Source organism: Sphaerodactylus townsendi, linkage group LG01, assembly GCF_021028975.2.
Source record: "Sphaerodactylus townsendi isolate TG3544 linkage group LG01, MPM_Stown_v2.3, whole genome shotgun sequence".
NCBI classification, from domain to species: domain Eukaryota; kingdom Metazoa; phylum Chordata; class Lepidosauria; order Squamata; family Sphaerodactylidae; genus Sphaerodactylus; species Sphaerodactylus townsendi.
In genome coordinates, this window is record NC_059425.1 from 128,517,946 (window position 1) to 128,590,034 (window position 72,089).

Here is a 72,089-nt window from a genome sequence, read left to right on the forward strand (position 1 = left end):
TAAATTTGTTCACTCAGCCGTTTAACTACGGTGGACAGACAGCAATTCAGAACCTCTACTACATCACCAAGACATTTGGATGAGACTCTATGTTTACTTGAAAGGAAGACAATCTTGAATGTAAGATGATGTCTTTAAAAAAGAGGTTTTGCATGAATGCAGATAACCCTCAACTTAAAACAACCCCTCCTAAAAAGGGTAATTTTTGTATTTGCAATATTTTTTCAGCAAATAACTTTGCAAAAAAAATCACAACTGTTTGTTCCTAAAACGATAAAGCTCAAATTTAGGAGCCAGAAGATGCTGAGTTGCCTTACACACTTGGAATGGGGCTGTGGCTCAGCAGTAAAGTATCTGCTTGGAATGCAGAAAGTCCCAGGTTCAATCCTCAGCATCATCAGTTAAAAGGACCACGCAATAAGAACATAAGAAAGAGCCTGCTGGATCAGACCAGAGTCCATCTAGTCCAGCACTCTGCTACTTGCAGTGGCCCACGAGATGCCTTTGGGAGCTCAAATTCAGGAAGTGAAAGCAATGGCCTTCTGCTGCTGCTGCTGCTGCTCCCAAGCACCTGGTCTGCTAAGGCATTTGCAATCTCAGATCAAGGAGGATCAAGATAGATCGACTTCTCCTCCATAAATCTGTCCAAGCCCCTTTTAAAACTATCCAGGTTAGTGGCCATCACCACCTCCTGTGGCAGCATATTCCAAACACCAATCACGCGTTGCGTGAAGAAATGTTTCCTTTTATTAGTCCTAATTCTTCCCCCCAGGATTTTCAGTGTATGCCCCCTGGTTCTAATATTGTGAGAGAGAAAAATTTCTCTCTGTTGACATTTTCTATCCCATTCATAATTTTATAACTTCAATCATATTCCCCCCTCAGACGTCTCCTCTCCTCTCCAAAGGTGATGTGAAAGACCTTTGCCTGAGACACTAGAGAACTGCTGCCAGTCTGAGTAGACAATACTGACCTTGATGGACCCAGGGTCTGATTCAATGAGCCAGCTTCTTGTGTGTTCATGTGATAGTTGCGAATTAGCTGACACCATGGTAACAGCGAAGTAATATTTGCTGGTGTCACTTCCACTTCGCAGATCTTTTCATGAACTCTTTTTCAGGTACAATGTGAGTTTTTCACCCAGAGTCATTCTAGGTGTCTTCAGGTCACCCCACTCTGTGTTAAACCAAGAAGCTAGGTTCTGCCCCAAGGACAAAAGCAGCCAATAAGGGGCAACCTTGTTGATGGCTTCAAAATGCTTTATGTTCCAAGCATTCACTACAGTTTCAAAACAGCATGTATTTGAAATCATCCCCACTTCTGGATTCTTGTGGACTGACCATTTAACTGTGTCCCTTTTCCTGCACAGTACAGAGCTTGCCTTGAATTGACAGTAATCAGTTTATGGTTTAGGCTAAATCTCCTTCCCTAAAACCAGACCTTCCCTCAAAGTCTCAGTGCAAAAGATTAAAGTCAAAGGTGTGGCCTTTTTCATGTGTTGGGGCTGTCACAGTTTTAGAGAGGCCCAAGGAAGTCAAAGAAACTATAAAAACTTGGGCCAGCCTAGGTGATGTATCCTTTCCATGAATATTTCAGTCCACCAGAACAGTCAATCTAGATGTCTCCAACACCCTGCCTGAGTTCACTTCTGCCAAATCAGACAAGATGCCTACTGTGGAACTGGACAGCTGATAAACAAGCAGTATGACTGAACTATCTCTAGTCCCCAACATCAGGAGCACACAACCAATATAAATGATAATTTGCACTGGGAGTCTCTGGGAAGTTGAAGGGATCATGGAGGATAATTAGTTGTCCCTCCTCTCTGGTCACCTGTGCAGACTTAGTGCAGGACTCCATAAACAGATGGAGTTAGTTGGGACAGACACACCAAAACATGTTCTTCCAATCATACCTCTTAAAAATGAAATCAGTTTTCTCTCCGTGTAACAACCCAGACAGCCAGGCAGTCTTGTGCCTCACCAATTTGGTACTGCACAATATTAATGAACATTGGGAAGATACCAGTGCCCTTGTATCTCTCAGGATTTTATGGAGGTAAAATAGGCAGAGAGCATCTTTGCTAAATACTAGTCATATTTGGTTGATCCCATCCCCATATTGGATTGCATTGGAATGTTCTGTTCATCACACATCCTGCCCCAGGTAAACACTGTCCCCAGCATCACCAACAACCCCCTCACATTTGAGAAGCCATGCATCAGTCCAGTGTTACAGTTTTGTTGGGTTGACTTGATGCTCGTTCTGACCAGCTGGGGTTGTTCTGAGATAGTGCTGATTCTGGTTTCCCGGTGAGGGACAGGTGTCTCTTTCATTTTCCTGTGGTGGCAGAATGTCTTTTAATCTATGTGTGGAATGACTGGGTCTTGACTGTGTGCCCCAGGCAGCATATTAAGTCTAATAAATAAATAAAATAAAGGGCCCATGTACCAAGAGCCCTTATGCTATCACTCTTTGACTTATGTCAAAAAGCTCACACCTCTTTCATGGGCCTAGCCTTATAGGTAAGCTGCAACATACCTAATGACAGCAAGGAGAAAGAAGGCAAATTCCCACCAGTTAGCTTCACTCTAAATATTGCATTTGAAGGGAAGCCAAATTGAACTCTATAGTTAGAACATCTACTGGCTGAGGTGCTGAAACAGACAGGAAAATTGAATAAAAGTGAGAAGGAGAAAAAAGCACATTTTATCACCTAAAAAGATTCTTTAAACAACCTAAACTGTATCCAAAGCAACCTAAACAACAACCTAAACTGTATCCAAAGCAAAGATATTAACATCAGAGTTTTCATTAGTCTGAACTATTCCAGGAATGGCACCCAAATTTACATAACCATTTATTTCTATGGTAGCAGGAATACATGCTAATTGTACATTAATTTCTAGGATGAATAATTGAGGTATCAGATGCAACACCTCAAAAAATCCTTAAATCTTGTTTAGTGCTCAAAGTAACAAGTTCTAAGCCATGAGTTAATCAAGAAAACTATACATAGGTCTTCATTAGCATACCAGGAATCAATTCACAAATGATAAAATCACTGAACATGCAGGCTTAATGGTGCATAATTCAATCATGCTTAACTCATTCTGAACACATCAGTATCTTCAGGTTTCATAGAAATGGTAATTTTGTAGATATGCTATAACAATCATCTACCACGGGAAAACATTCCATGTAGTTATATTTTAAGAAGGTTCATTTTATTTTTTTGTAATATTTATTTGTATACAGAGAATATGGAGGGGGACATGGAGCCAGGTTTTCAACTATGGTAAACCAAAGTCCATTATTTTCTCTGTTGAAAAGAGAAACTAAAAGGTTAACAAGTGCCTTGCTCACTAGTTTTTGTAACTATGACTGACTGGTGCTTTTCAAAACCAGAAAACCAGGGAATCAAACTGAGCCAGAAGTGAAAACCAGAATGAACAAACCAAAACACAACTACCATATTGTAATTATATCAGTTGAACTGGAATTAAAACTTTTAAAAGGTGGTTACCTATTCAGAGTAAGGATTTGATTAAAAGAAATTAAATAGTGGTAAATTGACTGGGTGCAATCAGCATGAATCACAAGCCAATCTCTAAGAACATTTTATAATTGTATAGGTATTGACAAATGATATTTTGTTCTTTAATTATCAGTCAGGAAAATAATTTTCATTAGCAAATTTCCCATTTTTATTTCTTTTATGCCATTTTACATACATACATACATACATACATACCTACAAACACATATTTACACACACACACACACACACACATCCATTCTGGTACTATATAAGCATAATGGATGCAAAAATAAGCATCAGTTTTAACAGCAGTGAATTTCATTAACTTGGTCAGAAGAAAGGATGACTATAATTTTATCTCAAGTGTGAGGATGAGCAAACTATGAGAAAATAAAATTTCCATAGATAACCAGAATTGTCCGTGACATCTCAAGGCTCCTGTACTTCTGACAAACAGCAGTATGGAGGCAAACTGTGGTGAGTACATAGTCCAATATAGTAGACTCTTAAAACACAATCTGGAGGATTTGGTTCAAGACTGGCAACATGTGGAAAAAGTGCGTACAGCATATTGGGGGTGTAACATCAGCAACTGTAGTTTTAGGAATTGCTGGAAATTCCATGGTTTTACCATACAATGCAGAAGTGACACAACAACATTGGTGATGTCACTGCTTTAAAAAAAACCATCCTACCACCACATCCAAGAGTTTGCCAGTGGAAGGCCTCCACTATAGTAAGGCTACAAATTAAGCAAAGAAAGCACAGCGTTGCTCTATGTATCAAGTACTTCCTCTGTGCTAGAATTCTTAACAAATGTCTATGGCTATCCAATGTGTTGTTGAAGCTGAAACTTTAAACAACAGTTTTTTTGACAAAGAAATAATAGGCAGCCATTTATCTGATGAGGACTTATTACTGACAACTGTTTCCATGTGCCTACATGACATGCTGTTTGTTGCATGTTGCTGGTCTGTAGCATTTTGAAACATTTTTTAAAAAATCACATTATTCTTTGATTGGCAACACAGGGAACTGGGACATGGTAAAAATCTGCTTCCTGTCAGGTTCTATCGATATTAACAATTCATGGTCTGTACTATAAGCAGCTCCTGGTGTTATTTTAGCAGAGAAAATAAAGCTTCTTCATTTTCTGCTTCCTATCTGTTCCGTTTCTCTATTGGACATCCAGCGATGTCCACATATGCAATCAGCTGTTTAGTTGCTTGAAACGTGTTTGTAATGAACAACTTGTTGTCTTCACAGAAATCTGAGTTGTTCTCCTGGTTCATTTCATGCTCTTAGCTCAATTTTTCTGACAATAGTTACTACTTTGCTTTCCCCTTTTGCAGTCTAGTCATCTATGACTATCAGCACATCTTTTTAGGAGTGTAATCAATTTCTTCCTGGACTATTTGCATTATAGCCCCTGATTGTTTGTGCTATATCTCACCTCACTATTAGAGCAATTGTTTCTTCTGTGTTCATGTCCTTAGTAATACTTTCTGTAATTTTCTGACTGAAAATGTCCTAATCCAGTCTGCTTTAGTTCACTCATTCCCAGGACAGGAATGTTTAAACATTCCATTTCTTGTTTTATGATTTCAAGCTTCTTGATTCATGCTGCTCATGTTCCATGTACCTATTATATGTGTCAAATAGTTTTGGACTTTCCTTTTGCATCCATTCAAATCAACAACTGAACATTCTTTTGGCTTTAATCAAGTTGTGTAATTAAGAATAGCACCATTTGTATAAAGCAGTTATTTGGCTGATCATATATGATTCTAACTGTACAAGTTACATACTGCTGATTAATACTGTAACTTATCAGACAGGTGTGAGACAGGAAGCTTTACAAATGATCTATAGCTTTATTAATACAATCCCATCACCCTAAAATTCATTTTAGTGTTATTCCTATTTTAGAGATGGAAACTGATTAGCAGCAGGCTACAGACTGAGATTGATGATGACAAGAGACTTGAAGAGATAGTAAGAGAGCCAGTACACTGTGATAGTTAATATGTTGATCTAGGATCTGGGAGACTGAAGCTTAATTCCACGCTTTGTCATGAAAGGTTGCTGGGTGACTTTGGCCCAGTCACTCTGTCTAAGCAACTCACACGGTTGTTATTGTGAGGACCAATACAGGAGAGGAGAATTATATTATAAGCTGCTTTGGGTCGTCAGTGGGGACAATAGCAAGGTGTAAATACATGCAATTTAAAGGTGTTCTTCCTCCTACAGAAGGCAACTTCAAGTTGCTGAAGGACAGGTTCATACCATGCACTAAAAATTCCATGAGAAAAGTGAAATCCAGTCATTGGTTGGGGTTTGCAACCTCTTGCAAATACAGAAGTCTGGAAACCGCTACAGAACTTGCCTATGGTTGCACTGCATGAACTTTTGTGGGGGCTTTTGTACAATCACAGGAAGTACAGCATTATCAGCTATTTATCTCCTTTCACTCCTGGTTGTTTAGATCCATTCCAAATTTGAACACTTTTAACCATTTTCTCCAAGTGTTCCTTGCTGAATTTTTACTGCTACAGACATTTCATTTACAGAGTTGCTGCATGTTGGGCTGCTGTTAAAAACTGCAGAGCTAGTTTAAAAACATTTTATCCTCAATCTGCTGAAATCTGTGAAGGTCTGTTTTGATTCACAAGAAAACATGATGGTGGTTTAATGCATAACTATATGAAAAAGGGTATTTGTACACGGATCTGGACTTAATATTAGCACTTTTTTGCTGTTAAATCACCTCTGATTTATGGCAACCTCTGGTGGGGGTTTTAAGGCAAGAGATATTCCGAGGTGGCTTGCCATTACCTGCTTCCACGTCACACCCCTAGTATTGCTTGGAGGTCTCCCATCCAAATACTTGCCAGGATTCATCCTGTTCAACTTCTGAGATGTTAATAGCAAAGCATTGGAAACATGCTGGAAATTTAAATATTAAAAGTTAGATTAGTTAAAGCATGGCAAATTGTACAATTATTAAGGCTTAGCGAGGTGGCTCATCTGAGGGGTAGTGAGCAACCTAAATCCCTATTTTTGTCCATCTGGAAACCCTGAATTTTTGACTACATATTTTATATATACTTAACTGTTACATTTTGTATTGAATGGTTTGCATGCCTTGTTCTGTAAGGCTTAGGGTTTGTTAGGCTTAGGGTTTTGTAAGTTTATAAAACTGCAAGGAAAGATGGGGGAGCAACGTTGCATTTTTACCTGCCCTCCTGATAGACTTTGTCCAGGAGCAGGGTCACTACAAACAAAGTAACAAACAAAGTAACCCGTTCAGTTTAGAACCAAATCTCATTAAACCCAAGGGAATACAATACGATCAGAAGCCTTCGAGTTCTCTACGTTCTATGACTTTTATTTCTGGATTTTACTTTGGCTCAACAACGTTTTGCCTCCTAATTCAGGTGCTGTCAAACGCGGATTCCACTAGCCCCAATTGTTGTAGCAACAACCAATTCATCTCCCAAAACATGTTTCCTGCCCAGGATTTCCTGACCTCTCCAAGCACCGCCTTAATACTACTGCGACCTCACGCACGGTTGACGTTATAAGCTCCACCTTTTACTCCAGGGAGGGGTTGGATTGAACTATTTTCGCCCTTTCTCGTACGCTGCCCACCCAAGCGACTGTTTTCTCTCACGCCTTCTCTCTCGTTTTGCCTTTCACTGTGAGGGGGGCTGCAGCCCGGCGTGCGTCGCGGAGGCCGTTTGGAGTGATGTAGCGCGTGCGGTTTGATGTCAGCGCGAGGCCCCAGCTCGCTCCTCCCGGGTACAGTGGCTCCTCTGATCCAGCAGTGGGAAAGAAGGGCGGGAGGAAGGGTCGTGCGCGCGCGCGCGAGACGGAGTAGCTGCCACATTCCGTTTGCTCCTGATAGCTGAGAACTTGAGCGTAGGTGCGCGCGCGCGCGCTCTCTTGCTGTGACCCCGCGCCCGTTATTGTCAACGCCTTTGCCTGCCGAGTGCCTGTTGATGATGGCTGCTCAGTAGGGGCCTGCAGGCTCACAACCTGCGCTTCTGCTTTCTGGTTATGGGGGAAGGGGTGTCAGTTGTCCTCCAAGTGTGGAAATAACTGGGTTCAGCCTACCGCAAAGAATAGAGCAGCCCAGAACACCCTTAGACCGCCCCTCTTGCCCACCTCGCCCAAGTCTGGTGGTCCTTGATAAAACATAGTTACTGCTATCTGTGTAGTGATGGTGATGTCCCATTAAAGGCAAACTTTATCTCCTCCACGCCTGTCAGAAAAAGTTGTGCTATTCATTATCTCTGGCTGTCACATTTTTATCCTGTGCTCCTCTCATGGCAGTACCAGTTGTTTTATTTATTTAAATTATTTTTAAAAGGTATTAGTTGCCTTTCATGCCACATTCACAACAGTTTACAAGACACATCAAACAATGGTCACAAGAGACACAGAAATATGGTAGTTTAAAATCTCAATTAGGACTGCCAGTAAATAGAACAGAATTAGTCAAATGCAGTCCTAAATACAACTGATTTGCTCTTCTTTCCATTTTCTCACAACAGACTTGTGAAGTAAGCTGAAAGAGTGACTGCCCCAGGGTTGCGTAATAACCTTTACAGCTATATGAAGATTTTGACTCAACTCTTCCCAGTTTTAGTCCAGTGCAGGGGTCGACACCACATTACTTCTCAATTATTCTGTTTTCCAACCAAAAGTTGGCTTCCAAAGCATCTTTTAGTTATCAAAAGGCCACATAGATGACTATTAAAATTCTATTAAGATTGTCCGTGGGTTAGGAATTCCCTGTTTGCAAACTTCCCTCTGGTTCTGCGATTGCACTGGATTGCACTCAGCTGTGTTGCAGCTGCAACATTATGCCTTTGAGTTAACAGTATACGTTAGCTTTTAGAGACCAGTGTAATTATGATGTGCTTTTATGTAATGATTATAGGTTTTGATAGGAGGTGCTTTGTGGTTTTGGGGAGAATAGTTAGACCTGGTCATGTCTTTCCCTTCCAATGGTTAAGTAGTGTATTTGAAACCCTTCCATCCTACTCCCGTTTTAGTAGTCTTCTACAAGATGGGAGCTAATATTTCTTCTTCCACCTCATTGTATTCTGGATTATTTTATCTAACTACCATTTGTGATAGTTTACAATCCCTGACACAAACTCTCCTGATGCAGATTAGACTCCTGTATCATACAACAATAATAATAATGTATAACACACTTCTGTTGGCTATGATTTAATTAGTTTGGAATAATTAACATTTACCTAAGCCTGTTTCTGGTTATGTGCAAGAAGAGTTGGTTTTTATACTCCGCTTTTCTCTACCTTTAAGGAGTCTTATAGTGCCTTCCCTTCCCCTCCCCACAACAGATATCTTGTGTGGTAGATGGGGATGAGAGAGTTCTGAGAGAAGGGTGGCCCAAGGCTACCCAGCGGGCTTCATGTGTAGGAGTGAGGAAGCAACCCTGATTCACCAGATTAGAGTCCACTGTTCATGTGGAAGAGTGAGGAATCAAACCTAGTTCTGCAGGTTAGAATTGACTGTTCTTAACCACTACACCATTCTAACTCTCAGTGGTCAGTAATGACATTCGCTTGATCCCATTAGGTTTGGAAATATTTTTTAAGCCAACCTTTGATCACTCTTTAGTTACCCTGATCTTGAGAACAAATGATTTTTTAAATGTATGAGTGATAATTTGCAATGGGGTAATTATATCTAAAGTCACCCTAAGGAATGGGCCATTAAAATGCATAGGGACTGTCGTTGGAAGAACAGACCAGGAAGCAACTCTATTTGCATTAAGTGATCTTGAGTGTACATTAGTGAGACAACATGATGCTCTCATGTTCCTTTGCTCTCTTACCTTAGTACATTCCAAACAGTATTACTTATATACCAACCACCAACCAACCCTTTTCTAGCAACCAGTGTTCATTTCAGATTTCGTTTAACCTAAATTTTGCCTAAGAGAACACTTGGTATCTCACATAGCTTTAGAAAATGCTGAGCCTTGTTTGTAATTTTTTTTTTTGTGGAAGGCTAGTCTGATTCCTATCTCTTCAGTACTGAACGATTTTCTTCTAGATTTTCCTTGGGGAGTTATTCTTTCATTGGCTGTTACTGCTGTGTACTTTGGGAATATTTAATAATATTTGCATATTTTGGACATTTTGGTCAGTTCTTAATTTTTTGTGGTGGTGATGTTGTTTGTTGTGGGTTCTTGTTGATTTAACTTTGTGTTGTTTATTGTTTTAATGTTTATTTTAAATATTGTTTATTGATTTAAATAATCAAAGTTACCCAGACTGCTTATAAGTAGAAGTGTGGGGTATATACATTTTATAAATAAGTTAGAACAGAAAAGCCAACAGTTGGTAACATTTTTTTATACCTACTACTTAGAGTTTTCTTAGCAATTTAAAACTATTTTATAAGGAGTATTGTTGTGTGTTTCAGCTGCTGAGCAGCACTTGCTTTTCTTACTGGATATAACTTGACAGCAATTTTTAAAATACTTGGTTTTAAAAATGGGTGGTGGTAATGAATAGTTTTGAAATTCATATTTAAATCCTGCAAACCTGCCTCATTCTCTCCTCCCCCCATCCCTCCTGCCCAACAGTGATTTGCTGTATTGGTTCTCCTGGAGGCGGAGGACATCTTGTATGGGTTATTCTTCTACCCATTCTCAGGGAGACAGGAAATGCTTTATCGTTGCTTCCCGTAGGAGCCTGGGCAACCATCTTCTCCCCAGTATTTTTCCTGCGTCAGTAGGGAGAGCATGGTTTAGCCTAGGCTCCTGCAACCCTAGAGTGTTAACTTCTTCTTTCCTGTCTTGTCTCCTGTCTTTGTGCCCCCCTATCCATTTGTTTCTCCCTCTTGTCCCTGGGAGATCAGGGAGAAAGGGGATGTTTTGTTACCGTGAGGCCTCCCTGGCCGGAGAGCAGTTTTTCCCATGCTTTCCCCCCACATGCCTACAAGATGATAGCCAGGTCATTTTCTCCCCCCAAGGAGAGCTTCAGCTGCTCAGCCACCAAGGGAACACAGGCTGCTAAGGCAAGAGAGGCCCGACTCCACTCGGGAAGTTGGCAGGGTCCCCGCAAGCAGGGAATTCAGTCCTGGTCTGCAAGCCACCAAGCGGACCATAGGACTGGCAGCACTGTTCCGCATTCCAAGAAACACCACATTTCAGAGGAAAGGAGCTCAGCATCCCCCCAGGGCACAGCGGAACACGGCTTCTCCTCAGTAAGCACCGACATCCCATAAGGCTCCGTGGTGCCTGTCCTCACCTCCCACCATCATTTGGACCACAGAGACGGGGGATGCCTTCCTTCAAAGCAGGCAAGATGGAGAGGCTGCAGGGGGAAGCAGTAAAGCCTCAGAGCGGGTGGCGCAGGCTGCCTTATTTGCGAGTAACCCGGACTCATGGCACAACACTTCCCCAGCCACTTTAGCAGAGCTCTTTAGGCAGACAGTGAAGGAGGAAATGTATCAATACCATCAAGACAGAGAATGTCATAGGTGCCCCAGCCATCTCCCTAGATCTCGCTCTAGATCCCCCAATAGCCCCCATAGGGATAATTATAGGTTCCAACAACAGGATCCCCTAGGGTTTCTGGGGAGGAAGAGCTTAGCGAGGGAGAAGAGAGAGGTGATTATGACCACTTCTCTGTTGTGGAAGACAACACAGTGGAAACATCAGAACAATCCCTGCTCTTCTTTCGGCCAGAGGAACTGCAATATCTCATCTCCAAGGCTATATCAGCCTTGGACTTGCAGGGACTTGCAGAGGACCCTTCAATCCCTTCTGCCTCTTCTGCCAAACCCATCAAGGGGAGCCCTAAGGGTAACAAGGACTGCTTTCCTCAGGAGGACAACAGCAAGGACTTTTTTCCTTCACCTGAGTGCTTCAAGCGCTGTATCAGAAAGGAGTGGATCAATCCAGCTTCCAGCAAAAGTATTCCCCCTTCCTTCAAAAAGCTCTATGTGGTCCCATGAGTATGTCAACCATGTGCTACAGATACCCATAGTTGATGCCCCCGTGGCAGTCCTGCACTCGGGGGTGGGGGTCTCTAAAGATGGGGAAGGTAACATCAAGGACCCTTTAGTTAAACACTCAGATGCAGCCCTTCATAGATCCCATGAGTGGCTGGCCTCAGCCATCAAAGCATCGCTGCATCATCCACAGTGGCCAGAGCAATAATGTGGATCAGGAGAATCTTAGGCCGTTTCTGCACGGCCCAAAAACGACCGCCTGGGGGCGGTAAAAACGCCTCCCCCAGGCCGCCGTTCGCACGTTGCAGCAGCGCCGACCTGACTGCGCTCCCCCCCCAGGGCGGTGTCAGGCCGCCCTAAACAACAACCCTTTAAATGGTTGTTGTTGGGGAAGCGTCTTCAGATGGCGCCCGGTGGAGCAGCGCTACGCCCGAGGAGGCGCTGTCTCCCTTCTCCACCCCACTCCACGATGTCTCCGTGCGTGGCCTGCTTTGGCCCGTGGAAGCCCGCCCACACTGTCCTCCGACCTCCAGGGGTCGGAGGGGCAGCGATGGTGAGGCCCTGCCCCAGCTCAGCAGCGATGGCAGCAGTGCTCAAAGCCCGGCGGCTTCCGTCTTGAGGAGCCGCCTCTCCCTGCGAGAGGCCTCTGGCTTGGCCTGCTTTACCGCCGCGCTTAGCGTCTTCGCGAGCGGGCTGCGCCCACGCCGGCAGAACTCTTGGCGGCGTGGGGGCGCATGGCGGCTGTGCGGAAACGGCCTTAGAAATGCTTTCTCCTGAAGAGCAGGGATCAGGGAGGGTGTCGAGCAGGTCCTGTTAGGGACTTTCTTCCTAGCCAATGCAACATCTCATGCTCTTATACTAGTGGTGCGTTCCATGGCCTCCATAGTGGTGACTCAATGGAATGCTTGGCTATGCACACCTGGCAGGCAGATCCTCACTCAAAGGTGGTGGTAGCTGGTTACTCCTTCCACGGGAGCACACTATTTGGTAGGGATTTGGAATAGGTCTTAGTAGAGACCCGAGGCAAAAAGAAGGCTGTGCTCAAGTTTGTCAGGTAGGAGTGCCCTCCAGGACCACCCAGGTCCATTTTTAGATCCCATTGGGTGCTACTGAGAGCTCCTGGGGATGGCAGGCACTCGCCCTGGCAACCTAAAGAGACCTTCTTCCTGGACCTGACAGAGGTCTATCTCCATATTCCCATCAATCTGGCCCACCGAAGATACCTTTGTTTCGCAGTCGAGAACCAACACTTCCAGATTTGTGCACTTCCCTTCGGACTTGCCACAGCACAAAGGGCCTTCTCCAAAGCTCTTCTAGCACCAATTATAGGTCTGCAGGAACAGGGGATTCACATCCATCCCTTCTTGGATGACCTTCTGATCAGATCCAGGTCCAAGGAACAAACCCTTCAAGACATGGATCAAGTCCAACATGTCCTCCAACAGCATGGATTCCTAATCAACTGAGACAAAAGCACTTTGGTACCACCTCAGAGTATGGAGTATCTGGGCGCAGTTATAGACTCATCCAAGGATGCCTTATTTATCCAGAGGGACAAGATATTAAAGTTCCAACGAACAGTTCTATCGACCCAGTGCATTTCGCTTCTTTAGCTGGCCAGCCGGATGGGGCTCTACATCTCCGTGATAGACAAGACTCAGTGGGGCCGTTTCCATGCCAGACCACTACAACAATTCCTGCGCCCCGTTCAGGGGGAAAGCATGCAAAAGAGGAACAAACTCCTTTTGGTGCCGGCATTCTTATGTGATAGCCTTCAGTGGTGGATGTCGCGCCAGAACTGGAGCCAAATGAAGGTTTACCTTTATCAAGATCATCTCCAACTCTTCACAGACGCCAGCATCCAAGGGTTGGGAGTCATCCTTCACGATCAGTTTGTACAGGGAAAGTGGTCTCTGGAACAAGCCCTCATGCCAATCAATGTGTTGGAGACGAAATCAGTCTGCAGCACTTCCACCCAATAATCCATCTGCAGCCCCTCCTGGTTTGGACAGACAACACATCAGCCAACATGTACCTGAACAACCAGGGAGGGTCCAGGTCCTCAAGGCTCCATCCTGGGTGGAGAAACATCTATCCATAGAAGTCGAACACATCCAAAGCCGTCATAACACCAGAGTGGACTGGTTGAGCCGACAAAGGGTACTAGAGGCTGACTGGAGACTCAAACCTTCCATCTTCCAGTTGATCTTCCAGCAGTTTAGCACCCTAGAGTTGGACCTCTTCGTGTCGGCTGAGAATTTTCAACTTCCGGCATTCATGTCCAGGTATCAGAGAGTGTGCGCTGTGGATGCTCTCACTGATCATTTGCCACACCTCCTCCTATATGCCTTTCGCCATTTCCAGTGATCCCAAGACTTCTGAGGAAGATCTCAGCAGAAAATGAAACAGTCATCTTGGTGGCACCATTCTGGCCAAGGCATGCGTGGTTCTCAGTGATCCAGGAGATGTTGGTGGAACTGCCCTTCCATCTCCCAACATCCCTGGACCTGCTGTCCCAGGGACCCATTTGGCATCCGAACCCAGAGTGGTTCAGTTTGACCTCCTGAGTGAAGCAGACTGATACGAAAAGGATACTCAGAGAAGGTGGCCACTACAATCTAAGCTTCTCAGTGCTGATCCACCACCAATATCTACAACTCTTCCTGAAAGGCTTTCATTGGTTCAAGAGAAAACAGCTAAACCCAGAGTTTCCTTCCCGGAGCACCACCTTAGAGTTCCTCCAGGATGGGTTCAACTCAGAACTTCGTAGTGCGACCCTCCAAAGCCAGGTGGTTGCCCTTACCACGGTGTGGCCCTTATTTCAGGGAGTCTCTATCAGCAGAGTAGAGCGGAGCTACCCATAGTAGACAAGGAGGTCTAGTAGTCCAACTGCTTACACTCAGCAGCTTCTTACCTTCTTAGGAATAAGACACACTTCATAAGTTGTTCTTTACACAGGAAGGCTTTACTTGATAGTTGCCTTATAACACTATACAAAGTTCTAAAGCTGCACAGGACTAAGCACTACAATATGTAAGAAGCCTAAAGATACATACAGAGTTCTTTACACTGCCTTTATAATGTTCAAGCTAGCACTTTGCCCAGCAGCAGTCTTCCATAGGAACAGAGACCCAACTACTGTTGAGCCACAGGTTCTCATCGTGGAGGCTACACTCAGTTCTATCAGCTCTAATGCGCTCACCTTTCAAGCCCGTGCAAGCTATACACCTGTGATGGCTGAGGATGAAGGTCTTATTTTTGGTGGCAGTTATGTCGGCGAGGAGAATATTGAAGCTAAGAGCACTCTCTGTGAACTCTAACTTCTGTATTTTCCATAAGGACAGGTTAATCCTACGAATCGACCCTGCCTTCCTGCCAAAGGTGAATTGGAAACTCCACCTGCGCCCAGAGATTATAGTTCCCAATCCGTCACACCCTAAAGAGAGACTATGGCATAATTTAGACGTCCATCGCACCCTTAATGCGTTCATCGTACGAACTGAATCTATTACAGTAAAATTCTCAGAAATCTGTTTATCAACATGGCCCCTCCAAACTTAGGGTGTCAAATGTCCAAAGGCAGCAATAGAAGTTCCTCTAAAGGCCTGCATAATGAGAGGCCTACTCAAAGGCTGTCAGGCTTCCGATTACACCAGGGACCCGCACAGCGCTCTCCATGCGCCAGTGCAGCCTACAAATCTGAGCCTTCCAGGAAACCAGGTCTCCATTGAAGAAATTTGTAGGGCAGCCACTTGGTCATCTGTTTCTTCTTTCGTAAGACATTATAAATTGCAGTCTTTAGCTTCTGCTGAAGCAGTTTTCGGCAGAAGAGTGTTAGAACACATTATAGGAGGCTAGCGATATCTCAACTGTTTTTTGGGGACACTGCTCTGGGAGGACCCACACAAGATGTCCTCTGCCTCCAGGAGAACAGTCTATTGGATACTCACTGTGAAGGGCCCTTCTCCTGGTAGGTTCGGAGGACATCTTGGCCCTTCCTGGATCATCGTTAGTCTCCAAAATGGGTTGTTATTACAGTATTGTTTATCTGAGCCTAGTTTTCCTTCAGTTATGTTTGTGTTACTTTCTGTTCCATATTAATGTTCTGTGGTTTGCCAGGTGGTTACTGAGGAGAGGATGACTGCCCAGGCTCCTACAGGAAGTGACAATAAAACTTTTCTTGCCTCGCTGAGAATGTAGAGGAATCACCCACACAAGACTACCAGGAGAAGGGCCTTTCACAGTGAGTATCCAGTGGACTGTTCTCTGCCTTCCAAACGATAAAACAAAGAGCTTCTTTTGAACCCCAGCAATATTTCCCTGGCAGTGAAATTGGCAGTAGTCCTATCTCCTTTGTGGTAGCAGTACCCTAGCATCTTCATTATATCCAGCGTTTGTGGCTGCATTTGTATTCTTTCAAATTGGTGATTTCTTCTGTTTGACCCAGAATTGATGCTGTTATGTAGTCAGTTGGATTTGGCTACATGTTGCCATTCCTGGGAGCAAACAAAACTGTCGCAAATGGAAGATAATGCAACTTAAGGATTCCTTTATTGGTTTCCCTGACCTGGATAGCCCAAGCTAGCCTGAGCTTGTCAGATCTCAGAAGCTAAGCAGAGTCAACCCTGACTAGTATTTGGATGGGAGACCTCCAAGGAATACCAGGGTCTTGACATGGAGAGGCAGTTAATGGCAAGCCATCTCTTAGGCCGTTTCCGCACGGCCCATAAAGCGACTGACACTGGGGGTGGTAAGCAGCCCCCAGGCTGCCCACGTTCGCACAGAAGCGCCGCTGCTGCTAATGCGGCAGTCGGAGACCTGAATGCGCTTCCACTCCCCAGAGGCGGCGTCAGGCTGCCCTAAACAACAACCCTTTAAAGAGGGTTGTTGTTGGGGAGAAGCGTCTTCCCGGCGGCCTTGGTCTGCGAACTGCGCCCGCCGAGCGAAAGAGCGCCGTGCAGCCCTCCTCCCGTTACTACTCACGCGATGGTCATCGTGCGTGCGCCTGCTGGCCGTCCGGAGCCCGCCCACACTGTCCTCCGACCTCCAGGGGTGAGGAGGGGAGCAGCGATGGTGAGCGAACTCAGCGGCCAACGCGAGGCTGACGGCGAGGACATCATGAGTAGAGCGGAGCGGGCGGCTCGATCGCGGAGCTGCCTCTCCTCTTGGCCCGACCTCACGGCAGCCTGCTACCGCGCGCTTGCATCGCGAGGTGGAGAAAACTTGCATGAATGCCGCCAGCACTCTTGGCGTGATGGATAGGGAGGCCGTCATGAAGCGGCGACTTAACGTCTCTTGCCTTAAAACCCAGCAAGGGGTCACAATAAGCCAGATGCAACTTGACAGCAAAACAAAACAAAAACTCTATGTGATAGTGACTTTTTCAGGAACAAAAGAGAATGATAATTTTAAATAGTTTCCTACAGTACCTGATTGGTGTTGGATACAAATGCAAAATCACAAATGTGGGTGTAAGCTTTAGGAAAATATTTGGGGACATTTTGGGTCCCTCCAATGCCCCTTTTCTACCTATAAACAGACTTTCTGCTTGTCCTTATTGTAAAATAGTAATTGTTCAGAAATGTGCTCAATGTGTTCAGAGAGAAAGTTTTGCTGATTTCTGCTGCAGGATGTTTATTTCAGCAAAAGGGTCAATGAAGGTCAATGAATCTGCTTTCTTACTGTATGATAATTGTTTCTGCAGTCATATACAAATGATTGAAGCTGGATAATATTCGCCACAAGATTTGCACTACCTCTTTGTGTCACTGACATTGGGAATTATGTGCACTTCAGAAATCCTGATCTATGCAAATTTAGCTAGACCTTTAGCTTGCATTGGTTTGCTAGTCCATGTGATGGTTGAGGTGTGGGTTTGTAGGAGAGAATACAATATGTCATCTGCATAACTAGCTTCCTAATGTTTGTATAAAAGGTTCTTTTTCTAGCAGTGTTTTCCAACATTCCATTTGCGTTCTACAGCTAAACTTTTTGCAAAAGGCGTTGGAGATTTTTGAATTAAACGTTTAACATTATCATGCTGAAATTAATTAAATACTTTTTTACAGTTATCCTTGAGACAGGTAAGTGGTAGCTACATTCTATCAGCAAGCCTTTTAAAGTCATATGTAACATTCTGTACTTTGATGTATCTTTTAGTACTGTTTTTTTAAAACGGGATACCCTATATTTGTCTATTATAGAGTCAACTTAAAGCTGACCAGCTACAACAAGGAAAAGCAGCTTTGTTTCTCACATTGTTTTCTGTATTGACCATGTGTTGTTATTTTGTTTTTATTCAGGTTCCTGTTTTTTAAACCATCCCACAAAGAGTTAATGCATGTCTCTAGAGGATACCTGACCATTAACAACTTCATAATACATATCTGGATGTCACCAGCACTTCGCATGTTGACAGTTCTGAGCATGTTTTACTATATATATCTTCGGCGCCGAGCCAGAACAGCAACAAGAGGAGAACTGATGAACAATCGAAGAGCCATTGAATCAAACAGGCCCTTGCCTATCAATGTCGAATTAGTCCAGTATGCCAAAGAAGTATTGGATTTTAGTTCCCACTATGGTAGTGAAAACAGTATGTCATACACCATGTGGAATTTGGCTGGTGCTCCTAACGTGTACCCTAGTTCTGGCGATTTTACACAGACTGCTGTATTTAGAACTTATGGAACTTGGTGGGAATTATGTCCTAGTGCCCGATTACCTTTTAAGAGAACACCATCTAACTTCCATAGTCAGGACTTCGTAGAGCTTGCTTTTGAGGAACCAGTTTATCCTACAGCAATACATGTTCTGGAAACTTACCATCCTGGTTCGGTTGTTAAGATTTTGGCATGTTCTGCAAGTCCTTATTCCCAAAATCGGCCTGCTGATGTAAGGTAAAATTTCAGCTAATTTATTTTCATTTCATTTCTTTGGTACCTTAAACTATATTGTAAAAGTTCATTTAGTCAGATAGTTGCTTGATTTTTCCAAAACACAGATATATATTTTCTCTTGGTTATAAATATTTTGTCTTAGTCATATAACATTTTATACATTCTTCAATCGGAAGGCTTTATTCTACTTTGGAATCCTGATTTATTGGGGGAAAAAACAAGTTATAGTTTAAATTCAGATGTAATAACAAATTATGATATATGATGGAAGCAGAAGTCTAATTACCAGCAGCATGCAAAAGATGTGGGGAGAGAGCAAAAGTTCTCCTCAGTCCACATTCTCTCTACTCCATGGATAATTTTGTAAACCTCCATCCTGACCCCCTTAGTCATCTCTTTTCTAAACTGAAATGCCACCGGCCCTTCAACCTTTCCTCCAGGAAAAGTGTTTGGGAGTCCGACTTATCGGGAGGGGTGGAGTATAAATCAAATATTTTGAAACAGATCTAAGTACATCTTTTTTAGCCATTTTCTTCATTTTCCTCTGCTGCTTTTTTCATTTAATCAAAATGTATCTCACCAATTATCAGTATTAAAACCCCCTGTTTTACAAAGAGACAGCCTGTGATGATTTAGTTATGTGCTTTCATGGAAGAGTTTCAACAGGTTAGCAGGGGGAACCCAGAATTTTGCCTGAATTAGACAGGATAGTGCTTGGCCTTTTAAAACATTCACATGATTTTTGGGAGCCCATTGTGCCCTAAGACTTTGATGACAATTATGAAGAACTAATAGTTATTAACAGCATAATCTGAAGCATGATTTCTCCAAAAAAGTCCCTTTAAATTCAGTGGCCATACTTCCCAGTAAGTACTTAGGATTGTAGCATGAAACACTGGACAGGCATAAACTGCACACTTTAGTTTCAGACAAGAAAATGTAGAGCTTAGAGTAGATTCAAAACCTTACAGCTGTCTCTCATATCAATTAAATAACAAACTGGAGTGCCTGTATTAGTGTTTGAAATCAGAATTTCTGATCTAGGATTCTATGGTATTCAAAATCTTCTCCCACGCTGGGTACTAAAAAGGTGTACTTTTGATCATTCTTTGGTGATGGACCCCTAGCAACTGCATTGATGTAATACCGCCTTTGAACTCAAGTTTCATTTATCCATCATGACTAGTAGTTATTGATGGATCATTCATTTATCAGATCTAAGTTCATGGCTATCACTTGATCCGTTGACAGTGAATTCTACCCGTAAATCATTGAATTAGGCCTCAGTGCTCGATCCTTTTTAAAAAGTCATGTTTATATTGATGTGTTTAAATCTGCCAGTTGTATACAATGAATTGGATGTATGGATAGAAAACAGTGCCCTGACCTGGACAGCCTAGGCTAACCTGATGAGCAGCCCCATCCAAATGGGAGAATGTGGGCCATGGCGCTGATGACAAACAACCTCTGAACATCTCTTCCCTTGAAAACCCTACAGGGTTGCCATAAATTGGCTGCGCCTTCACCACTAAATAAATAAATAAATAAAAACAGAAAGCATTACTGATGTATAATCCCTTTAAGTGAAATAGGCAATTGTGGAACTCATTCTTGTATTTTTGAGAATCTGTGGCCATTTCCACACGGCTGAAAAACAGCGCCCTAGAGACGGTAAAAACACCATCCCTGGGGTGCTGTTTGCACAGCTGCAACATGCAAATGTAAATCACTCCCTGGACTGATAACCCCTCCAGTTCACTCAACCACACCTCTGCATTGCAAGTTCCACCCAAACATTTACTGATTGGTTCCCCACCCAGGGGCATGGACATTATATACCCCATTAAAACATTCCCTTCTCACTGGACACAGTGTGTAACCGACTTCCCGCTGTGATACACCTCTGGAGATGCCAGCCACAGATGCAGGCAAAAGGTTAGGAACAAAATCCACCAGACCACGGCCACACAGCCCAGAAAACCTACCACAACCAGTTGAATCTGGCTGTGAAAGCCTTCGATATACATAGTTTGCAAGGTTTTTGTTACCATTTTGTTACCTACTCTTATGATGGCTGAAAAAAGAAAGGAGAGGGAAAGACATAAGCAACCATACAGTCTTCTCTATGCAGCATACTGGTACTATATAGCCTAAATATGTAAACTGACTGATGCCAACCTTTAAAAATATCATGGTACTATTTAGAGGAAGTAGTAGCAGAATTAGATTTCTGAATGACAAGGAGCTGCTAAAAATAGTATTAGTAGTCTTGTTATCTCCTGGCACATCTAAAGATACTATTATATAATGTGGTGTTGTCATGTTGTAAGTTTCCCCAGCTCCCCCAAGCAGCAATCAGTAAAGTGGCACACAGGCACTTACTAGATGATGACATTGTGTCACACATTGAATATAACTGTTCAGTGAGTAGGGATATGCTGGGGTTTGTGGGGTGGGCAATCCTATAGTATCCAACACCACCCTAAGAAAAAGTAAAACTGAAGCTAGGAGAAATGTAGCTGGAGTGCCTATGACTTAGGAAGAAGGGTTTTACTCTTCATAACTGCACAGTGTAGCCTATCATCTCCTTGTACCAGCTCTCCTTAAATATGTCCCTTTAGTTCCTAGCCTTTCTTCCCCTTTCCTCAAAAAGCATGTTCCACTTTTTTTCAATTCAATCAGATATGTAACTGGTGATTCTGTTTCTTAAATATGATGGTGTACTGTGCAGAGTTGTGCCGACAACTGAGATAAATAGTGCACATTATTTAAACAATGCAAGGTGGATTTGATTTACATCAAATCAATTTAAATCACGATTTAAATCACTAGTCTGTAGGACTAGATTTAAATCATGATTTTCTACATAAATATTCATTCTTTCTGGTATAATCTTGACATTTGCAACCGTTTAGACTAATAACTTGTCAGATTATGTTTACAGTTATAGAAAAAAATACCGATTTGGTTATACTACTAGAAATACATAGATAATTATGAAAATTATTGTGTGGTGAACAATCTCCAGTTTCATTTGGGCCACAGGCCTTGCTTTCTTTGTTGCAGTGTTTGCATTTTGCATGCCTGCCTGCCTTACTGATAGGTAGAGGAATTTTATTTAAAATTTTTCCAAACTGGGCCTCTTTTGCAGCCTTCTGCCATTATAGATGATCTTTTCCAGGAAAAGAATAATACTGTGTTTCCCCAAAAATACCTATCCCCAAAATAAACCCTAGCATGATTTTTCTGGATTTTTGGAGGATGCTTGAAATATAAGCCCTACTCCAAAAATAAGCCCGAGTTACAGATTCCCCAGACAGGGAGGGAGGGGGCAACAGGCACAGTTGTATTGCACAACTTGCTGTAAACCATGTCTGGAGTGTTTTGCATACAAGCGTGCGCACACATACAGCCAAGCGCCTACAAATAGCCTCTACCACAACATCTCCATGGCTGTGCACTAAACCACACATGGAGATCCACACAGAACTGTCAAATTGTATTCCACAGCAACAAAAACAGCCGTCAACCCAGATAAGGATTAAATCCATTTTCAAAAAGATGAGCAGAGCTGCAAAAAGTCTCTCTCTTTCCCCCTCCCCCCCAATATACTTTGCTAACAGCATACTGACTGGCTGCGGGAGGGCCAAAAACGCTTCTTACCTCCTATCAAGTTGAAGTCACTACACTCTTGAGGAGTCCCCTCCCCCCCACAAGCCATCTCTGGAAGTTGCGTGGAGGGTTGTATACGGAATGATAAAGTAGAGCAATCGCAACCATCACATGGGCAAGATGGGACGGGATTCGCCGGAATAGTCCTCTGCAGCCAGCACCGCCGACCTCCCAAAGATCTCAGCCACACGCCACTCCGGGCGCTCAAACTCATGCCGACCTGGCCTCCCTCCACCCTCTTCCTCAGCACTCCAGCCTTGGATGGTTGCAAACCTCCACCCTGGATTGCAGGAGATCTGGCTCTATGCACAGCGATCTGTGCATATAAATAACGCCTAACGCAGCAAGCTGCAGCCTTCCTGGAGCCCTCCTTTCTCAGCCCTTTCTGCAACACAGAAACACCAGATCAGCGGAAATAGCAGTGCCCCAGGGGGCGACACCCAAAACAAGACAAAAACACGCACCCTGCAGCTGATCTTCTGTTACAACCACCAGTCTAAAATAGGGGCTAAGTTCCCCCCTTTCTCAACCCGGCCAGCCCTGCTCTGGGAACAAAAAAACCCCAAACAAGAACCGGGGTGCTTTGTGTAGTCTACAACAAAGCAATACACAGACCCACACAGACGGGCAAGCCTGTGCACCGAGGGGTTGCTTTCACAGAAAAGAAAATATTTTTTAAAAATGGGAAAATGCCTCTTTGTTTGCTATTTTTTGTGTAAGGGACTCAGTGATCTGCATGCTAAGGAGACGTGATTTTTTGTTCAAGAATAAATGTAGACTGTTGTTCATGGAAAAAAATAAGACATCCCCTGAAATATAAGCCCTAACGTATCTTTTGGAGCAAAAATTAATATAAGACCCTGTCTAATTTTCGGGGAAACACGGTATGACAAACCTCAGGCTATACACACAAAGTTCCCAAGACTTGTGGAGCATTCTGTTCAAAAGGTTTTACTTTCATTTTTACTCCTTGCCCCTCCCTCCTCACACTTAGCTCCTCGTGCAGATCTAGTCCTCTCGAAACAATCTTCTATTCATTGAACCTCTTGAAACTTAGCACTTAAGAAGTAAGGGGTTGATTCTGTGTATTTAGATTTGCAAAAGAACAATGAGATTAATGTATTTTTCTCAACTCTGTTTATGTAATAACATGATTTGAAGAAGAGGCTTGTTATTTATCCAGACACAAGTTCAATATTTTGAAAAGTGCAAAATGAAGCATCTATGATAATGTACTGTAGATGAAAAAAATGCCCAAAATAATCTTACAAAAGCCTCTGGAAGAGCATGACATTGTGAATGGATTAAGTGAATTCATTTGCTTATAATTAGGCATTGCATGAATATAGCCTCATTCTATATAATTAAAAACTAATCATTTCATGATGAATAGCCTTTGGACTATAATGTATCTTAAATACAAAACTATCTTTAGATAGATCTTTTATCAAAAAGCATTTTATTTTGAAAATCAAATTTAAATTTAAAAATTGATTGAAAAATAACCAATGTTGCTGCCTTAAACATGATATTTTGAGATAAATTATGTCAACTGTTGATTCTGTGATTGTTTGTTGCTCTTTCTTTTTTCTTTGTCAACATATTGATTTTTAAACTGTTCTGTACTGTAAATTTCATGTCATTGAAATTTAGGTTTTTGCTAGGAGTTTCATCAGTTCTTGTTGTAGTAATAACTTTCTTTTTGACATATGCAGGTATTTTTATTCTTACTATGCAAGTGTGTTGTATAGTTTTGTTTTTCTCTATGTTTGACAAAGCTGAAATGATTATGCTATGGTGAATTTTATTTCAATCATAGATGTTTGGGTACAGTACATGATCCCATTACTGACAAATTTTTGTTTGCCATCAGTGGAACTCAGGTATCAAGTGTGAACCATTTTGGAGAGTCAGAAATTGTATCAGTATCAGATGCCTCCTCTATACCCTTGGAATATGTAGTAGAGGATACTTCAGGGCTCAATTCAAAGGTCTCTAAGCAGTCCTAAGCTATTTAAAAGATTGTATGAGCCTGCCCATTCAGAGTGACCCCACCATTTAAAAGGCCTTCTCTGTTACAACTCTTTGGATGTGAAACTCTTTCGTACAACTGTTTGCCTGAGATAGGGTGGTTTTTTTTTAATTTGAAGAAAGGGGCTGGTTAAGACACCTTTTGTCCAGGTTTCTTTTCTTACATAGTTTTTTTATTACTTACTTTTGTTTGGGTTTCTTTTCTTTCCTACTTAGTTTTTAATAAGCTCCTGACAACTGTTGTTTCCTAGCAAAATTATATTACTGACATCTTAAATTATTTCCAAATAGCCATAAAGTGCAAGAAATTATTCTTAAGAGCTGTTTCCGGTTTTTGCTCAAGCACTTTGGTGCTGACTATAGAATACTCTAATGTTTACACTATTTTATTACCAAATTTAAGATCTTTCTTATTAATATTTTATTACTTTCATATGATTTTATGCTGCAACTTAATTATTTACCTGAATGTGGTTTTATCTTTTATTGTGGATTGCAGTTATTTTCTATATAACTGAAAGCTGTCTTCAACTTGGCTGAAAGTGAGGCAGAGAAATGGATTAATAAATATATTGTGAACAATTTAAGATCTCATAGTGTCGGTCTTGGTCTCTCAGTCTGCTCTTATTATTTAAAAATTTCTAGAACATCTAAGAATATATTTATTTATTTTTTATTTATATTTTAGATTTCTAGGCCGCCTCTTCCCCGAAGGGCGAATAATAATAATACTACAGTACTACTTTTTTAATTAGATGTGGATCTTTCCTGTGTTTTGTGACCAGTATAGCCCTTAATTTGCTGTCTGGGTATGTGCTTCCAGGTAGCTAACTCCAGGAACTTTGCTCTTAAAATCCAGAGCTCCATTGTATGGAAGGGTCTCAAATCATTCTCACTGATAGTGATTTGACCACAGCGGTCTGCAGAATTAGTTGCCTACATTGCTTACTTATTATGAGCCATTCATGTAGATATTCAAGCAACAAAGTTAACTAACCCTGATCAGACATCTCAATAAGGGCATCCCACTGTCTTGCAGTACTTTTTTCAAATCTTGGATTTTCAAATCAAATCAAGTATTGGAAGACATAAAGATTTTATATACTTTATACTTATATTTTTAATCAAAAGTAACTTAAGTAGTGTTAATAATTTTCTTTGTATTAACAGTGGTATTATACATACATTTTTTTAAGGTGGGAAGTCCTGTGGTCAGAGGCACCTACCAAGGTGAATTCACCTCAGGCACGGCAGTTTTCACCTTGTATCAAGCAGATAAATTTTCCAACAAACCTAATTCGCCTGGAACTAAATAGTTCCCTTCTGGATTATTACACTGAATTGGATGGAGTAGTACTACATGGTGTGAGAAAGAGGCCTGTCCTTTCACTGAATACTTCAATGATTGCTATGGATGATCTTGATGATGATGATGAAGATGAAGAAAGAGGTGATGACTTGGATTGTCTGAATAAGCAGTTTAGTGCTACTGCCTTCAAGGAATCAACAACCAATGGATATTTCGATAAATTGCCTTATGAGGTAAAGTTATGGGGATTCTTATTAAGTTGAAGTGAAATTGCTGTAACTAGCTAGGACTCAAAGATTCAGCACAGGTTCTGATTTGTTACTGATAAAACCTTTATACTTTTCTCTTTGAAATCCTCTTTGTTGAGAAATCCCATTATTTTGCAGTGTTTTAGTAAGCAATGGGTTCCTCTCACTTCCCTCAATAATATTAAACAGATAAAAGTTGTATTTCATCAAGATACTAAAATCCAACACTAGATTTGTGGAATTGTATATTTTCCTTGATGGGCTATAGGACAAAAATTTATATTCATAAGGATTGTTTATGTAACCTTTATGGTTACCCAATGGCAAATGTTCCTTGTTAAGTCATATTGATTCTAGATCATTTTTTGGAATGTTACTATATTATTTTAATGATCTGTTAATCAAATTATTCAAAAGAGATGTATATATTTTTTTCCTTCTAACATACAAATTTATCCTTTGGAATCCTTTCCATCTGTTAAGATGTTGCTGCTGCTATCATTATGAGAACTCTTTCCTTTTTCTGTCTCCTTCTGGTCTATGAAAAAATTCAAGAATCCCTCTAAGGTTCTGTTTTGTGTTAACTGACTGTTTTAGAAGCAGAAACAGCAGAAATAGACAACAGCTGCCATATTTTATTCTGGTAATGCATAACTACAGTGGTTTGAAATAAATTATCTTTGTTATAAGATTAGTTTTTAAAAGCAGATATTCAGTGGCTTCCTTAGAGTCATCACGAATATATCTTGTCTCTTCACATATTCATTGCAGTATCAGATTATGCTTTTTATGCTAGGGTTCAGACAAATACATAAAAAGCAAAATTTTAACAGACACAATACTGTATTGGTAATAATTTAATGGCTATTAGCCTTTAAACTTGGATTCTGTTAGCTTTGTTTAATCAAAAGCAAAAAAGTACTTCAGTTACATCTTAATGTCATAATCTTAGTGACATTTCATTATATTCTTTTCATTTCAGGTATTAAGTCTAAATTTAGTCTAAAGTGGGATTAACTATTCTTGTGGAGATAACTGACATATTAAGAGATTATTATCTTTGATATAGAGTTAGTGGTATAAAGAGTACTGGATATATTAAAAATAAACTTGTTAGAAGAGACATTATTGCATTTTTCACAGCCTTACTTGCCAAACTATAGTAGAGAAAAGCAAGAGGCCTGTTCCACATGGGCCGGTGAGGCAGCTGCACACTGGCATATATGATGCCAATGGAGCCCAAGGACTGTTCGCACGCTTCCGTGTGGATGGCCCCAGAGTGGCTGAGGCCCGTGGAGGCACCTTTGCATGGAGGTGCCTCCTGTTTTTTTTCAAAACTTACCTTCTCTCCCTGCAAAACTCCGCAGGGACGAGGAGTCACACCCTTGCAGTCACAGTGTCGCCTCGGGGATCGGAGGGCATCATGGGCATGACTTCTCATCTCTGTGGAGCTCCGCAGGAAGAGAAAGTAAGTTTTGGGGGGAAAAGGATGCGCCTAAAAGCGCCACCTTTGACCTGGTGCTGTTCAAGAGGCACCAGTTCCACAACGCTGTTTCCGAAAAAATTCGCTCATTTAGCGAGTTTTGAAAACAGCGTTTTCCCGTTGGTTGTGGGGGAAAGTGCAGCACTGCTTCATTTGGGAGGCGGCAGTCATGTGAACAGCGCCCCAGAAGCGCTGTTTTTACAGAACGGGCCAGAACCAAAAATTTGTTTTCTTGAAGAATGCTATTTTCTTATGAGATTATTTATGTCACTGCTTTACAGTTTTATTCTGATTGAAATGAAAATTGATTTTATGGTTTGACTAATTTCTGTATTGGCTCACGGACCCTATTTTAGGGTGTCAGGAATGTGCTACAAATTCACATACTTCTCACCAGTGCTCACTCTCTGCAGTTCCCTCCCTGCCTGATCCTTGGCAAACTACTCACTTTGCCAAGGAGCAGATGGGAGCGATGGAATCTGAGGTCATCAAGGGAGAGAAGGAGAATGCAAGCCAACTCTTGGATGTGAGTGACCATGCCAAGGTGATCCCCTTATTTGTAAATCATTAAAACATTTTTAGATGAATCACATATTTGCAAAATCAAACATACTAATTGTGAAGAAATAGAGTTTTCCAACCCACCTGGGTGATTTTAATTCTCCTATCCCGGACCTAGGATCCTGGAATAAATTCCATTCTGGTAGCTTGGCTGAGACTGGGTTTGAACTGATACACATGCAGTAGAACACACCTGTAAAAGCAGCCAACTATATTAAAAGGATTATAGAAATGGTTCAGTCTTAAATATAAGATAAATAAGTAGATGCATTAAAATAAGGAAATCTATCTTCCTAGCATACAGTTGCATCCACGAAGGCAGGCAAATCAATATAAAAGAGAGCATCAGATTGGAGACACTCCAAGATGGTTTCAGACTCATTGATGTTCCTGATGGTATCTTGAGTCATAGATGAATGTATAGGAAACTGGACCTCTGAACTTGACTGTACCTTTTTCAACATAAAGAACTAAGTGTAGTCCTGCGCTCTTCTCCGGAAGTCACAGCAGCACGATTTCACTTGTCAAAGAAGTGCAGATTCTCTCAAAGCATTTTAAAATATTATTTCAGTGGCTGTTTTGTCTAAACCTTGATTATCTGCACTGTTGAACTTAGCACTTTGATAAAACAGCATTTACATAGCTCTGGATGGCTGTTAGCAAGGCTTGGCTTTTTTGTAAAGTTGTTCTCGCCATTCTTTTTTCCATTCCTGCTGCAGAAAAAAAATGGCAGGTGCAACTTTACAAAAATGCCAAGTCTTTCTAACAGTTGTCCAGAGTGGTATAAATACTGTTTTATCAAATTGTTAAGTGCAGATTATCATGGTTTAGACAAAAGTGTAAGCCAATCAAGGACATGGTTCCTAAGATGGTTCTAGAAGATGAGCAAGACCCCTTCTCCCATCTGATCCATCTGACGGTAGTTCAAGTCAGATCACTTTGCAATGCAGAGTTCTTCATCTGGGCTTGGGAAAGGTTTGATATTGGAATCCCACATTCTGTGTCATTCACACTTAGGTAAGATCAAAAAGTAGAATATTACTCTGAATGTATGAGCTGACCAAATGTTGGTTTTTAAACACTAAGATTAATTTATACAAGGGTGACCATCTGTTTACACATATAATTTGCTCTTTTGAGCCACTGCGAAAGCAGAGTGGGGCTGGGCTCAGTGGTGGAGCATCCACTTTGCATACAGAAGCCCCCAGATTCAATCCCAGATATCTCCAGTTAAAAGGTTTAGGTAGCCGATGATGCGAATAGCATGTACCTAAGACCTTGGAGAGCTGCAAGTGAGTTTATAAATGGTTCCTACAGGGCTCTTAAAAGCAGCAAAAACTGTATTATCCACATTTTCTAACTATTGGCTCCCAAAGTGATTTACAATTAAAATCCTTTTCAAATATACATTGCAATCCATGGAAACAAGTGTTCTGAAACAACTTGCGCAACTTTGTCAGGGTGATAGAATAATATGTTATTTATCAACATTTCTCCCCTCATAAGGGGAGAATGCCCTCATAAGGGCTAATGAATTAAAACATACTTAATAAAATCATATTTTGAAAGTAACTCCTCAGAACTTCCAACACATTTTTAAAACAATTAAAACTGGAGCTAAAATAGATACAGAAACATAAAATCCACAATTAAAACGTTGGGCAAGAAAAGGGGATCATGATGGACGATGAGAAGGTCTACCTAATCCACCTAATCTCAGAAGACGGGGGTAACCGGGTCAGGGCCTACAATGATAACCTTAGTGGTTGGGTGACTTCATAAGAGAGTAGGCAGTCCGTCTGGTATATTGATCCCAAAGTTCTTTTCTAATGTGTTTTTCTAAATTGTACTTCTGTATTCATTCAGTATTTACAGTGGGCGTAATAAAGCCACAAAACTGTGCATTTATATGCCTCATTAACTTTAATGGGAAGAGTTAAGCATGTCTTGAATTTCATGTGTCTAACTTTCCCATTGGGACTGAAGTACTTGTAATATCAATAAAGTCATGACCAGTATGAATAACAATACAAAAACAGTGGATTTGTATATGTATGAGTTCGAGGGCTTTGTGTGCAAAAAGAATTAGATTATATATTTTTAACTGAAAAAATATTAGAGTGAAAACACTTTTACTGTACTAAAGTTAAAGTATTAAACAAGAGTTGTCAAAGAAACCAAATTTCTCTTTACTGAAAGATCAAATAAAGAGTGTTTAGCAAACAAAAAGGGTCAAGGCAAAAGATAACTAGAAGAATGGCTAGGAATATCAGAAAATGTATCCTGTGAAGTTTTCAAAAGTATATTTAATTTTTTAAAAATCAGTGAAGTAGTAGAAAATGGTAGAAGTCACTGATCTGATCAAATGTAACTTAAACTGGAATTAAGCTTTTCACTGGTGGCTAACAGTTGGTGTGATGTTCTTTTCTGTTTTTTCAATGTAGCTCATCCAGTTGATTTTGAGTCACCTTACAGTTCCAGATCTGTGTAGTCTGTCTCAGACATGTAAACTACTCTATCAGCACTGCTGTGATCCTCTACAGTACATTCACCTCAGTCTGCAACCTTATTGGGCAAAGATAAATGACACCGCTCTGGAATACCTACAGCCTCGCTGTGTCCTTGTCCAGTGGCTGAATTTATCTTGGACTGGGAACAGAGGAACAATTTCTGTTTCTGCATTTAGCAGGTCAGTACAGTGATATATTATGCTAAGTATTTGAGCAACATTCAGTAGGGATTGAATAATTCTTTTTTTACTAACATGACTCTAATCCAGTAATAGTAATTCAAAATCAGAACCAGCCTCCATGCATGGATTTGAGTTGAGTTGCTGGAATGGGACTAAACAGACTTTTCACCTATAGTCCCAGTGTGTGGTTGAAAGGCTCATGGTAAAGCTAAGCATCATAAAGCTAAGATCCCCATGGTACAGAGTGGTAAGCTGCAGTACTGCAGTCAAAGCTCTGCTCACAACCCGAGTTAAATCTCAACAGAAGTCAATTTCAGGTAGCCAACTCAAGATTGATTCAGCCTTCCATCCTTCTGAGGTTGGTAAAATAAAAATCCATCTTGCTGGGGATAGCAATAGCAAACCACCCCATAAACATAATCTGCCTAGTAAGTGTTGTGATGTGACATCATTGCATGGGACTGGTTCTTGCTCAAGGGACTACCTTTACTCTGTAAAACTAAGCATGTAAAGATCTGATCAGTACCTGGAAAATAGATTTTCTGGACTCCCTGTGTAATGCTGCCTTGAGTCCTGTGAAGGAAAAGTGGGTTATAAATTTAACAGTTACCTTTTGTGTGTGTTCCCTGGTGGAGAAGCATTGTTGATCACCTCCTGTGTAGGAAGGCTCAGACTTAGTCTCTCTTGTCCCTTCCAGCTGCCCTGTAGCTGACTAAGCTTGAAAACTCCAGTCAAATTTAAACTGAGTAAAAGGCATAGCAGACCCATGGGTTTCTTTGTCTGATGTGTTTGTGATTTCTTATCAGGGCCATTATATCTCCTTTTCAGAAATTTAGTAGAAACTTTTAACAGTAATGGCCAGAGAATTTGTGCTTGTGATTTGCAAGGAAAAGTGCTTCAGGGGTATAAGAATAAGTTAGAGAGGAGAACATCTAAAATGGTTAGGCAGTAGGAATCCAAAGGCTTCCCTTATATAATTAAGTCATTAACATACCAAGTCACTGTGAGAAAATAGGTTAAATTCTAGGATTTAATGCTTGGTGTATAAAATCATAAGGGCAAAGCATTCGTTTTAATTCATTGTTCTTAGAATCTTGTCAGAAGTGTGAGGTTGGGAGTGTCAGCTGATGTAATGAAACTAGCAAGAAGCTGTTGTACAGAATGTTTGAATTGCCTGCATCCAGATGTCCTTCCCCAGACAGATCTTTAGATTGGCAGCCTAGCCAATGGCACCAGAACTGGATTTTCAGTCTTTAACCAAGTCAAGCTAAGCTGTGGTTTTTCTGTTGTTTTACATGTGTGTTTCTTCATAAGTTTTGTTTATGTAAAATCTTCATTTTCCATATAATGGCTTAGTTTTAATTTGTTAGTCAGTTCATTATGTGACTGTGTGACCATCAGCTGGTGCATGAAAACATTTTGTCATCTGGAGAATAAAAGTAAGCTGTCACTGATAGAACTGCTTTTCCAAATTGAGAAGTCAGACAATTGAAACATGATTCCAATCCTTAATCATGGTTAAGGAAATATGTTTGCCTCTAGCTATCTATACATTTAGTCATAACTCAGTTTATAGATTTACTGATCTGTCAAAGACTAAGCACTTCTCTTTAACCTTTTATGCTTAGTTGGGAAGGGGAATTCTGGAGTATTACTTGCTTCTCTTAATCTAATTTTTTAAAATTAGAAAAGGGGGATGTAAGTTTGGGGCCAATGATTTCCTTCCATTAAGTGGAGCGTCTTCTAATGGAAGGAATCTTAGCAAGAACAAAGCAAAACAAAAACTTAGCAAAACAAAATGGAAGGAATCTTAGCAAAAACAAAGCAAAACAAAAACTTAGCAAAACAGAAGCCTGTTGTCCAACCTTGTATTTTATATATCAAATGATTTGCTGTATGAAAGTTATAATTATTACTGTATAAACTCGTGTATAAGCCGACTCGTTTATAAGCTGAGGCATCTAATTTTACTACCAAAACCTGGGGAAAGGTATTGACTCGCGTATAAGCCGAAGGTGGGAAGCCGGGAGGCAGAGGGAGCTCCTTATTTGGGCAGTGACTCCCCCTGATGTCAGTGCCTAAATAAGGAGCTCCCTCAGAGGTGGGATCCAGCAGGTTCTCACAGGTTCCCGAGAGTAGGTTACTAATTATTTGTGTGTGCCGAGAGGGGGTTATTAATTGGTGATTTTGCCACGTGATTTTTGCCTTAGTTACGCCCCTCCTCTTCAGCAGTAGTGTGCAGAACTTGAAGCAGTCTAGCAGGAGGTGCACCGGCATGCATGGCAGCCTGTGCCTGCGTGCATTTGTTTCCCGCCGAAGTACCGGCACAGCGGCTGTGTCCTTGCCACAGCCCCGCCCAGGAATGCCCTGCCCCCGGAATGACCGGCCACACCCCCATTATGCCCCGCCTGGCCCCATTGGCGCTACGCCACAGTTTGAATTCCACCACCATGGGAACCTGTTACTAAAATTTTTGGATCCCACCACTGAGCTCCCTCCACCTCCTGGCTGGGTTTGAGGAAGCCCAGGCAACCAGGAGGTGGAGGGAGCTCCTTATTTGGGCAATGACATCAGGGGGAGTCACTGCCCAAATAAGGAGCTCCCTCTGTCTCCCAGGGTTTGAGGAAGCCCAGCCAGCCAGGGCTCCCCTTCACCCTCCGAGGAGGGCAGCAGCAAGCGGCTTGTTCAGCTGCAGGGAGGTCGTCCCAGCCACGCCCTCAGCAGAGGCTTGAAGAGCTGGCTGGTAAGCAGGACTCGTGTATTAGCCGAGGAGGCATTTTTCAGCCTTAAAACAGGGCTGAAAAAACTCAGCTTATACGCGAGTATATACGGTAACATTTTATTAGGCTGCAGTCTATGAACCACTTGTTCCAAGTTTGCTTTATTATTTACTGTTTTGGATTTGTCTTCAGGTTGCATTAATTAGTTTTACATCTTATAAATTCTGAGGACAGCTTAAACCAGATTTGTAGTTTTAATGTAAAGCTATGTACAGATACACTTGTTTACATACCTGAAAAAGTAAATATCAGAAGAAAATGTGCTTAAAAACTCCAAGGGGATAGGACAAATTAAAATGACAATCTAAAAAAATTGACAAAAGCAAACATGGTATTACCATGAGAGGACAAATGCTTCAGGCTTGTGAACATCCTGAGGCAAAGCTGAAGGTATCTTAACTTATTGATAATGTCCATCTCCTTAGAATGTCATAATGGTTCACTCAAGAGAATTACTAAGTTTCTAAACTTCTCTGTCTGTGCTAAAAAAGAAGTTTGGGAAGGACAAAATAGGGCTATAGAGAGAATCAAAGATGTTAATGTGATATTTTAAAACATTTGAATAATTTTATGTTTCTAGAGAAAACACTGTGCAAAATTATGTTACATGCTAAAATTCTGTATTGGAATCAGAGTGATTTTTTTTTCATTTTTATTTATTTCACTTATACCCTGCCTTTCTCTACAGTGAGGACTCAAATTACTTTCATCATTCTCCTGTCCTCCTTTTTAGTCTCACAACAGCCCTGTGAGGTAGATTAGGCTGAAAGTGTATGGCTGGCCCAAGGTCACCCAGCAAGTTTCCATGACAGTGAACATTTGAACCACGATCTCCCAGATCCTAGTCTGAAACTCTGGCTCATTCCACACATGCAGAATAATGCACTTTCAAACTGCTTTCAGTGCTCTTTGAAGCTGTGCAGAATGGCAAAATCCACTTGCAAACAGTTGTGAAAGTGGTTTGAAAACGCATTATTTTGCATGTGCGGAAGGGGCCTAAGTTTGTTGATGGAAGATATCTCAAACTGCTAAATGATTTTTCTTGATCTGGAGGCAAGGCAAAACTTCCAGATTTCTTTCTGCAACTGTGGAGGACAAATCTCTCCTCTAGTTCTCATCCCACATCAGAATAGAGGGCAAGGAATTTTGGGGAGTTGGGAGAAGCTTTTGTGGAAATTTTACAGGACTTCTCTGCTTTTCATAGCTCTCAATGACTGCCTCTTTTTTCAGAAGAGTGTGAGTCATGTGATCTTGCAAGCTGTTGGATGAAATTCCAGTTGTCAACAAGAAGCTTAGGGAGAAGGTCCAAAAGATAGCCATGCCTTCAACGTGATGTCACTTGAGACTCTTAAATTTGTCTCCAAAGTCTTGTGACCCAGGGCAGTAGCTTCATACAAATCATAGGTTAAAAATGGATCAAGTCGTTCTGGGAAGAAAGCGATTTGCAGATTACCTACATGACATTATGGTTGACAGCACAGAAACCCCTTGTGGAATCTGTCTAAAAAAAAAGAAGTTCGTAGATCAAGGAGAGAGTTATCAGTTCCTCTGTTCCCATTGTACCCTGCTGTGCTTTCATGGCTGCAGCACATCCTTATGATGAAGTCTTAGAACTGTCAGCAGCGCCCATATACCTGAGTCCCAGATCAATATCCAACACAGGTGCAACAGGAGGGAGAAAGAGGGTCAGCAGCACAAATGATGTCAGCTTGTGTGGGGAGAAGGTATGACTGTAGGCTTTCCAGAGGGCACTGGCTCTCTTCTCCATAGACAGAGTAAATCATACCGTTAGCAGTGGCTATTCAGTTGCTTCCTCTGCACACATCTCAAAACAGGTTTTAACCCTCACCATGACCAAGTAAATGAATAAACACCTATCTATGCTGGATATTATGAAAATCTCTTTAGCCTATGGAGAGTTAATGCCATCTTACATTATTTCCACTATCTCCCAAAAGAGGAAAAATTAGTGGGCCAAATTTAAAATCCTAAACAAATTCATAAGAGGCAAACAATTCTGGCTATAATTCTGACTCTGGGTGCTGTGTGGTTTCCGGGCTGTATGGCCGTGTTCTAGCAGCATTCTCTCCTGACGTTTCGCCTGCATCTGTGGCTGGCATCTTCAGAGGATCCTCTGAAGATGCCAGCCACAGATGCAGGCGAAACGTCAGGAGAGAATGCTGCTAGAACACGGCCATACAGCCCGGAAACCACACAGCACCCAAGTGATTCTGGCTGTGAAAGCCTTCGACAATAAATTCTGACTCTATTTAAATGCTTGGGAAGTGAGACAAAATATATCTGGATGAAAGTAATATTAAAATTAATGTATGTGTTTTATTTCTAACAATATTGTAAATTAGGGATAAATTTAAAATGATTCATGCTCATTCAGAGCTCTTCTATATTTATTTTTGGCAAATGAAGACACAGCATAGAGTCCTTGATGCACATACAGTACAGCATCCTATATACAATTTTTTATAATATGTGAAGTAGACAAGGTTAATAGTAATAAGAGGTTTGTGTGACTGAATTTTCCTTTTGCAACTGTGTTTTAATGTTAATTATGCTATTCTAACAATTTGGTAATGATAATTGTTCTGCTGCTATGTCACATGAACTTTACACTTCTTTCCCAAATAGTTGTTAAAACATACGAAAGGGAAAAAAACTTTTAAACACTTTTTGTGGGAAATGGCACTTTTTCCATTGCATTAATTCATATGAAAATGTGCCTTTTCAGGTTTCTGAAAGTTTGTGGTTCAGAACTGCTGCGTCTGGAGTTGTCTTGTGGCCATTTCCTCAATGAGACTTGCATGAAGGTTATTGCTGAGACATGTCAGAATCTTCAGGAATTAAATCTGTCTTCCAGTGATAAGTTGCCACCTCCCGCTTTCAACCACATTGCCAAGTTGTACAACCTTAAGCGTCTAATTCTTTACCGGACAAAGGTAGAGGTAAGAACAGCAATCTGGTTTTTCGTATATTTGATAATTATAAAAAAAAGTTTTTGAAAAAGGTGAATTTGCAGTCATGTTGTAAGCAGAACATAATAAAGTGTTTTCTTTGTAATGGTTCATAAAATATTATATTTTTAAAAATCTTTTCAAACACCTGATACTAAAACTAATAAATGCAGCTTGCATCTGCTAGTATATGTTGACGATAAACACATTTGAAATGTGAATGCATGAAGTCAGAAATGTGGAATTTTATCATGAGTGGTTTAGTAGTTCGTTAGAAAAATGGCTGCTTTTATTCTTTTAAAATTTATTTTATTCAGTTTAATTTTCGGCACTCCTCGACCAGAGCCAGGCTCAGGGCAGCTAACGCATGTGTTAAAATACTAACAATTTACATTAATTTCATAAACCTAATTAAAACATTCCGACAATGATTGTCCCAAGATTGCAGTAAATCAGTATTGCCCATAAAACCCATACTGACACCTATGGGGAAATAGTCATAGAACCAGCATATCTCAGCAGCTTGTATGGCTTTAGTTGTAGCTCCGGTGGAACAGTTCAGTCTTACATGCTCTCCTAAATCGGTTAATGTCCCAGAGAGCTCTGATGTCTGCCAGTAGAGCATTTCACCATGTAGGTGCCAGGACTGAAATATCCCTGGCTCTGATGGAAGCCAACTGTACATCTTTGGGGCCGGGGACCACTGGGAGATTACTGTTGGAGGATCAGGGCAGTACAGGGAGAAGCAATCCCAAAGATATAACAATCCCAGAACGCTCAAAGCGTTGAACGTTAGTACTGAAATCTTGAAAATGATCTGGAATTCAACTGGAAGCCAGTACAGGCAACTGTCTAGCGTGGCAGAGATCGAAAATTCAGATATTGCCGCCAGATCCTCCAAAGATGCCAGCCACAGATGAGGCGAAATGTCAGGAGTAAATACTACTGGAACACTGCCATACAATCCGGAAAACCCACACCATCCTTTTTAAAGAATTGCCTGAACTTGTATGAGCTTGTCGATTCAGAGTGACCCCAACATTTCAAAGACCTTCTCTATTATAATTCTTTGGATGTGGAACTCTTTCATACAACTGTTTGCCTGAAACGGGATTTCTTTTTTGGGGGAGGGGCTGGTTAAGACACTTTTTGTCCAGGTTTTTTGTCTTACTTAGTTTTCTTACTTATTACTTTTTTTTGTCCAGGTTTCTTTTCTTTCTTACTTAGTTTTTAATAAGCTCCTCACAATTGTTGTTTCCTACCAAAATTATATTACTGACATCTTAATCTGTCTTCGTTGGATTCAGTTTCAGCCTGCTCTGCTGTAACTGTCCAGCTGCTGCCTCCAGACACTGAACCAAAATATTTAGGATGGCAGCCGGCTGACTCTCCATCAACAGGATAAACTGGGTATCATCTACATATTGATGGGAATCCAGCTGAAAGCTTTGAACAAGTTGTGCCAGAGGTTGCATTGCATATAGATGTTAAATAATACCGGGGAGAGGATTTCCCCCTGCAGCACCCCACATACAAGGGAGTGCCACTGGGACTCTTCTTCCCCTAATGTCACCCTCTGTCCCTGTTCCCAGAAAAATGAAACCAGCTAATCCAAGACTGTTCCCCGCACTCCGGTAATGGCAAGGTGGTGGGTCAAGAGCTCATAATCGACTGTGTTAAATGCTGCAGTGAGAACTAAAAGCACCAGCAGTTCTGAACCATCTCAGTCTAACTGGTGATGGAACTTGTCTGTAATGGTGATCAGCATGGTCTCTGTCCTGTGGGCAAGATGGAAGTTGGATTGGAAGGGACCTAAGCCCAATGTGTCATCCAAGAATGCCTGCAGCAGTTCTGCTGCAGCCCTCAGTTACTTTGTCCAGAACCGACACATTCAAATCTGGGCAGTAGTTGGCTGAATCCAAAGGATCCAAAGTTTTTTTTTCTTTAGCCTCCAGCCCCTGTTGGAGAGAGAGATTGATTATTTCCATCAGGGGTCCTTGTACCTCGTCACCACTGGCTTTCACCAGCCATGATGAGCATGGATCAAGGGGGCAGGTGGTAGGCTTCATGGCTGCTAGCACCTTGTCAACATCAGCCTGCTTTCACAGGTCCAATATTGGTCCAGTATTGGATCTGAAGACATTCAAGGGACCTCTAGTTCATTTTCTATAGCAAGGGTTGCCGGCAGGTCATGATGGAATATAAAGATTTTTTCTGCACAAAAGCCTCACAGCCAATAGCCGAATCACTAATTGTGTCAGGTTCCATAGGTATGGATGTTAAAGTCCGAATGACAGTTGTGCTGGGCGAGAGCTAGCAGACGCAGTGGAGGTTGCATAGAATTGCTTCTTCACGACTTTCACTGCCATCTCATAGGATTTCATTAATGTCCTGTAAGATAAAGATATGTGACTTTGTTGTGAATATGCCGCCAAACTCCCTGCAGGCATCTCAGCACCTGCTTCATCCCACAAAGCTTCTTGGTATACCAAGGAGCTGAGTTAGACCAGGAATGAGAGGACATTGGGGAACAATAGCGTTAATTACTTCAAATATTCGGGCATTCCAGTCCTCAACCAGCTGATTGAGCCAACCGCCAGAGGGTTTAGGATCCCGCAGAGCATTCCAGAAGCCAGTTGGATCCATAAGTCTTCGTGGGTGGTCATAAATATGGCTTTCACCTAAGCAGGGTAAGAGAGCAATATCTACTTGAGCCTTTAGGACAAAGTAGTCAGACCACAGCTCCTCTTCAGAGAAGATGAAGGCCACATTTACCCCCATGCCAAAGATCAAATCCAGTGTGTGTCCCACTTGATGTGTAGGGTTCATATGAACCAGGGAGAGTCCCAGTGCTGCTATGGAAGACACTAGGTCCACTGCTTGGGTGGATGAGGCCATCTCTACATGAATGTTGAAGTCCCCCAGGACCATAAGCCTGGGGAACCTCAAGGCTAACGCTGAAACGACCTCTAACAGTCTTGGCAGGGCCTCTCTCAGTGAACTTGTGAGGTAGAATCGTAAAAATGTCCAATTTCAGAAATTTTTGTCATTGGGATTATGTTGATTAAATATCAGTTTTCTAATTGGCATGTGAGTACCTTAACAAGAATAATACTGTTTGCATAAGTAAATGACAAAACATAGATTAATCTAAATTTAGATTATTACTGATGAACAAAGAGGACAGAACATTGAACAAAGCAAATTTTATCCTGCTTTCTTTTGTTGGTCACTTTATTCTGCCACCATAGTTAGCCAGTTCACATTCTGTAAGCATGCTTCTTCTGGAAATAATCTCTTTAAAATTATTGAAATTTGTGAAGTGACAAATTAGAGACATGAGGCACATTCCATGGTCAAACTGCTCACCACTCCAGCCAACTGCTCTGATGGTATCTATTTAATACATGTGGCTAGGCATCCCAGTGTTTGACTAACAGTGAACCAGTTTTCATAATTTCCAAGCGCCTTTAGAATGTATCCAGTACTTTTCTTGAAACAATTATGTCACTTTGTAAAATGCAATACGATATTTCAAAAGTCCATCTTGTAAATATTTGCTTCTTTAAAACTTGTTAACTTTTTCAAGCATTTAATGTATAATGTTGTTTAGCCAGATAACTTGTCAGTATATTCTGCTAAATTGAGATCACTATTATAATCAGAAAATCTCATGCTGGTGATCTTGGTATTTGCTGATACATGAGTCTTTAATATTTATTAGTTGAATATGCATTCATGGCATGCTCTTTCAATTTTGTTGGCATTGATGTATTTGAGGTACACAATGGACAAAGCTAGTTTGTTCGTAATAACTTAACAATGAACATAATTGTTTGGATTTATATATGTATGTTGTCTTGATATGATGCTTATCTTTGATTTCTATTTCCACTGTTCTGTTGAAGCTAACATATTTTAGTTTAAGCCACTAAACCCATAATTCTTGTAGTTTAGCATTTGAAAACATCTTGTTTTTAAAGGATAACTTTGCATTTTGTGTAACTATCACACAATTTCTGACCTTTTCTCCCTGTTGTTGCCTGTGCCTTTGAATGTTATAACAATTGTTCGGTATTGCTGGGATCCAAACCCTTTTTTTCTGATTCCACAACATTGTCTTTCTGTTTTAAAGCATGTTATTTCAGTACTAGGTGCTTTTCACACATAGAAAATTTGTATCTTGCAGTGAGTGAAAACCACCTAGCATCAGTGGCTCTGACCCATAGTTTTTGCTTTTTGGTTTGGATTTCTTGAACCCCCAGCAGAAAGCGCTGAGTGTCAGGGAAAATCTGTGGTAAACTGTTCATGTGAAAAAGACCCAGAAATGGGGATTGAACTTTTTTTTTTATTTTCACCCCCAACCCTTTAGCCCTATAAGGGCTTTTTATGTACTGAGATGTGAATTTGCTGTAAGGGGGAAAAGAGAAAGTTGCGAGCCTTTGGTGGGTACTGGCAAGATTATTGTAATTGCTTTGTCACCAGTGTAATGAAGGAAAGGGGGACATGACAGGAACAGCAGTGAACAGTGCAGAGACAGGGCAGGCATACACTATCTCACACATACTTCTGCCTCCTTTGCTACTGTTTCGAAGGCAGGGGGCCTTTCCCCACTTACCTTAAGCCCCGCGCTACTTGAGCAGAGTAGCGCGGGGTCCCCTGGCACTTCCCACGACAGGCGCGGCGACAGCGCAACCGCCCCGACACTGCCGCTGTCGCGCCCCCTCAGCGCGCGGCATCCCAGGCGTTCTTCTTAAGGGCTCCTTCTTCTTAAAAGGTCGTGCAGGAGACCTGGCAAGTCGATGCCTGGGATCTGCAGCCCGAGAACAAGCTGATCGCGGCATAGGGGGGATGGAAGAAAGTGGGGAAAGGGACAACTTTCTCCTCCTCTGCGTTAAATTAGCAGTTCAGTTCCATTTGACCCTCTTTTCAGACTTATTTGCCACCTCCATCTGCCATTCCCCACACCCTACAATAGGACTGGGCTACTAGACAACCAGATTTCAATTTACCTGAAATAATGTGCTTTACATTTTGTATGACAGTTATCTTTAAATTATACAAGGCTATGTTTGTGTTTTGGTTTGAAATAAGTTTGGACAACAGTATGCTTGTAACTAAACATCAAGGTACCTTATTAAGGTACAACAGGATAATTAAGGTACAACAGAACATTAAGGTACAACAGGATAACTCTTCAGTATTCAGTATTTAAAAATACAATTGTAGCATTGTGGTAGTTAGTTTCTGCTCTTTCCCTCTTCTGCTTGTAGAATTCTCTGGAGACTAAACTTATTCACTTGTCTTGTCTGTTAGTTAAATGAATCCCAATTAGGACTCATTAATAATCAATAATAATCAATCATCTATAAAGACTACAGTGTTGAAGAAAATCATGTGTATGTCTGAATTCAGTGTTTCAGTGTTTACTAGAACTAGCAAGTCGTTACATAGCTTCTAAGAAGGTTCTTAGTACCTACAGTTATCTGCCTATTTTTTTTAAACTAATGCTCTTGTTGGTGTGCCAGCACAACACTACAAATCATAACATTACCCTGACACTGCAAACACATATCCTGGCTCAAATGTTTAAGCTTGTAGTGCCAGATAGCTAAACAGTGATGAAATAAGATTCCTAGCAGTTGGTTATCACAAATTTTTCTTACATGTGTCTTCTTAGTAAAAACTGAACAGGACATTCTAAAAAGCTTATATAAATATTATAAATCTTCCAAGTGAAGGAGTGTGTGTGTGCGTGCCTGTGCCTGTGCATGCATTTATACACTTTTATGACACAAAAGATTAACTATTTGTAAGGCGGGTTTGCTATTTTATTAGAGCTTGATTCACCTCTTTTTAATAACTTTGCTCGTCACTGTAATCAGTGTGCCACATTTAACTTACAGAAACATGACTGTAAAGTGCACATTATATTTGTTTCCTTCTGTGTGTGGTCTGGTGACAGGTGCTCAATGGTTTTCAATGGTTGTCAGTAGACTTGTCAGCAAGAGAATCCTGTGACATTAAAGTCACCAGCTCGATCCTGATAATGTGTGACTCTATTGGCAGTTCCATCAGTCTGTAGCCGATCAGTGAATGTCAGAGATGCTGCACTTTTCTGGGATGTCACCAGCCCTCTGTTTTTGGTTTGGCCTTGCTTGTTGTTTGAACTTACCAGACTTCTAAGAGCTTTCCTAGGGGAAATGAACTGATAGGTCATGGGAATAAAGGTGTCTTCTGGGCATGCAAAACCGCATCCAGAGCAACTTATTATATAAAGGCTTGTAATGATTACCTTGACTCTAGGCCAATCAATGGTTGGTGCATCTGGGGACTCATTAAATGGCATTTGCAGTGTCTGTTACCTAGGTTTTGAGCTGAATTTCAGGGAAAGTGGTGACAGCCTTTAATGTCTAATTGACCCTTTCTCTTTGTTTTGTTTTCTATATTTGCTTCTGATGTTTTCCCCAATGACAGCAAACAGCAGTGCTCAGCATTCTGAACTTCTGTTCAGAGCTTCAGCACCTCAGCCTGGGTAGCTGTGTAATGGTAAGTTCTTAAAGTTCAAAATATGTGTATAATATCCAAATATGGACTCTCCAGCTCTGTTGTGGGATAAAAACAAGTTGTCCCTTTTTTTGGTGGGGGGGTAATGTAGTAATACATTTCTTGTAAAAGGCTCAACTGAATGTATTGTTACAGATTTGTTTCTGGAGAGAAGTGTGATTTTACTAAAATCTTATTTGAGCTCCATAATCCAACCACAAAAGAAGTGAAAAAAATCAAAGAATCTTTTTGGACCCCATTTTAGACCCTATTCTCATTTGCACCTTTTTGGATCCCATTCTCAGATACAGCAGTGTAGGGATTTCTTTCGGGGCAGCAGCAATGGCCGGTCACATGCAACCTTAATGACAACAATGTGCCAGTTTTCACCATGTTCTCTCTCTCATGGCAACCCTTTTTTTTGGCAATGGTTGTGAAAGTAAAGTGTCCCTGTACAAATTACATTCTTTCTTTCTTGGGTAGTAGTAGGTGATAATTTATTGTTTTTGATTACTTGTTCTGTAAAGAGATTACTATTCCTTTCCTGAGACACAGTAAATGCTGTACTACAGTTCTGGTATGGAATTTATTTGGGATTTTTTTCTAGATAGGTATAATCTATTTCTATCATTAAATCTGGGTACTGTTTCAAAAGCTGTTGCTACTACTGTACATTTCATTCTGTAGGAAGGTAGATTATTTATGTATTTTGTCATGATCATAATTATTGGAGCCTTTGCTGGATTTTTTCCCTGGAGAGTGATATCACTGTTTGCATGGCTGTATATTCAAATGATCACTGGATGAGTCAAGGATCATGGGCCAAGCTAAACATTACTCCGATATACATGCATTTTACCCTGAATTGAACTTTTTTTTTAAAAAAAGGAAGTTGCAGATGCTGCTGACTGCTTTGGAAGGCCTATGGGAGGGGAAGGATTAATCAGTCAAAGCATCCCACAGGAAAGAATTTTTCAACAAACACTACCAGAGTGGAAATGCTTAAAAAGCTACCTTACCCCTCCTCTCGTTTGCATGGGTTATTTAGGATACGTTGCACTGTTTTTAAATGATGGGAAAACTACATATGTGCAGTTCAACATAATATTTAGATTGGCCCTTACAAACTTTAGAATGTGATGCCATGTTTGTCATATGGTTAGGTCATATGGAATCTGGGTTTGTGATGTCATGGGTTTGAATTCACTGCTAACATCATGGTTTTTTATACTGAACATTTCTGGTCTATGTGGAGTTATACGAACATAATATTTAGATTGGCCCTTACAAACTTTAGAATGTGATGCCATGTTTGTCATATGGTTAGGTCATATGGAATCTGGGTTTGTGATGTCATGGGTTTGAATTCACTGCTAACATCATGGTTTTTTATACTGAACATTTCTGGTCTATGTGGAGTTATACGAAGCACCTGCTACTTCAGTTGCCTTCTGTAAACGGTTGCCTAAAATGGCATTTCCCGTCCTTGACAGCTAAGGATGATGGTCATTCATTATTTTAAACCAATCACACCATACACACACACACAGAGGTTAGAAATAATGCTTATTGACCTAAAATATCTTCTATTTTGGTACTAGTTTAAAAATATATAATGTAAGATTTGGTAGGGGTTTTTTTTGTTGCTTTCTACCACGTAGTGAAATTCTAAACCAAATAATATGCTGCCTGCTCCTTGTGGATGCTTAAGCTTTTTGTGTGTGTTATCAACAGTATAGAGAAGATCAAGGCTATTGGTCATAAAGTTGTGGTGTACTGAAGAGATGTTACCTGAAAGACAGTAGAGGGTTGGAGTATCATAATGATAGGAAGATGGGGTTTCAAACTGTATGTTGTGCAGAAGTAACTGATTTCAGCAGTAATTTTGTTTGGGGGAGCAGTGGTATTTATGTATTGTCGAAGGCTTTCATGGCTGGATTCAACTGGTTGTGGTGGGTTTTCCGGGCTGCGTGGCCGTGGTCTGGTGGATCTTGTTCCTAACCTTTCACCTGCATCTGTGGCTGGCATCTTCAGAGATGTATCACAGAGAGAAGTCTGTTACACATTGTGTAACAGGAACAAGATCTACCAGACCATGGCCACACAGCCCAGAAAACCCAACACAACCAGTGGTATTTATGCTCACAACTGGGACTGTAACTGGCATGTGAAACTACAAAACAGTATTTTTAAAGGAATATTTTGTTAAAATACACGGTGAGGGTACAAATAATAAGTGATTTTTCTTCACAGATTAACGACTATGACACAGTAGCTAGTATGATGGGAGCAAAATGCAACAAGCTTCGTACACTGGATTTATGGAGATGTAAAAACATTACTGAAAATGGAATAGCAGAGTTAGCTTCTGGCTGCCCACTGCTGGAGGAGCTTGATCTTGGCTGGTGCCCTACACTTCAGAGCAGCACTGGCTGCTTTGCAAAACTTGCACGTAAACTCCCAAACTTGCAAAAGCTCTTTCTGACTGCCAACAGGTCTGTGTGTGACTCTGATATAGAAGAACTTGCTGCTAACTGTACTAATCTCCGTCAGCTTGATATATTGGGTAAGTATCTGCACAAACATCTGAATCTTCTTTAAATCAGTCGATTGTATCAGTGACAGAAATGGAACTTAGGCACTGCAAAAAATAAGGTGTATTATGATGGTAAATACTGGGTTCAGGATCCTTTTTCCTACTGTGGCAGTACAGTCATATGTAAAATTTTGTCCATGCATGCATACTTCTTGCTGGATCAAAGTGTCTCAGAGTATAGCACTAAAATAGCTTAACTTCAAATATTTTGATTTCCTGGATTGTAAATCAAGGGACAGATTTGTCTAATTACTTACCCCAATGCCTCTATTTTTGAAAGATGCTGTGGTTTTATGATGATTTCCTGAAAACCATTCAGTTGCTATTGCCAATTTTCAAAAGGCTTAGAGAAAGTTGCAGGATGTATTTACAGAGTGAAACTTATGATCAAATTGTATTTTTTCTGTAAAGCATAGAACAAATCTTAACTAAATATGTACCAGTGCAATGGGGAAAAGTTGAGGTTGCATGATAAGCAAGCATTTCATTGCATTGTGTTGCACTGATGTCTTATGACCTTAGATACAGATGAACTCCTCTGGTGGCTTAACAGAACAATATTCTTCCCTACTATAGGCCAACAGGCAGAACAGCTACATTTATTCTGGATCTCATGATCTCTTCTCTTAATAGTGCAATAGATTTCAGAAGCTGCTTTCCCTTGCATAAGCTTTTTAGTATTAAGACAACATGATATAGAATACTCACTTTTTCTACCGCCAGTGCAGGTACAAACCAGTTGCAGTCTCAATACCGTAACAAGGATTACATCATAAATTCAGCTGTGATAATACAGTGAACATGTAAAAGTGAAAAGGATTACATCAAAATGTTTTTGCTTTTGCTATTATAGTAATATAAGTCCAAAAGGAGGAAGTATAGCCCATTCGATTACAAAACAGATTTGTGGGGCACTGGTGAAAGTCATATGTACAAGGCTGCAATTTGGTCACCTTCTATTTATTTATTTATTTGTTTGTTTGTTTGTTTGTTCGTACATACATACATACATACATACATACATACATACATACATACATACATACATACATACAATTTCTACCTTGCCCTGTCTGGATAAATTGGGCTTAGACAGCTTACAGCAGGATATAATTATACATGCACACACAACAGTTAAAACCTTAGTATATAAAATTCAGAGGTGACCAAATGTACAAAAACGGGGAAGCCAATAAGAGGTAAGGGAAGAAACAAATAATTCATTAATTAACCCAAAAAGTGGGGAGGGAAAAGAAAGGGAAGAATAGGGGATACCAGCTAGCTCAGGGGTCTGCAACCTGCAGCTCTCCAGATGTTCATGGACTATTGGCCATGCTGGCAGGGGATGATGGGATTTGTAGTCCATGAACATCTGGAGAGCCGCAGGTTGCAGACCCCTGAGCTAGATGAAAACCATCACTGTCTTCAACTGTAGGCCTGGCAGAACATCTCTGCCATACAGACACTACAAAATTGCATCAGGTTTTGCAGTATTCTAAAGGTTTCAGAGTAAATACTCATCCCTATTGGGTAATGATTTGAACTTCAGACCCCTTTGACTTCTTTTCCTCCCCTTTCCTTTCTTTCATTCTTGTTTGTTAATCTTGAGGAGCCAAGTTTGATTAAAATATGAAAATAGGTACTATAGAAAAGCAGAATGGTTTTGTTCCCTGCTTGGAGGGTACCATATGCAGTGCCATTATGTGATCACATAAATTGCAGCATATGTGTGGATTATGCTTAAATAAGGGCATAAAACATGCTCCAGAAAAATAAACTTCCATTTGATATTTTGACTGCAGCCAGGCAGCATAAAGTATAGCTTAGAAAAATGTGGGTTTAACCATCTGTATGCACTATATCCGTTGTTATCTCAAACCACTGAATTAAAATCAAAAATTCTAAGTAAGTTCACACAATTTTAACAGCTCTGTATTTTCAAGTATGTAAAAACACTTGATCATAAAAGAAGAATAACAACGCATTCTTCCTTTGTACAAGAATATTTAACTGTCTCTTAGATGCCATAAACCCAAAACACCTCCCACAGTTTCCGGGAATGCCAAAAGCTCCAACTGTCCCCTTCATGGCTGTCAAAATCATCAGTTTTCCCTGACAGTTTCAAAATTCATTTACTCAGTTTCAGTACAAAAATAAGCTTCATATTAAAAATGTAGTCCAAAGAATCATGTATAAATCCTGAATTTCAGAAGCAACTCATGCAGATCACCCAAATACTCTTTAAACTCTCCCACTTTAGGTTTTTCCAGCCTCAGAAACTGTGAATGCCAAGAACCTTTAAGAATACTTCCTGATATATTTTCTCTCTTTTTCTGCTCTTTTTAATCTCTTTTACTAGTTGTATGTCAGTAATGAATGGTTTGAATGTCATCACTATGTAATTTATGTCACTTATTATATATTGTAACTAATAAAAATACTTTTTAAAAAGAACATTTCCTAATATAATGGATCTTAACTCTTGTTAGTACTGTTAGGATTGTAAAATGGACATGCTTTTATAATAAGACAAAACTGAAAAATAAAATTGGTTTGGTCAACAGACTGTTGCTTTTGAGCACTCTTTAAGAAGTCAGAGATGTTGCCAAAAGGGCTATATGCAAATTCATAGGCAATTCATAGGAAAATTGGCTAAAAGTGTAGCCTTAAGCAGAGTTGCAACCTTCTAGCATATTAACTTCAGTGGACTTAGAAGATATGACTATGCTTAGGAGTACATGTAAGTGACAAAACTGGAGCAAGTAATGAAAACCCAGGACTAAAAGCCCACATTTATGAATACTCTGGATCAAGAAAACATGAATATGTGTGGGCACCCTTGTTATGTCTGACAGAAGGCGCGTGCAAAGATTTAGGTATTTCAAAATTGCACTTTAGAAGAAAACCAAAATAAAGCTCAGCTCAGCTGAATGTTCCTCCACAAAAATATTTAATTTCTGTTTTCACACTTTAAGTTGATCTCATATTGCACGCTATATATCTATTTGTATAAAATGTAGAATTCTGATCCTTACATTTTGCTCTGGTTTCCAAAACTACATTTATGGTTGCCATATTTTAATAAGCTCATCTTAGACAAAGTTTTTCCTTTCCCACATTTAATTGTATGCTTTAATTTTCTCTGTATACCTAATAAACCATATATTCCACAGCCACATAATTGGTCACTTCCAATATTTTCAGTTAACAATCTTGCTTCTATAAGTAGGTTTATTTCTAGGTAAATAAATTTTAACTTTTTTTCTCCAGTAGCCTAAAAGAGAAACTTCAGGGCTTCATGGAATTTTTTCCTCTACTGTTTCCTCTATAACCTGAAGTTTTCACCCCAAAAATTCTTAACCATTGAGCACTGCCACCAGTTATGAAAAAGGAAACTTCAATTTTTTTGAGACTATTGGTGTCATTTTAGATAATCTCTCCAGAGTATAATGTCTTCTAAATAACCTTTTAAAGAACATCTGTGAAATTCTTTTAACACACCATTTAATAATTTCCTTTGTTATATAAACATGGGATGCATATGACAGTTGTTACTGTACGTTATTTTTTTTACTGACATCCCCTATTGTACACTGCCCAAACCAACATGGGGAAACAGGCAGCACATTTGAGCAAGCTGGTAGATTAAGCAGTACAGTGAGAAGTTTTTAAGGGTATGTAAGGACAAAGTAGACATCATGTAAGAGATCTGTGGCCATGTATCTTTAGTACTTTACTATACAAAACAATTCCAGAGGAAAGCAGAATCAAGTTTGTAAAGTATCTCTATGAAAGGGGTATTTAAACCCTTTCCCCCCCTAAAGTTTTCTCAAGCTAACACCTCCCCAAGCTATTGTTAGCCATTCAGTGGAAATCGAAAGGTATCTGGATGACTGATGATAATTTCCTAAGGCTGCCTAGTAAGCTTCAAGGGTGAGTGCATACCGAGCCTTGAGTGTCAGGGTTACTAACTATACCACACTGACTTTAAGCACTTAGGAATTAATTTTCTTTTAGATCTTAGGGAAGCTTTAGTGTCTACTATTGATTACGTTAGAAAATGACATTAAAATTAGCAATTAAAGTATGAACATGGCAAGATTTTTTCCCTAGGTATTACAGACTATAATATGTTTTTTTTAATTAAACTCTTTAATTGACAACTGGTTTTCTTTCCTGCCTTTTTCATTTATAGGAACAAGAATGGTAAGCCCTGCATCTTTAAGAAAATTGCTGGAGTCTTGTAAAGATCTTTCCTTACTTGACGTGTCCTTCTGTTCACAAATTGATAATAGAGTTGTCCTGGAACTAAATGCCAACTTTCCTAATGTGTTCATCAAAAAGAGTTTCACTCAGTGACTCAGTTGTGGAATTGATCTGACACAAATTCTGTTTCCCCTGAATTTGTGATTATTTTCAAAGGAAAAAAAAGTCTCCTTGGAATAATAGATATAAGTAAACTCATCTTGATATGATGGCTAAATGTGAAATCAAAGATTTAAACTGTAATGGGGGCAACCACTATACTTTGTACTGTATCTAGTTTCTGTACTGGGTAAGTGACATAATACGTTTTGAAGTAGGAGGAATCATGTAAGATGGCATACATTTAAATGCTGCTAAAGAGTATTTGATGCAATAAGCTACTTGAATGTTAATATCAAACTTGTAATAATGACTAATGGAGAAATAAAAGGTGATTTTTTATTTCTTTTTAGTCTTAGCCTTTAAGGTGCAAACATTTGGTTGGCCACCACAAAGCTGAAAAGTTGTTTGGGATTTTACAAATTCAAACAAGAAAATGCATTTCTTTTTATTAACCATAACAGTATAACGCCTTTAAAATTGATATGCATTATTGGGAATTTTCCATTTCCACTAAATGATAGGCAGCTAAGTAGCTACCACAAGATATTGTAGTCAAAGACAGAGAACTTTATAAAGTCAAAAACGATTGTCCGCATCTTATTCTGTCTCCCTTGATTATAAATAATAATGTAAAATGAGTTACATGGTATCACTGCTCTAAGAATTTTTATGATCCCATTTTATTTTATTGCGTACCACTTTTTGAGATGAGAAAGCTCTCAGCACAGCAGTACCACACCAGAGGAGCGAACATTATTTGAAGTCAATTGAGAAGAGAGGACTCGGCTATATGTGTCATTGGGACTTCTGCTGACACATTCCCAGATTTTTTTAAAAAAATTGAAAAATCATGTCAGTGGAGCACAATCTGGATTGGTGAAAGATTGAAGCACCCCCCTCCCAATCATTTTCCCATCCTGAAATGGTCCCAGGGAGTCACTGTTTTGCTGTGATTGGGTGTGGTAGGGCTGGGTGTCTTCCAGGCAGCCAGTGGTAAGGGTTTAAAGTCCATTGATCCCATTCCCCCAAGCACATGCCAGACTCTCCAGTCCTGTGAGCCATTTATTCAGACCTCTATATTGTTGGCAGCACACTTCCTGCCTTGTGGCTCACATTGCTACTCTATCAATCACCCTTTGCCAGACTGTGACTGCTGCTTTTAACTAACACACTGGCTTGGCTGACCTGCTCACCCACCTATTCTCAGCTGCTGCTAATTGCTACTTGCTCTGCCATCTCCTGAGCCATTTGCCCTCATCATTTCCATGTGAGGCTTTCCTGAGGAGGCTTCTCAGAGCCTTTTGCTTCCAGCTGGGCTCAGAGCTTTTCTCATGAGGTGCCTCAGGTAAGTGGGTTCTCTCTCAGATCCATCTCTGTTGCAATAGGAAACATAGGACTACAGGAGAACCTGTATATAATGGGAAACTGGCATGATGGGATAGCTTATTAACCACCATCACTCCGTCAAAATTGGGCCCCAAATGCATGGCGTTGTTGATAATGCTGATGATGATGAACTGCTGGGACCTATGTTTACAGAACTCCCAATATCATGTGTCCTTGTGCCAGAAGAGAAGTAGAGCTGCTGAGTTTGGCATTAACTATCTCCCGTTCCTTCCACTGTGAAGGTTAATACAAGATACAAAATTGTGTTTAATTTTCCTCCGTGTATGAGTGGAAGGAAGATAAATTTCCACTGGTTTTGCCTTTCGTATAATAGTCCTCTGGTGTTCCAAAGAATCCTTTGACCCTTAGAAGAGACTTTTTGCAGGAACACCTGGGGTTCAAGACAGAAGAAGTAGCAAAGCTCTGTCAGCAAATGGATTTCCATGTATGGATGTCTGGATTCAGAATAATATTTGTGAAGTGTATTATCATAATGTTTCAAATTGTTCAAAAGCAAGTTTATTTTGCATTAATTTTATTTCACTTCTGATTAAACTTAACATCTTCTATAAAGACTATTAGTAAATTAAACTTTTTAATTGCAGGTGAGAACTTGGTCTACAAATAATCAGTAGTTTGTTAACAAGCAAACACTCTGGAACTCTTAAAGGAACACCCTAAAATGCAAGGAATCTGTGTGCATTATATATCTGCTCACCACACCAGATTAATAATAATTAAATATGACTTTTCTGTCACTATCCTATTACTATCCTGCCACTATCTAATGGCTCTGACCTATCTAATGGATAGCCCCAGACTAGCCTGATCTTGTCAGATCTCAGAAAGTCAGCCCTGGATAGCATTTGGATGGGAGACCTCCAAGGAATACTAGAGTTGTGATGTCCAGGCAGGCAGGCAGACAGTGGTAAACCACCACTTTGAAAACCCAGTGGGGTTGCTGTAAGTCAGTGGTGGCGAACCTATGGCACTCCAGTTGTTCATGGACTACAATTCCCATCAGCAAATTGGCCATGCTGGCAGGGGCTGATGGGAATTGTAGTCCATGAACATCTGGAGTGCCGTAGGTTCACCACCACGGCTATAAGTTATCTATGACTTATTTTCTACTTTGTGGATTAGAGTGAATGTCTGTTATCTGGATCATCTACATTAGTATTGAACTGTGGTCCTGTCAATTAAAGAAAATGGTTGCAGTAGCAAAATGAAATATTCTTGGGCCCACTCGCACAGGCCAAAAACAGCGTCCCTGGAACAGTAAAAACATCATTCCAGGGGCACTGTTTGCACAGCTGCGACCTCTGCATCAAGGCAGCACCATGCTTTTCCCCTGAAACCAGTGGGGAAGCGCTATTTTCTTGCCTCACTCAATGAGGCAGGAAAATACCTTCTCTCCCTGCGGAGCAGACATACCTCCCTCAATGAGACAGGAAAACACCTTCTCTCCCTGTGGAGCTCCACAGACATGGGGAGACACGCCCATGCTGCCCTTCACCTCCCAAGGATCGAAGGGCAGCGTGGGGGTGTCTCCTTGTCCCTGCAGAGTTCTGCAGAGAGAGAAGATAAGTGTGGGGAAACAAAACAGAGGTGTCTCCATGGGCTGCGACCGCTCTGGGGCGGTCAGTGTGTGAATGGCCCCGGGGCCACACCGGCATCATGTATGCCAGTGTGCAGCGGCTGCAGGGACCTGTGCAGAACGGGCCATAGTGAGACCATACTTGGGATGTTGTGTACAATTATTGTCTGCTCACATGAAAAAGCATATTGTAGACCTTGAAAAAGTGAAAAAGAGCAACCCAAATGACAGGGGTCTAGAACAGCTGCCCTGTGAGGATCAGTTAAAACGTTTAGTGTTGTCTAATTTAGAAAAAGAACTTACATGACAGAAGGCTGTAAAATTGTGCATGACATAGAGACAGTGGACAGGGAAAAGCTTTTCTTCAATAATACTAGAACCCAGTCTTCCACTGAAGCTGAAAGGTGGAAGATTCAGGACAGACAAAAGGAAGTATTTCATCACACTGCATATAGTTAATTTGTGAAACTCACTGTCACAGGATGTAGTCATGACTGGAAATTTGGAAGTCTTTTAAAGGAGAGCGGATAAGTTCAGGGACGCTGGAGCAGATATGATGGATATCTATTCCCTCCAGTACCAGAGGTAGTGTCCCCCTTTATACTAGCTTCTGGGAAGCACAAACAGGATATTGTGGTCTTTATGTTTATGGCTTCCTAGGGGTAGCTGGTTGGCCGCAGTGTGAACAGAGTGCTGAACTAGGTGGATCTTTGGTCTGATCCAGCATGGTTCTTATGTTCAAATTCCTGAGTTTGGGTTGTTGTTTTTAATTAAACCATCACTTTTTATATACTGGTTAAGATAAACTATTTGCAGTAAGATTTTGCAATACATTTATTTGCATATGTCATTTAGTTAAACCAACAACTAACTACAACATGCAGCTGTTTGTCAAATAGTGATGATGTCAAGGGGGATAGTAAACTCAGAAACTTGTAACAGACCCCCTTTTCCACTAGAATTTTGGACCTGTTCAGTATATGCTTAGACCAGCAACAAATCTTTCATTTCCCCACATCTATGCAGTGTTAATGGGATGGGGTCCCTGAGACCTCACAGCATGAAGACATCAATTTTAAGACATCTACTATACCTTGTCTCAGCAAAAGAAAGATATGTGGTCTTGGACTGTGCAGCGAAAATGTGCGTCATGTCTTCCTGTCATTTAAAGAAGTCCCAGTTCTCTGGCTGCCTTTTGCAAGCTGTTTTAAGCACCACATGTCAAAACCTTTATTCTGCGCACTGTCCAGCATGGCACTTTAGTGAAAGAGTATTTTTAGTGTATCTAAAGGCTATTAGCAGAACTTGCCTTTTGCAAGTTCTGAAGCTGACACAGAATGGTGGGCACCATGATTGCAAAAGGCAAGTTCTGGTACACTAACATTCTCTTTTATCAAAGTGCTATGCACAGAATAAAGTTTTCAACATAAGCAGTGCTTAAAACAGCTTCCTAAATGCAACTGGAGAATCGGGACTGGTGGGGGGGGGAGAGAAATGGGCAAGCGTTAGGGCTGCAGCGGAGCATCCCAAGAAAGACCAGGAAGTGGCTGTGGATTACTTCAGCACTGAAGTTCTTTCTTTCTGTGAGGCAAGGTATACCAACAAGTTGAGTCAAGAGCAAGTAAAAGCTGTAGTCCCCAGTGGCATTAGTCATTGCAGTCACATTCACATAATTCCAATTGCTGCCTGAAAGTCTAGAAATGTCATGATCAAGTCAACACCAGCTGCTTGTTTTTGTTCTCTTTCCCCTGTCCCACCCCAACAGTGTAAGTCTGAGAAGGGGGAAGTTGTGAAGATGGAGAACTTGAAGGGTTTTTTTCTTACAGGAAGCGCCAAAAGAGTGAGCCAGTTCTGAAATGAGTTCTGAAATGAGAAGTTCAGTCATCACAAGTTGTATGTCTGACTTCTAATAAATCTGCTATGCTATAAAACTATTTCTGTAGATTCTATACTAGGATCACTTGGATTGCATGAACAGATTTTGGGTTTTCAATCGTTAACAGAACAGAGAAAATAATATTTGTAATCAATACTGATGTGGTTTTACTGCGTACAACTTTATTCTTAATGTCATGTTAAGAATGGAAGAAGTTGACTGCAAATGTTGATTTTTTAAATTATATTAACTACTCTTATAGACTGAACATCCTGATGGATTAGTTTCAGGATTCCTCTGGAGTTTGCATTTCATTCCTCTGGAGTTCGCAATCTTTAAGAAAGGATCTAGAGTGGACCCAGGAAATTACAGGCCAATCAGTTTGACATCTGTTCCTGGTAAATTAGTAGAATCTATCGTTAAAGATAAAATTATAAAACATGTAGAAAAGCAAGACCTGTTGAGGAAGAGTCAGCATGGTTTTTGCAGAGGCAAGTCCTACCTTACAAACTTACTAGAGTTCTTTGAGGGTGTAAACAGGCATGTGGATAAGGGGGAACTAGTGGACATTGTCTACTTGGATTTCCAAAAGGCTTTTGACACAGTTCCTCACCAGAGACTATTGAGAAAACTCAGCAATGAAGGAATAAGAGGGGAAGTCCTCCTATGGATTCAAAACTGGTTGAAAAACAGAAACAAAGAAACAATAGAGAGATGTAGGGAGTGGTGTCCCCCAGGGATCCGTTTTGGGACCTGTGCTCTTTAATCTATTCATAAATGACCTGGAAGTAGGGTGTATGGGGGCCAAGTTTGCGGATGATACCAAATTATGTAGAGTGGTGAGAATCGCAAAGGATTGTGAAGAGCTTCAAGCAGACCTTTATAAATTAGTTGAGTGGGCTAAGAAATGGCAAATGCAGTTCAATGTAGCAAAATGTAAAGCGATGCACATAGGGGCAAAAAATCCAAACTTCACATACACGCTACAGGGGTCAGTGCTATCAGTCACAGACCAGGAAAGGGATTTGGGCGTCTTAGTTGATAGTTCCATGGGAATGTCAACTCAATGCATGGCAGCTGTGAAAAAGGCAAACTCTATGCTGGGGATAATTAGGAAAGAATTAATAATAAAACTGCAAAGATTGTCATGCCCTTATATAAAGCCGTGGTGCGACCGCACTTGGAGTACTATGTTCAGCTCTGGTCACCACATCTCAAAAAGGATATCGGAGAGATAGAAAAAGTGCAGAGAAGGGCAACGAGGATGATTGAGGGATTGGAGCACTTTCCTTATGAGGAGAGGCTGCAGCGTTTGGGGCTCTTCAGTTTGGAGAGAAGATGTCTGAGGGGGGGACATAATTGAAGTCTACAAAATTATGCATGGGGTAGAAAATGTTGACAGAGAGAATTTTCTCTCTTTCTCACAATACTAGAACCAGGGGGCATTCATTGAAAATGCTGGGGGGAAGAATTAGAACTAATAAAAGGAAAGACTTCTTCACGCAATGTGTGATTGGTGTTTGGAATATGCTGCCACAGGAGGTGGTGATGACCACTAACCTGGATAGCTTTAAAAGGGGCTTGGACAGATTTATGAAGGAGAAGTCAATCTATGGCTACTAATCTTGAACCTCCTTGATCTGAGATTGCAAATGCCTTAGCAGACCAGGTGCTTGGGAGCAGCAGCAGCAGGCGGCCATTGCTTTCACATCCTGCATGTGAGCTCCCAAAGGTATCTGGTGGGCCACTGCGAGTAGCAGAGTGCTGGATTAGGTTGACTCTGGTCTGATCCAGCAGGCTCGTTCTTATGTTCATTAAATAATACTGTTTTATTGATATTTTTACTAATGTGAATTATTATTCAATATCCTATCGTATTTCTGATGATGCATGTTGTGTACATATCCGGTGAGCATATATCTGAAGAAAGTAACTGCATTAACAAGAGAATAATCCAAAGAATATTAAACAATTCCATTGAAGTCAATAGGATTTAAACCACTATTATGTACTTACATCGCTTTAATAAGCTATGGGTCTTAAGCACATACAGCCTTTTCTGGATTGCACCCATATTCTGTTCATATTTTTCCTCACCTAACTTGAGGGTGCTATTTGCAATGTCCTTTATTTGGGAGTAAGTCCCTTGAATTCAGTGAGATTTACTTCTGACTAAATCTATACATTCAAAAAGCAACAAACAGGTTCTCGCTCTCAAGAAAGCTAATTTTGCACTAAAGAGCATTCAGCAAAATACTAACACTTTGGAAAAGGTGGCTCTCCAGGAGAATGGAGTATTTGAAAGAATCAGTAAGCCAAGATGTAAATTGATCATGAACTAATTCTTAAACTGTAGTGGTATTTATACAGCATTCCACTTTTGTACTTTTATAGCATTTTTTCAGATATATTTTTCTACAATCTGGTAAAACAGTCAGAATCCAAAAATCTGAATTCATATATTGGTGTCATCCTGGAGTATTAGGCTATTTTCTTTTCCCTTGGCCACCATAAGATGCTATGTCATTTCCTTCATGTAGCTTTAGATTTAAGGAGCTGCAGATAAACATATGGGTGCTTAGAATTTGAAAACCTCACTTTTTGCACATGGTTAGATGTGACCTAAATATGTAAACTTCATTGTATGGAGAAATATTACCAACAACTAAAATGGACAGAGAGACACCTGTACCAATTTCTATGATCCTGGCAGGCTAGAGAACTTGTTACCACCATCACAAGACTGCTGCTTTTGTTTTCTGCTGGGCTTAGGCTAAAATCTCTTTGCTCTGGTTACTAGCATGGTTACCAGCATGTATTGTCATGAGGTTAAAATATATAAGCCATGTAAGTGAGCACTAATTGCAAAAATATTTAAATCTAAACATCCCGCTATAACAGAAAGTGACAGTAGTTCTGCAGAATTGCTTTTATTTTGAATATTTTTAAAAATTGTTTTTATTGATAATATATATTTATTGTATTTAAAAATTTCAAGTATACATACCTTTTACAAAAGAATGCTCATTCGGGCTATGTATGTTTACACATTTAAGTATTAAAAAACTTTTTGCTTATATAGCTCAGGGTGTGCATGGTTATGTTTAAGTAAAAATATGTTAATATTTTAAGCTGTAACTGAGTGTTATTTGTTATGACTGGTGATATGATGTCTGCTTTCCATTTTTACAGTCAATAATTCATCTGAGGACATTTATAGAATTGTTGAATGCCATTGAAATCAATGAAGAAAATACGTTCTGGTTTACAATGCAGCTGACTTTGTTTACAAGCCATACCAGCTGATTAGTCTTTCTAAATTCTAGACTAATTCATTCTAGAACAATTTTTGACTCTTAGTTCTTTATTTGGACATTTTGTTCAATGTTTGGGATTCTGAAGGCTTGTCAAATACTGTTCATTGTTTACCAGATATTCTGATTATGTTGTAATTGTTGAATTGCGTTGTTTGAAAGGACAACTAAAGGGAAAAATATTAAAGGACAGGGAATACTTTGCAGGGAATGGATTAAACTTTGAAGGAACACTGCCTCGAAGATCTGAGAAACTACAGAAGTTGTATTCAATAATATGAAAATACTGTGTTCACCACTTCTGGATCAGGATCTTAAGACCTTTGACATACTATAAATGTTCTCCCAGTTTCTATTGGTAGCTCCTGATGCATCATTGGAGATACCTGAGTTTTATGAGCAGGGAGAGAAGAGAGGGGATATGAACATACAGCAGCCCTGATGGACATATGGAAATCCTTTATACAGCCTTAAGATGTATCCCTGCAACAGCAGGAAAGGAATATTGAACATTTTAATAGTAGGTGTGTAGGAACTGTATTGCTGTTCTGTTGAATTTTCTTCTGTTGGATTTCATTTCAGCTAGTTACATATTTTAGAACATTAGCTTGGTTTCCCTCTGCCTTAAAAATGTATGTCTAATTGAAACTCAAAAGTATATGTCTATTTGAGACTCAAGGAAAATTTTAACAGAATTAAAATTGATTACTCAACATAAATATTGTTCATCAGGTTTTTTTCTGTTTTTATGTGCTGCATTCATGAAGAAATAATCATTGTTTCTTAGAACCTGTTTCTTTTTTCCTGCTGCTTAATTGCACTTGAGAGTTGATTAACTTCGTGGCTGAGTTTGAGTGGATAATAATGGCACTTGGAATAATAATGTCTAATATAGAGCAGAACATACATAAAATATATGGTCACTTTTCTGATAGGGTACTTTTTCTTTTTAATGGGAGAGAAAGGGAACCACACTTTGAATTGGCACTTGAAAGAGATTGTACTGGTTTAAAACTGTAGGGAAGCCCTCAGTAATTCCATTTTCTCACCACTCAAAAAAACAAAATCCTTCCATCTCAATCAAGCTTGATTTCTTCATAATGTTGTGGTTTTGCATTATGACCTTAATGTAAGAGTGTGTTCTTTCAGGTCAAACTCACATCTGAAGGTATGTGAAAATTATTATTATGTGTCAGAGAAGGCCATGAATTTTTATCATATCTCATTTTTTAAATGAGGTACACAGTGTCCCTGGTGGGAAGAAGACTAAGACTATTTATTCAGACTTTCCCAGATAACTGAGGCAAGCAAGCATACCAACATGTTGGGAAAGGAGATGAAAAATACTGAGTTGTCAATTTTGGGCTGTCTTTCTTCCACCGCCATTGGGTTGGTAAAACCAACAGTATATTAGATGTCATCTGTTCATCTATGGTAACTTTCATAGATCCAGTCCAAAAATTGTTAAACAAGAATAGAACTGTCAACAAATCCAAAGTAACATCCATCCTGCCAGTATTCTCTAATTTGTTAAAACAGTAACTGGGACAAGTTAGTCTAACCACACACACACACACACACACCCACACACACACACCCCAGATAAGCTTGGCATTCATGAGATATGGCAGTTTGCTTCAGAACATTAAAACATATTTTTAAAGTTTGGTTCATTCTAATAGAGAAAAGCTTGAGGAGAATGTAAGACATAATGGGCTTTGGCTCAATGGCAGATTTGCAATCTGAAGGTCCCATGTTCAATTGACATGATTTCCAGTTAAAAGGGTCAGTTAGCAGGTGGTGGGAAGGACCTCTGCTTGAGACCTGGGGAGACTCCTGCCAGTCAGGATAAACAATGTTGACCTTCATAGACCAATGGCCTAAGAAAGGCAGCTTCATGTGCTCAAGGATAACTTGTGAGAAAACAAACTTGAGCCCTTCGGGGGAGGGCGGTATACAAATTGAATAATACAATACAATTTTAAAAAATACAATCTTAAGTAAAGTATACATGTTTAATAAAGCAGATTGGAATGAATGATCCAAGTCCCCAACATGGTGTCCAAGGGTGCCTTGGCATCCATCAACCTCATGCCCAAGTGTTTTTAGCAGTGGGTGCGGCATTTACATCACAGGTCTTCTGACTGGCCTTTAGTGATCTGACCTGCACATTTAAAGAAGTTGCTTCAGCAGCTGCTGCCACTGCAGCATAAGGAATTTCACTATACTACTGAAGTTAAACTGTGTATGCAAGAAAATATTTTTAAGCAATATGTTGATTATAAAAAGAATCCTGTTAGACAGTACTGCTGCTAAAAACATTGAAGTGTTAAATGCATGATCTCACTCTGGGATGTTTTGTGGTTGGCTCCACCTCATGTGGCAGCCACTTTGTGGTTGGTTCTGCCTATTGCAGTAGCCATTATCTAGTTGTGCCACCACCCATTGTCAGAATGTTAAAGGTGCTCAGAGGCTCAGAAAGGTTGAAGACTCCTAATTCCTACAGAAATATAGCATTGTTCATTAGTAAAAGAAGCACAATTACAAATTTTGCCAGTTGAATAGAATGGGAAGAATTACATTTTGATCCCATTTCTTCCTGAAGAACAGGAGCAGAACAACATTATGAAAAACAATTGGCCAATTACATTGTGTCCTGTCCAAGATGCTTTACTGCCCAAGGTGCATCAAACATAGCCAAGGGAGTGCGAAACATAGAATAAAGTCAGAGAAATACAAGTCCCCTGCCACAAACTCTTTTCCTTTCCCCTTTAGATTTGTCACTCCTTTGTATCAATTTGGGTATACCTTGTTCACTTCAACACATCTTGATGTTTCTGGTGTCCTCTCAGCCCACTAAATCTTTACCAAATGCAAGATTAAAACATCTATCCTGATTTTTCTCTCTGAAATGAGACTTAAAGAGATAATATATCAGTAAAGTTATGACTAAAGCTTAGATAACTTCAAACCACTGTCAAAAACAAATTCAAATTAAATAATGACTAGCTAACATAATTTTGTCTTCACCATTCTCCTAAAAGTATGAGAAAGTTTTGATAGACCTTCATGAACAAAATTCCACAGTACCATTCCATTCTTTTGGGAAAGACTTTCTGTGCTCCAAGAGACAGAAAATATTCGGAGCTGTACAGGGGTTCATAGGGGAGTTCCCTTCATTGTGACGCCTACAGAAGTTCAGTCCTAAGCCTATTTTCACAACGCAGTGCCTTATGTGGAAAAAACCATACCTCCCTCTGGCCTAACTACTTCCACCTTGACTAGTTTGTTCTTCTAGCTAACCATTGGTATCCAAATCCCTGCACATCCTTGCTATCAAATGGTGAAGTGTCTTTGGCAAAGCTTCTGCCATGGCTAAAATGTGAGGTGTAGATCTAAGTATCCCTTTGATTCTACTAGTTGCAAGGTAAATGCCTAGATACTTCTTATTTATGCTATGAAGTAAATCTTGTGGGAAGTGAATAGCACATGGAGATCACTAAGCCAGGGATTGTATGTAAAGAACAAATACAATTTATTAATTTACAAGTTGGTTTTAAAGAAGAGATCAGTGCAGCTTCAGTGTGATTGGATTTTTTAAAATCCTTTCAGATACAAACAAGCTTTTACTGACAAGCTATTAGGTTGGATCTCGTCACACAAACAGGATTCCACCCACGCCGTCGTGAGAAGAAAAAGAAGAGTTTGGATTTATACCCCACCTTTCTCTTCTGTAAGGAGTCTCAAGGCAGATTACAAACTCCTTTCTTTTCTCCCCACAACAGACACCTTGTGAAGTAGGTGGGGCTGAGAGAGTTCTGAAGAACTGTGACTAGCCCAAGGTCACCCAGCAGACTTCATGTGGAGGAGTGGGGAAACAATCCACTTCACCAGATAAGAGTTCACCGTTCATGTGGAGGAGTGGGGAATCAAACCTGTTCCTCCAGATTAGAATCCACCTGCTCTTAACCACTAAACCACACTGACTTTCATGAGGTATGCTCATTACCTGAGACTCACGTAACAATTAAGTACTCTGTTCACTCATTTCACAATCAGGTAGTCTCCAATCTGCTCTTTTGCTACGGCAGACCGAAAAACTATCATTGTACTTTACCCTGAGGTAGATCTGAATTCCTGCTGTGCTTCCCTCCAGACTTCCCTCCCCCTTCTGAAAAGTGATTGGATTCCACAGGACCACTCCCATAGGCTCAACTGGCTGGTTTTCCCTTCAGGGGCAGGACAACTTCCTGTCTGTCACAGTAGCTCTATCATCTGTTGCTTTAATTCTGCCTACGCTCTGAAACATGCCTGCATGCTGTTTTTTCAGTTCATTTATTGGATTGAATCAGACAAATATTGCTCAGAATATTTTGCATGGAAACTAGCCGAACATCTCACCACCAATTAATCTATGTCAAGCTTGATGTAGCTAAACAGAGTCAACCCTAGTTGGTATTTGGATGTGAGACCACAAAAAAAGTCCGGGGTTCCTGCGCAGAGGCAGGCAATGTAAACTACCTCTGAACACTTCTTGAACTCTATGGGGTCTCCATAAGTCAGTTGTAACTTGGCAAAATAAATAAATAACATATTGTTATCAATGTTATTCAGCAAAATTCATGTCTGTATGAGAGCCATCCTGGTGAAGTGATTAAAGTGTCGATCTAGGGTCTGGAAAACCCAGGTCTGAAACCGCACTTGCACCATGGAAGCTTGCTGGGTGACCTTGGGCCAGTCACACATGTCAGTTTCAGTCTGGGCCAGTATTTGGATGGGAGATATCCGAGGAATACGGGGAGTGTGACCGAGGCAGGCAATAGCAAACCATTTCTGAATGTCTCTTGTCTTGAAAACTGCACAAAGTCTCCACAAGTCAGCTGAGACTTGATGGCAAAAAAAAAAAGTCTGTTTAAATTGATAGAGGCACAGACTCATAGTAGCTGAGATGCCCCAAAATCTACTGTTTCAGACTTTAGATTAATACATAAGTGGTCCTGGCTTTTTAAACTGATTTTGTTCCCTATGAATTTTACTGTTTCCCCCCAACTTCAGTATATGTGCCAGTCTGTGATTAAAGTGCATTGCTGTCTGTTGCATTCAAGAATACCTTGTATACAGACCATAATGTTGTTATGTTTGATCAAGATTGTGAGCAAATTGTAGGTCCAGCTGCTGGCCAAAAATCAGTGATCAGTTTGAAGGTCAAACAAGAGTCTATACTGATTTGCAGGAACTGCTGATGTACTTGGCACCCTTCATTTGGCATGTTTAAACACAAAATGTATTCAGAGCCATTTATGCTGGAGGTAATTCTTCATTTTGAGGAGCATCATAGCCCTGCTGGGTCAAATCAGAGGTCCCTTTAGTCCAGGATTACCGTCTCAACAGCAGTCATTCATATGTCTTCAAAGATTTCTGCAGCAGGGCCGAATAGCAGCAGTCCTCCTCTGCTGTTTGTCCCCAGCGCCTGGCTCTGAAGGCAGACTGTTTCTGAGAAAGAAGGCCCTAGTTCACCATTGTTGCTGCTGGAAACCTATTGACATTATTCTATTTAATGTAATCCAACACTTTACAGAGAATTTAAAAAGTGGAGTATCTGATTAAAGGCCAGAATCTAAGTAGGGATGAGGCAGAGTACTATAAAGGAAGATGCAATGGGTGAGTAATACATCCCCGAGAGTTATGTAGTCTATGTTCCTCTCCGGTGTGAATCCATAAAAGTAATCTGAACGGGTGGTTATCACCATATTTCATGATACAGAATATCATGTTAATCTTGAGTTATGTGAAGAAGTATTTTCTTTGATTATCCTGAAATTATTCCTGGATGATATAGATGTATTAGGAGGTGGGACTTTGGCTACAGCGAATGATCTGGAATTGAAATAATGCATACATGTGGGAAATTAAAGACAGTTTAACATGCTTTGTGTAATCAGGCCCACTGACAATACACGCTGGTGTATAATAGGTGTCTCCTCTTTCCGTTCAGTGGATATTATTATACAGACCAAGCTCTTGCCGGTGGCTTTGCACCTTTTTGTCCTTTGTGATTAATTTTCAGTCTTTCATTTATTTGAATAGGTAAAATCTCAGGACATTTTTACATGATGATCGCTATGTCACACCAGCCTACTTGCAGCAGCCCTTTACTATATGAGGTGAAAAGTGGTGGTACTTTGTGTGCACAGCCATTTCCACTTAAGTTGTGCCAGAGCGGACATTTATTTATTTGTTGGATTTATAGACCACCCTCCCCTTTTGAAACAGGCTCAGGGCCGTTCGCATACATATATTCATATGATAAAAACAACTGCAAACATTACATCTCCCATCTGACCTTATGGCACTCTTCCCTTACACATAAAGACAGTTAAGGAGGGAGCTAATTAATGAACCTAAATTAACAAGGGGGGGGGTGGGAAGGAAAGAGGAAAAAGGGAGACCAGCTAAAATAATACCTGCTACTTTCAGCCCTAGACCTGGCAGAACATCTCCGTTTTACTGGCCCTGCAGAACTGAGATAAATCCCACTGGGCCCTGGTGTCACCAGACTGAGCATTGCGCCAGGTCGGTTCTAGAGCTGAAAAGGCTCTGGTTCTGGTTAAGGAGTACAACCAGACACATTTCAGGCCAGGGACCACTAGTAAGTTGGTACTTGCTGAGCGCAATGCTCTCGGGGAAGATATTAGGAGAGTCGGTCTCAAAGGAACAACAGAATTATGTATGGCAATAAACACTAGTGAGTACTGGACTTTTGCTACAGCAAATGGAAGCATAGGTCCTGAATGGCATAGATGGAAGAACATTCCTCTAAGATCCAGTTCTTTCTATTCACATATCTGGGTTTATTTCTGATACCCTGCATTCCATATCAGTGATTTGGCTGCTTCTGTGATGAGGCCTTGTTTTGAATCCTACCTGGGACTCATGACTAGTGACTTGGAAGCCCTGACCTCTAATCTCAGCTATGAGATATTTATGGCGATGAAGTTGAGAAAACCTCTGTACATGCTTAGAGGTGCTATCATGATTAATCATCATATGGTCACTTAAAACATGTTCCAAGATCAGTTTTTGCTAGGTGCTAGTTCAGATTCATCACAATATTTGTTAAACTGGCTTTCATTAATATGTGTTGAGGGAAAAGCCAGGCAGTCACAATTTTCTCCAACATGTTCTCGATGGCAGAGCTATTCTATCCCCACCCCCACCCCACAATCTACTTCTATCAATTTTTAAACAACTGTTGAAGTAAAAAAGTGCACTGCTTTAATTTGTCTTGGAATGTTTTTAAAAGGAGATTATATCTGGAAGCCTGCTGTGGAGGCATGCTGGTTTGTTTGCTTTTGTCTTGCAACTTGGTCTCAGGCCAGCCTCTTTTCAGCGGTGCCAAAGTGATAGTCTAGAGTCTATTGTTCTGCTCCCGACGTTCCAATGAAGAACAGCTTGAAAATGCAGCTCTGAGTATTTCCAGTGTTTAGTTTTTACCATAAGCAGGTTTCTAATGGCCATGTTCAGGAATGCATCTAAAAACTGGATATCCTGGGTTTGTTACACCTGAGAGGCAGGAGGCAAGAAGCACGAGATGAAATTCCTACTGAAGGGATCACGTTCTAAGTGTCTGAAACCTGTCCTTCCTCCTGGTCTCCATTCTTAACCCTTCTGGCCTTGCATGGACTAACCCGGTCCTTTGCCAATAATATCCAACTTCAGTCACTAGTTTTGCCCCTGAGATAAAGGAGAAAGTATGAAAGGGAAATATATGTGATTAGCATAATTGATTGTGATTCTAGAATTTCAGTTTCTGGTTGCAGAATCGGAGCATTTCAAATTTTGTCTGTTTGGGAGGAAAAATCTCTCACCCCTTTTATATAAACACCTTGGACAGATTAACTTCTAGTTTGTTTTCCTTAGTTCAAAATGCCGGCTTAAACCTTCAAGCTCTAAATGGCTTAATCTCTACCTGAAGGAGTGGGTCTACCCATATCAACTTGCCTGAGCATTCAGTTTTGTTGAAGAGATCTTCCTGTAGCAGTCTAAATCACCTGCCCTGTGTCCAGCAGGTCTTTGCCTTCTCCATTGCTGTCCCTAGGTGATAGATTGCCCCCTCTCTAAGAGGTGAGAGAGGGGCTACTCCTCCAGACTCTTCAGGCTGTCTGAGAACTTTTTTTATTATTGTGGAAGGCCTTCAAAGCGCCATCATCTTATTCTTTTATTGTTATTTTCAGTATTGTTATTTTGTGGATAAATTATTATTCAAATTATTGAATTCAAATTATTATTCAACTTCAAATTATTGTTTGAAATTTTTTTTGTTATTATACTCCTTTTGGGTGCCCCTATTAGAGGCTGTGTGGAAGAATACACACTTTCAGAATAAATAATAGGAAGTTAGATTATTATCTCTATGCTGTGAAAATAATATTATATACCTAGTGCTACGTATTTCACAAAGTAATATAAGCAAAAGAAAGAATGCTGTCCATGTGCATTTCTGAAATATCTCACTTCAAAATTCGAGAACTTTCTGTCCAACAAAGTAATGCCATAATCTACATCTGTTTCCCCGTTGTGTGTTTGTGGATAAATGTAACAAGTACAACACAAAGTACACAACACTTGCCGTTTATCTTCTTTATTGACTTGCACAAAAGAGCTCTTAGCTATTGTCCTAAAAGGCAAGTCCTTGATGACACAAAATTAACACACAGGAATAGGAGATAATTCTGCTCCGTTGCTTCTATTCTGCTCTAGCAGATTTTCCATGCTGCTGCCTGTAGAAAGAAGTGGTTCGCAGTTTCCTTATATCAATATTCAGCACCTTAGCAGTAATGATATTCTTATTCAGATGCCTGTGTCATGAGTTGTGGAAGGAAGAAAATGTGTGTGTATAAGTAGTAATGCTGTTGCAGCTCACACCATCCTGGCTACTGAGAATGGTTAGAGGGGCTACATTTCAGAAGTGGGAGGAACATCAGACTGAGGAATGATTTTCATTGATGAGAAGCTGTTGTCCTAGCTCTCCAGTCACATGTAATGACTCTCCATACTTTGCTTGTACTAAAAGGTGAGGAATGATCAGCTGTAAGCACACTCCAGAATAATTCACCCCAACTGAAAAGGCCATTCAATAAGAACCTCAGGATGGATTTGAATATTGCTTACCCACATGGACGTCATACAAAAGCTCTTCCATGTGGCAACGCATCTCATAAAAGAGCTCACCTGAGCAAACCCAGTCATATGTAATATCCTCATGCTGTCCAGAGAATGTGCTTTGGGAGCAAGGAAAGCCTTTATCAAGGTTAATGCCAATTTTGCACCAGGTAGCTGGAAAATATCCTTTCTCATGTGCCATATGGAATGTTGGTTTATGTTAAAATAAGTGATACCAAAAGATAAGGTGACATTTTTTTATTGGACAAATTTCTGAAGTTCAAAAGAGGATCCCATTTTTTTAAAAAAAGCTTCCCCTATTTTGTCATTATACATTTCACATTTTGTGTAGTTCTTGTAGGACAGATGATATAGCTCACAACACTTAAACTGATTAATCCAGAGCAGTTTTAGAGCACACCATACATTTCTATGGAACCTACCCCTTCAAAAAGTTGCCATCTGTCCTGAAATCATGGCAGAGGTAGAAAGCAGTTCACTCCTGGTAGATTCTCATTAACGTATAGTGAAATTGCCTCTGTCTATGGGCATTGCTTAGTGGTCACCTAGCAGGTACCTGATAGTAATGGGGTACTTGGTTCTTGTCACAGCAATTGGGCAACAAATGACAATGCGTACGCACAAGTGTCAAGTGACCTCAGTGGCTAGAGGAAGCACAATGAGAATTAAACAGACTGCAACCCAATTACTCCTCAACAGTGCCACAACATTTGATGAGACTAGTCCAGGGTGTGGGGTGTTGTTGTTTTTTTTGGTAAATGTTTGGAAAGTAATAATGACTTTTTGTCTTTTTGTGGGTGTCAGCATCCTGTGATTATTCAAGCGAAATGGTATAGCATGTTTAAGTATTTGCTGGTAAATAGTTCTGCGGTTCTTTCTCTGTGTGAAAGGTTTCACAGGCATTGGGAGGGGGGGTTACATTTAAATGCTCCCTTGCATGACGCTCTTGCGAAGTTCTTGCTGCAAGAGCATTATAAAAGAAAAAGCAGAAATGAAAGCAGCCCTGTAACCGTGTAGTGTTCTCCCCTATTGTGTGTTAAATAGGAATAATTCATTCCATGGTGAAAACTGAACACCAACACGACCCAGCAATAACAACAATGAAAGAGAGAGATAAAACAAGATGTGGTGAGCGAAGAAACCACATAATCCAGAACCACCCCAGAGATGATAATGAATAATAATATGAGAAGCCAAAGCCCATTAGGGCTCGTTGAATAGATAGAGAGCTTGTGGAATTTAGACGCTTTGTGAAGGGAAGGCCGCGTTCTTCTATCCGGCTATCAAGCAAGTTGTTCCGTAATTAAAGGCAGCTTTGAAGCAACGTTGTCAGGGGGTGATTTGAAGGGAGGGGAAGAGCATCTCCCCAGTCTTGTTCCTGTAATAAGAAGGAAGAAACACATGCTGCCTCTGAACCTTCATATGCTGCCAAAGGATTTCCAACAAAGAGAATGTTGTGAGAGGACATTAAAAAAAAACCTGTGCATATTCCCCACCAACAGAAAGATAGACATGCTGGCTGGCTAGCTATGCACGCTAACAATATTTATATAGTAAGGGCTTCTACATACATTATCTCTCTTATCCTGTTGCAATGACACAGAATGATAAGCCAGTGTTTTCCTCTCCATGTTACTGATGGGCAACTGAGATAGAGTGACTTCCCCAAAACAACTAAAACAGTTCTTAACCAAACAAACTATGATTGAAGAACTCCTTGGACCATAATTTATGCTCTTGTGCTGCTACAGCCAATGGTGTCGGTCATGCCTAGTGGGTGGAGAATGTGTTCCTTGTTGGAATAACTTAGAAAATGCACACATAAACACTGGCTTAGGTCAAAATGGGCCTGTTCTGGCATTATTTAACCCACACCAATATCATTGCATAAAATGTGCCAGAGTTTGACAGTGTGTGCTAACTGAGTAGCATTCCATCTACCAGGGACAGCTGATATATTAACGATGATACAGAGAGAAACATACACACACCGGCTTTCCTAAGAGATTTTGGATCTCAGCATGTGCAGGTTATGGGGAGTAAAGGGAAAATGCAAGAAGAGGGCAACATTGTCACAATCCTCCTGAGTACAAAATCAACATTTCTGATTAGCTGGATATATTTAAAAGAACCACAATGATCTCCCTGTACTTAGATCTTTTGCTTCCTCTCAATTCTAATTCCTAAATTCTAAATTTGACCATCTCCACCAAATAGTCTTTGCTTTTCTTATATCTCAACACATACCTTGCATAACATGTAATATTGGTATCATCATTGCTAGATAACACAGGATAAATTGTCCAGTTTCTGTCTGAAATTATCCTTAAGATTTTGAGTTGTTTTCCATGTGAACATCTGATTATCATTATTAGGCTCCGGGGCTGGATCCTAACGTTCCATTCTATGAATGGCACAGCCTTGCTCTAGTACAAGGAGCCTTCATTTGGTGGAATATGCCTTATCCTCCAACAGGAGGTTCCTGTGTTAATGGAACAGAATAACAGGATCCAACCCTGTCATTCTAACTAGAATGTCACAGAAACCCATTTAACTTGGGATCAGTCCTTTTCAAAATATATGAAAAAATGAAACCCTGCACACTGTCAGACAAATCAAAACCAGAAGGCTGCTGAAGACCATAGTCTATTTGCATCCTAGGAAGTCAGTTAAGCTGTTCAGTTGAGTCAGGATTCTTTCTGAAAACTGCACATGGGCAAGGACTGCTACTGAGGCTTAGTTTTCACGAACCACATTTGCGCTGACTTATACTGGCCCTCAGCTGTTGCTTTTACTGAGAGCAGAACTGTAGGCAGGGTTGTGAATGGTATGTGTTGTCAGACCTTGGAAGCTAACCACGATTGGTACTTGGAATGGAAACCATCCAGAAAGGGTCTGCAGGGGAAGGCAGTGTTAAACCATCTCTGCTTCTCACCGGCCTTGAAAACTCCTTGGTTGGGTTGCCACTTGACACCACATACATACATAGTACTATAGACAGGTCTGATACAACCCCAATCCCCCCCCCCACAAAAAAAAAAAAAAACTGGAAAACCAAAAGCACTTTCTGGATATTTCCAGAGAAAGGAAAGGACACATCCAAATTACCTTCAGTACACAGAGAAGCAAGTTATTTTCTGTGGGCCTGTTGCATCCGAGAACCAATTCTACTGCTCCTGACCCCCTGCAGACATCACCAGGATCCCCTCCATTAGCAGTAGCACAAAGAAGCATGCAAACTTTTTCTTCTCGAATTTGGAAGAACAAACTGGCAGAAAAAGATGGTAGGTGTGAGATAACCGCCCCCCCACATACACACACACCTCCCAAACTTTGAACATAGTATATTCCCATGTGGTATTCAAGACAGCAAGAAATCAGCATTGGCTCTGATCTGGGTCTGTATGATGCCAAAGATCTGCACATCTATCTGATGGCTAACGAAAACCACACACAAGCGTGCTTCCACCGTACAGCAGTACACATGAACTATCAAGTTCCAAACTGAAGCTGTGAGTCTGGCTCATACAATGCAAACCGCTTCGATCATTTGTGTTGGCCGCTTTGTACATTACAAGAGATTTGTTTTTGTATACATTTGAGGAGAAATAGGAGATTAAAAAAAACAAGGCCAAGGCCAATGGTGACAAATAAGGCCAATACTAAAAATATATTTTGTTATTCTTAATTTTGCATTATCAACCTTTTTTTTAAAAAATCTTCTGTATATATTCCATCATTGCATGGAATTGTGCATACATTATATAACTCCTGCTGAACCTACACATATCAAAATAGCTGTGTGAAAGTGTAAAGACACAACAACTGATAATGATATCATAGACGCAAGATTAGCTTAGTCCCTTACATTTTGCTCCAGGTATTTTGTAATGTCTCAAGATGCTGCAGAGAAAGCTGGACATGATCCTAAAAAGACCTTCATCTCCTAACCATCAATCCACGCTGCCAGAAAACTAACAGAGAAGGGTCATGACTTACTATTATAGACACAAGAAAACTGTTAGAGAAGGGGCATGACTTACTATTATAGACACAAGAAAGTTACCGTCCTCTAGGTCATAATTTGTCTAGTTTTAATTCTAACATCTAACTAAATGAAAATAGATAAAGCACTCCAGAATGGGAATTGAACATATTTCCCTTGTCATAGCAATGGCTGTATCCTTGCATGTCTTCACACAATGCATAGGGACTGCACAGCCACAATACTGGGTGATGGTGACTGGCTTTGATGTCTGTAAAAAGGGGATCAGAAAAAGCTAAATAGCTTGACGCCTAGTAGCCATGACAGCCCTGAAATCCTGTTCATAAAAAAAAGAACTTGACAGTCTACTAGAAGCCCAAGCTGATGCTGTTCATGATATGCCACAAAACCAGAGGGAGGGGGTGGGCGCACTAGTCTTTCCTATAATAAGAATTGCTTTATCCAATGTTGCCTTTCCAGCTGGACAACAGTGACACTGGTCAGCTAAAAGTCATCCTCCTGGTGACAACATACTAGACAGCAAGAGTTTGGGCAGACATGCTATAAAAAGAACATCTGAACTTTCCTCACGCTGTTGAGACATACACGAGTGCGAGGCTCCACATCGATCCTGTAGTTAACCCCGGGATAAAAAAGAAATCTGTTTTTTTCCAAAATGAATCTATATTCCAACTCATGAAAGTGTTCCGTTTCAGGAAGTGCGGCAGGAAATACCATAACAGAAAGTTAAAAACAACTCTAATAAAGCATGCCTTGCTCACTGGCCAAGGGAAGAGCAACATTTCTAATGTGCACATCTTTCATGTGTTTGGCCAGCTGGCCTACTACTATACATATAGTTTGGGGGACTGAATTACTGTCCCCCTGCAGCAACTTGAATTCTGGAGGGCATTTTAGAAGGCGTTTTAAAATACCTTGAGGTGTTTGCCCTGTCCTGGAGCTCTGTGAAAAGAAGCAAGAAAAAGAACTTTTAAAAAGTGAGCAAGGTGGAAAGTCGCTTTTTTAACCCAATCCGCTGAGCGCCCCGGTGT

General features: G+C 40.5%; 2 protein-coding genes across 8 annotated transcripts in view; one reads left to right on the forward strand and one right to left on the reverse strand.

Moving 5' to 3' along the window:
- The first annotated feature begins 7,124 nt into the window (after positions 1–7,124).
- FBXL4 (F-box and leucine rich repeat protein 4) lies at positions 7,125–51,655 on the forward strand. 2 transcript variants are annotated; one of them, XM_048494028.1, is made up of 9 exons: positions 7,125–7,342; positions 15,662–15,785; positions 17,845–18,441; positions 25,341–25,686; positions 30,190–30,434; positions 35,964–36,177; positions 42,664–42,735; positions 44,986–45,298; positions 49,524–51,655. In XM_048494028.1, the coding sequence occupies exons 3-9, from the start codon at positions 17,879–17,881 to the stop codon at positions 49,685–49,687; spliced, it is 1,917 nt and encodes a 638-aa protein (XP_048349985.1). In that variant the 5' UTR covers positions 7,125–7,342; positions 15,662–15,785; positions 17,845–17,878; the 3' UTR covers positions 49,688–51,655. The 2 variants fall into 2 exon arrangements, with proteins under 2 accessions (XP_048349985.1, XP_048349978.1); XM_048494021.1 differs by lacking the exon at positions 15,662–15,785.
- A 15,619-nt stretch (positions 51,656–67,274) lies between these two features.
- Positions 67,275–72,089, reverse strand: part of POU3F2 (POU class 3 homeobox 2) — a 17,929-nt gene continuing 13,114 nt past the window's right edge. For 4 of the 6 annotated variants that reach the window (XR_007244296.1, XR_007244293.1, XM_048494058.1 and 1 more), the window contains exon 2: positions 67,275–68,430. Coding sequence is in view for 2 of the 6 variants with exons in the window: in XM_048494058.1 (XP_048350015.1) it covers positions 68,356–68,430 (75 nt within the window). In the remaining 4 variants the exon portion in view is untranslated. Of the gene's footprint in view, positions 68,457–70,160; positions 70,321–72,089 lie in introns of all 6 variants that reach the window. The other 2 variants (XR_007244294.1, XR_007244295.1) reach the window with 2 other exon arrangements.

Excerpts from the sequence above, each read along its gene's own strand:
- FBXL4 (XM_048494028.1), top strand. The coding sequence starts at position 17,879 with ATGCATGTCTCTAGAGGATACCTGACCATTAACAACTTCATAATACAT. Across the intron at positions 25,687-30,189 it reads TCGATAAATTGCCTTATGAG|CTCATCCAGTTGATTTTGAG; the intron begins GTAAAGTTATGG and ends TTTTCAATGTAG. Across the intron at positions 30,435-35,963 it reads TCTGTTTCTGCATTTAGCAG|GTTTCTGAAAGTTTGTGGTT; the intron begins GTCAGTACAGTG and ends GTGCCTTTTCAG.